The sequence below is a fragment of the Leucopleurus acutus genome (genome assembly GCF_964270905.1).
Source record: "Leucopleurus acutus genome assembly, chromosome: 9".
NCBI lineage: Eukaryota > Metazoa > Chordata > Mammalia > Artiodactyla > Delphinidae > Leucopleurus > Leucopleurus acutus.
This window is the reverse complement of record NC_139144.1, coordinates 101867244-101924787: the sequence shown is the minus strand read 5'-3', so window position 1 is coordinate 101924787 and position 57544 is coordinate 101867244. Positions and strand designations below refer to the sequence as shown.

The 57544-nt window shown below is 48.5% G+C and overlaps 1 protein-coding gene and 1 pseudogene across 2 annotated transcripts; both read left to right on the top strand.

Moving 5' to 3' along the window:
* Positions 1-10028: 10028 nt before the first annotated feature.
* LOC309966662 (activator of 90 kDa heat shock protein ATPase homolog 2-like) lies at positions 10029-11294 on the top strand (annotated as a pseudogene). Its single transcript has 2 exons — positions 10029-10038; positions 10542-11294. The product of its transcript is annotated as an activator of 90 kDa heat shock protein ATPase homolog 2-like (transcript).
* A 7736-nt stretch (positions 11295-19030) lies between these two features.
* PDIA4 (protein disulfide isomerase family A member 4) lies at positions 19031-37921 on the top strand. The gene is made up of 10 exons (XM_082846695.1): positions 19031-19395; positions 25152-25335; positions 26535-26740; positions 28488-28626; positions 29590-29795; positions 29920-30078; positions 32830-32981; positions 34905-35061; positions 35358-35591; positions 36530-37921. The coding sequence occupies exons 1-10, from the start codon at positions 19308-19310 to the stop codon at positions 36943-36945; spliced, it is 1941 nt and encodes a 646-aa protein (XP_082702821.1). The 5' UTR covers positions 19031-19307; the 3' UTR covers positions 36946-37921.
* The last annotated feature ends 19623 nt before the right edge of the window (positions 37922-57544 follow it).

Genomic DNA, 57544 nt, shown 5'->3' with positions numbered 1-57544 from the left:
GATGATATTAAGAGGTGATATGATTTAGGCAGGTTTATAATCATTAGACACACATGGCTATGTCTGCTGTGTTCACGAGGCAGTTGACCTCACAGTGCGTGAGGAAAGAAGGAGCCGTGGCCCCTGCTGCAGACTAGGGCCTATGGTGAGGGAGCAGGAGGGCGAGGAGGAGCAGGGTCCATAGTGGGGGAGGGGGAGGAGAAGGGGGCCTGTGCTGGGGGAGGGGAGGAGGAGGATGTGGCAATGAATCATGTAGAGGCTTTGAGGGAGACTGAAGGCTAGGGCCTCTAGTTAGGTGTTCTCACATATTTCCTGTTATAATTGGAGGATCTCAGAGATAGTAAAAGATCCAGAGTGTTTGAATTTTGTTAGAAACTGGAAGGGTTTTGGAGGAAGTTGAGAAAAAGGGCACAACCCAACTAAACCCCAGTACCCTAGGCTGCCCACGCTACAAATGAAAAAGATACCAGAGTGGTGTTTAACAAGTAGAGGGATTTCTGGGAAGGAAGGTATTGTAAGCACAGGTTCCTAAAACGTCTCTTCCTTTCCTGCCCAAAATTCCTAAAAAAAAAATATCACTGCTGAGATATCCTGGTGAAATCCCTGAACTTCCAAAAATAAGAAGGAAAAAAAAAAAGTATCCTGTCACCTACAAAGGAATAAGAACTCTGATTGGCGCAACAGTGAAGATCATATTAAAGGGACAGAATGGTTTAAAAAAAAATCCATTTAAGTCAAGAAGACAAGGTCTCTGCTGAGCCATTATTTAACATTATAGAATACATCATATTACTGTGTACCTGGAACATCCAAGAGAATCAGCTAGGTAACTACTACAAGTAAGAAAAATGACCCTATTCACAAAAGTCCAGTTACTGTCTTGATTCAAGATAGGAATTAAGCACATGCTTATGTTTGTCTTCTGCCTCTCAGTATCCCATTGAAATTATAGTAAAGGGATTTTTCTTCAAAGGCTGTAAATCCACAATAAAGAACAGAATTCCGAGGAGACCATCACCAGATGAGAAATTTCAATAGATTTCAGAAAGTTATTAAAGAATGGTATCTAATGAAGAGGATCACAGGACTGAGCTGAGGGGACTATTGATTTGCTCAGAAGAAGCTCAGCCTGGGGAGCCAGGCAGGATGGAGTCTGGAAACCAGGGCATTAACTGAAAGTCTATTACAGTGAATAGTCCAGCCCCACTCCATCCCTACCACTACCAACACCAGAAGCAGGAAGTGTGTCTGGCAGCTAGGTATTTACCTTGTAAGGGAAAAAAGGAAAGGAACAAAGCATCTGGGGATAACTAGAACAATATGGATATTGTCTGAGATAAAAGCCCTCCTCATTCTAGCATGACTCCTAAGCAATCAGTCACCTTGGAGTAAACTCATACAAGACCCACCCATGGACACAAAGATCCTAATTGACTTGTCTACTGTTGCATTCTCAAATATGGACAGGCAAGATTATCAAACATTTGGAAAAAACTTTTACATGAAAGAGAAAGACCAAGACAAGCAAGAAAAAAAGTACGTCAGACAAACCATAGCTAATTCAGGAAATAAAAGCTATATTTTAAAATCTCTAATAAAAATATTCAGAAAAATACAACACTTATTATAAAACAAGAACATAATGTTATGAAAAAGGAAGCATCTGAAAAACAAATTCTAGGAAGTTTAAAAAAAAGTGACTGCTAAAATAAAAACATCTCAGGAATTCCCTGGCAGTCCTGTGGCTAGGACTCGGCACTTTCACTGCCAGGGCCCCGGGGTTCAACCCCTGGTCAGGGAATTAAGATCCCGCAAGCTGCGCAGCACAGCCCAAAAAAAAAAACCCAAAATAAAACAAAATCTCATAGTAGTATTAAAGAAATCTCAGAGAAAACAGAACCAAGTTTCAACAGATAGAAAATAAGAGTAAATGGGAGAAAATGAATTGTGCAAATACTAGCCTCTGCCCATTTTTCTATAGGAAAGAAATGCATATCTATACATATTATCTTAATCATATATACATATATGACATAAAGGTAGGAGGGGAAGAGAGTGGGAGAAAGAAGCAAATAAAGGGGGGAAAGTACACCAAAAAGCCCCTCATGTGTGATTATGCATCTATATAAAAATGTACGTGATTGCAAGGAAACTCTGAAATTTTAAAAAGTAGTAATATAAAAATAAAATACAAAACTCAGTCCTAAAGGAGGGCTGGACACTCCTTTTAATTCTTTTTAGAATTTTAGAGTTTTAAAATTCCAGTCTCTAATATTACAGAGAAGGAAACCAAAGCCACAATAAGTGTCTCATCCACAATCTCATACCTAGTTAGTGGCAAGGCTGAGACCGTGCGGGTCTTCTGAGTTCAGGGCAGGGATCCTTCCGTCACACTTAATTGGAAATCCAGGAAATGCATGTTCTGTGGATAAGAAATACTAACTGCTTAAACAAACAAAACCAGCACAGTTACCTAAAGCAGGGAAGGAAGATTACAGAGAAAGAACAGAGAAAACCACAAGTATTCAGTGTAAAAAATCACATAGGCAAAGGGAGATTATTAGCAGCATCTTGGAAAAGACCAAAAGATTAATGAAAGGATTCTTTTTTTAAATAGGGAAGAAAAGCCATCGGAATGAATGGAAACCCTTTATGATTTTAGGGACAAAGATTATTTAGGAATAAAACAGAATCTTCTTTCTGACTGAACGTAATTCACTACTTCACTCTTGACCAAGATAGCTTCTGGGGGGAGGTTTCCATCACCCTAAAATGTGAAGCTTGGAGTTATTAACTAAAAATCCAGAAACTTTTAGTTATAATTGACAAAGGGGAGTTTAGCACCAGAAGTTTTAAAATAAGTTAGGAACAAACCAATCACTCTCATGGAAACTAGAGGGCTTTTTATCTGTGACCCCACTCTATGAGAATCACACCCCCCCCCCCCCGGAAACCAGTGTGATTATATCCTGATGAGAGTCACCTGGTAAAAAGTACAGAAAAGGATGTACTCACCAAACACTTAAAATAAGTTGTTGAGGGAAAGGCAACAGTTTCTATTATGCCTGTGTGGTGTATCAAGGGAATAAAAGGATAGCTTCTCACCACATCCACTTGGATGTCTAATAGACTTCTCAAATTCAACATTTCCAAAACCAAACTTATAATTTTCCTCCCTTATCCTGTTCCTTCTGTAGTCCTTTCCATCTCAGCAAATGGAAACTCCACCTTCTAGTTTCTTAGGTAAAAAATCTTGATACTTTCTTTGACTTTCTTTGACTTCTCTATCTCTCAAAAATCTCACCTAATCCATCAACATGTCCTGAGAGTTCCATCTTCAAAATAAATCTAGACTCCTAAGTCTTCTTACCACCTCCTCTAAGACAACCTGGCTCAAGCTGCCATCACCTGGTGCCTGATTATTTCAATAGCCTCCTCACTGATCTTCGTGTTTCCACCATTGCCTGCCCACGGTCTGTTCTCCAGAGAGCAGCCAGAGTGATCCCTTAAAAATGAAAGTCAGGTCATGTCATTTTCCTGGTCAAAACCCCCAATAATTTGAGGGTCAACAGATTTGAAGAAGCAAAAGAGACCAAAAAGGAGAGAACAGTGAGGTGAAAGGGATCCCATGAGAACATGGTGTCTCACTAGCCAAGCAAGGAGAGTATTCCAAGAAGCAGGTCTGCTGCTAAGGAGTACAATGAGAACAGGGAAGTGGCCAGTAGAGTTGGCAACATTGAGATAAATGTTAACCTAATCAAGAACAGTTTCATTGGGAGCCGTTGGGGCAGAAAGGCAAAACTTGGTTGATTGGTGCAGGAGTGTGAATAAGGAATTGGAGACAGGCTACACAGAAAACTCAAGTTTGAAAGAAGTTTGGTCATGAAGGGGAAAAGAGAATTTGGCAGTAGCGGGAAAAGTTATTGATAATGGAGCATGTTTGCATGCTAATGGAGGAGGATTCTGAAAGAGGAGGAAATTGATGTCGAGAGGAAAGATAGTAGAGGAAGTGGAGGAATTGGCTTTTGATGAGGGAGGGACATTTTCCCCACAGTAACTGGAGGATAGGAAAAGAGGAGGAGAGGGACTCTGTCCCTTTGAACCACTACCGTCTCCCTTTTAGTGTGCACTGTGCATCTGCATTACGTAGACATTAACTATATCCCCTTAGAAGACACGGGAATGCCTACTCGCCAAAAAAACCTCACCCAATTTCCTCCTGGCACCAGCAAGGTAACTCCTTAGGAGTTAATGTTCCTTTCTCAATCCTGTAAGAGGTCACAATAACCCACTACTTGTCTCGTTGGACTATGTAAACTGTCAATACGGTACTTTGATATATAACCCTTTGTCTCAAAAATCTATATAACTGTGCTTTGCCTTCTGATAGGTGGAACAGCCTTCAGAGCTTTCTGCAAGACTGTCTCCCCTGTAATAATCCTCAGTTTGGCTCAAATAACAATTTCCATATCTTTATGAGATTGACTATTAAGTTTTTTCACTGTCGAGAAGTTTGGTGTACCAAAAATTCAGGCAGAAAAAGGCAACCGTACACATGATCCAATTCCCTGATTTATATGCCCATCAATTTTAGGTCCAACCTTGTGTAACCCCCAAAAGAGGAAGGGGCGGGACTTCCCTAGTGGTCCAGTGGTAAGGAATCCGCCTTCCAATGCAGGGGACTCGGGTTCGATCCCTGGTCGGGGAACTGGGATCCCACATGCCACGGGGCAACTAATCCTCCGCACCATAACTACTGAGCTCTCGTGCCTCAACTAGAGAGCCCGCGTGCCACAACTACAGAGCCCACACGCCCTGGAGCCAGCGTGCCACAACTAGAGAAGAGAAAACCCACAGGCCACAACTAGAGAGGAGACCGCGCACCATAACGAAGAGCCCACATGCCTCAACGAGAGGCCACATGCCCCAGCAAAGATCCCGCGTGCCACACCTAAGATGTGACGTGGCCATTAAAAAAAAAAAGGTGGGGGGGAGCAGAGTTTAAATTGCAGTCCTCCTAGAGCCTGGGAGATATGGACCGGACGCGCAGCGCTATGACCTGCCTCTGGAGACTCTTGGCTCCTCCTGCCTGCAGGTGGCGCGGTAGGAGCCCAGTGCCCGCGCCAGAAAGGCAACGTTCCCAGGATGCCTTGCGTGTCCCCATGGCAACGGCCCCCGCGGAGCGGGGCTGACCAGCGCAGGCCCCACCCCCGAGCGGTCGGTAAGATCGTTTGGTCGTCCGCTGCGGCACCAGCGCGGCATTTGAAAAGGGTACCCCGAGCCCAACCGAGGCCTGGAATCCGGCCAGGGACCATCCTGGGGGCGGGCTCAGCGGCCGCGCCCCGGGTCTCGGGCTACGCAGACTCTGCAAGTGTCAGCGGTGACCTCTCGGCCCGGCAGAAGGGGCGGTCCGTGGTGGCAGAAAGAAAAGCCTGCTCGGGCGGGAGCCGGGCCTGGAGGAGGCGCGGTCCGGGATCCTCGGACTGACTGTGAAATCTGCAGCCCTAGCCCAGCAGTCTAACCCGAGCTCGCGCGTTGGAGTCCAGAGGGGGCCGTGCAGGGAAATCCGTGCTTTCAGCCGTGGTTACTAAGTTCCTCGAAGCAGGGACTGATTTTTTTTTTTTTTTAAATCTTTGTTACCCATGCAGTGTGTTTCCACAGTGGGCGCTCTACAAACACTTGTTGAATCAATGAATTAACGAATGAAAGAGATGTACACATAGCCACTGATTTTACAGTCAGCCCAGGGCTTTCTGAGTGTTCCTGTTTCTCTGAAGCTCAGCTTGTGTGCTGGGAGTACTGTTAGTAAGGTACAGAGTGGAAGAAAGAACAGGGAATTACGGCTGAGAAAAGGAAAGGAGTCCCATAGGGGAACATAGAGTATAATACTAAATTGCAATGATAGGGACTGTCACTTCAACATGTAGTTCTTTAGAAAATGATGATGACGGTTGCAACTCTTAGTTTCAAGTCTTTCAGAGATTCTCAGGGGTGACAGTAACTCAGTTTCCTGATACTTAGCTTAAATTGAAACAATGTTTCCCAAGAAATATGACAATTTCTTACTGCCTTTTCCCTAACACACACACACAAAATGGTATTCAGAATAAAATCTTTAGGGATCATAATCCAACTCCCTCACTTTATAGATGAGTAAAGTGAGTTACAGAGAGGTTGAAGTGACTTGCTCCAGGTCATATAGCTAGTGACGGAGAATACAGCCTAGGTTTCTTGAGTTCCAGTTCTATGCTCTCCCTCCTTTCTTTCAACATATTTATTGGAACTTCTTCAAAAAATATTAATACAGTATTGTTTCTCTTGGGTTGTGGCTGCTTAATCAAGCTTCTGTTTTACATTTTCCAAGTTATCAGGAAGCTATAGGGCATTTTCCTTATTCCCCTTTGTCATCTTCTACAGAAAGTGGTTTGTTTTTCTGGTGCAAATGGTCTTGAAAAAGATCACTGATGATTTATCATTTCTTTCTGACATTTGTAACATGATCTTGGGGCAAATAGTTTTCAGTTTAAATTTCATTTCAGTGGAGTCAAACTACCAATTATAGAAGTCTCTGTAAATGCAACTTTCTGTATTTCTTAAAAACACATGAATGGGTTTAAAGATATCTCACAGGAAATGCTGAAGACAGTGCTATGCATACTTTATCACACAGTATTTTTTTTTTTTTTTTTTTTTTGCGGTATGCGGGCCTCTCCCTACTGTGGCCTCTCCCGTTGCGGAGCACAGGCTCCGGACGCGCAGGGTCAGCGGCCATGGCTCACGGGCCCAGCCGCTCTGCGGCACGTGGGATCTTCCCGGACCGGGGCACGAACCCGTGTCTCCTGCATCGGCAGGCGGACTCTCAACCACTGCGCCACCAGGGAAGCCCTATCACACAGTATTTTAACACATTTAAATGACTGTGTCCTATGGTAGGTAGTTACATGACTGTGTCTTATGCTATGTGCTCAAATGGCTTTTTATTTTATTTTTATTTTTGACTGTGTCACGCGGCTTGTAGGATCTTAATTCCCCACCCATGGATAGAACCTGGGCCCCTGGCAGTGAGAGAGCTGAGTCCTAACCACCAGACTGCCAGGGAATTCCCTCAAATGTCCTTTTAATTGAATCAAACTCTTTGTTTCAGGTCAAGTTTTTCCAGTTAGAAATGAGTGTCTGTGGCAGTTCCAATGACTGACTTCTTTATGAGTTCCCCCCATCCCCCCACTGTTCCTGTAAAACAAGGGCCTGTACATTCAGTATTCCACCTTGGTCAGGGTATAAATTCGCTTTGTTTGCAGCAACTGTTGTTTTGGAAAGAGGAACAGCAAAACCATCACAAGCTCTTCTTGGAATTGTATCATCCAAACCTTGCCCATTTTACATATTGAAAAGTCTGGCTTTTCAAGATCCGTGTCGTAACTTCTCGCGTGATACGAACAAAGGTAGAGAAGGCTTTTAAACATTACTGATGAGAAGTGTGAAGCCATCCTGAGACAGAGGGAAATGCGTTTGGGGGTCCAGATGGCAGTGCCCTTTGATGACGTGGTCATCTGTTTCTGAGCCCAGGAGTAGGAGAATCCGGATAAGCATCAGAACGAATGCTCGTGGTGCGTGCTTTACATGCATGGGATGAGGCGTATGCATGAGGCTGCTCTCTCTAGGCATGAGACGTTTTTGTTGAAAATTTGAGAATAATTCATGAAATCAAAGGCTAGGCAAGTCTCAGCAGGTCATCCATACTTTCTGTTTGCTACTTGGTCAGCCTTTAACGAGACAGCAAACTTGACGTACCCATCCAGCATCTTTTAAAGTCACAGATACTTATATTGAAGTCACTTTTGCAGTTGGAGATTCAGCAGTGATTCAGTGAGTCGTCCACATAGTGGTGAAAGCATAACTGGATAGAAAATCATGCCCTTAGAGTTTCCATGCTGACAGTGCTGATGTTGAAAGGTAGTAGAAAATGGCCCCTATGAGAGAAGAAAACTACCTGTACTTTTGCCATTTGAAAATTATGTCATAACTTCCTTATTCTATGAGAATGACTTACACGGGGGAAAAAAACACCCTCCTTCCTGATGGATATGAATGAGGAAGGATGCAGCCCTAAGAAATGCTGAACCAGCACATGGAAGCGAAACCTCGTCCTGGTAACATTGTTTGAACCCCGCATTAAGCGGTCCCTGAACTTATCCTACCCGACTCTTCACGTATGTGAACCAGTAACATTTTCTTACTGTTTAAAATGTTTTGGAATTGCATTTCCTCTTACAAAACAGAGTCCTAAGAGACACAGAAATTGTTAACAGAATGAGGGTTTGTGAGTAACAGATCCTAAGGCATGAAATTGGCTGCACAGAAAAAGAATGGGAGGAGTGATGACTGTCCGGGCTGAGAAGGTGACAGTCTTTGTTAGGTAGTAACTGTCACCTCTTCTGTCTTGGGACTCAGGCCGTGTACCTACTAATATGAAGCATTAGGGACTTGGTAGGGAGAAAAAAATTCAGATGTTGCCGCTTGCTTGTTTTCAGCCCTCAATAAGTTTCTAAAAAAAAAAAAAGAGACAGTCTTAGGCTGTCAAGACCTTGATACTTTTCAAGGTTACAGGGCAGTTATTTTGTAGAATGTCCCTCAATCCGGCTGTACCTGATGTGTCTTCATGAGTGGGCTCAGTTTACTTGCCTTCAGAGGGTTAGCCAAGATGTGATGCTGTGTTTATCTCACTGCATCTTATCGGGTGGCGCATGATTTCAATTCGTTCCATTACTGAGGATGTTCATGGCGATCACTTAAGGTAGTGTCTGCCAGACTTCCCCCCTCTGTAATTAACAAGTAGTTCAGGATTTTGTGGGAAGGTACTTTGAAGTCATGTAAATATCCCATTCCTCAGCAAGTTTTCCATTCCTTTAGCCACATATTTTATATCTGTATGGACTCGCAATACTTTCCTATTTTTATTCCTATTTTGTCCAGTGGGTTATAATTCTATCCGCAGTTATTTTGAGGCTCTCATTGTCCTAAATTTGGCCAGTGGAAGCCCCCTTACACAGGCTTCTGTGTCCTTTTGACTTGTTCTCATCATTCTTGAGCAACTTCCTTGCTATCTCTGTCACAGGTTGTTCCAGGTGTGTCTTCTATTTACCCTGTTCCAGCGCTGCAGTTGATCATTTCTCCCAGGACCCCTGGTTCCTTGTAAGGGAGAGTGGGTTAGAAGCCAAGATCCGGCACTAGTTGTGCCCATTGCTATTTGAGGATAGCTACTCCCAGACCCTCTCAGTGGACAGAGCTAGGACATACATACATATAACACGTACACATGTTTACATTTACACTTATTTCCACATCTATTTTTATGAATGATTCCACACCAATACCACTACCACACCAGTGTCCGTTCTAGTTTTGTCCCTTCCCATATCGGTAATTCTCATCTCCAAGAGTGAGCTTTGCTCCCATTATCTGTAATATATTTATTTATCTGATCAGTCCTCCTGTGAGTAAGCCACCTCATGGGGCCACTGCCACCCCTTCCCCCGAGCAGAGCCCCAGTGGGGCTCTGACATCCTGCTCTGGGCCACCCCACCCCCTCCCATCCCCACCTGCTGTAGATGCTTACCTTACTCAGCTCTACTTAATGATTTTGGAACTGAATTGTTCAGGAAAGGAAGGGAGGAGAAAGAGGAAGGAAAAGAAAGAGGAGAAGGGAAGCAAAAGGTGTTGACACTATTAATGGAAATGGTTTAGTTGACAAAATGAATCAGTGTAGAAGTGAAAAAGATCAACAGAGGTGATAAATTTAATATGTGAGCGGATATAGGACTGAAATCAACCCCCAAACTGAATCTAGTACAGATCTGAAAGTCATTTAAATAAAAGTGATTCTAATGCTATAAAATTAGGAGTAATTTACTAAGATCATAAACATCAACAGCCAATTGCAGATGGCCATGGGCTGGGGTTTGGAAAGCACACCCAACCCAAGGGCAGCACCAGGAGGAAGGGCAGTCCCAGTCATTCAGCAAACGTCGATGTGGCTGGGTATTGTCCCTGCCCTCGAGAAGCTCACAGTCAAATGGAGAGAAAGACGAATAATGGGCAGATATAGGAAAGTGGAATAAGCGCCAGGCGAGAGGGAAAGCAGACGCGTGAGGACAGCACCCAGGAAGGGTACTTAACCCACATTCAAGGGGTCAGGGAAGTTGTCCCAGAGAAACGACACCTCAACTCAGTCTTGACCAATGAGAAGCAGGTTGCACCTGCCCAAGAGGTAAACTTGAAGTTGATTAAAGTGCAGGTTAGACAGTCTAATGAGAACCAAGGAGGAAAGCAATGCATGTTTTCGATGAAAGGGCTTCATGTGTGGTTTATGATAGAAGGCAGATTCCAGTCATTGGAAGGAGGTAATTAAGACTAACACATGTTGAGAACATCCAGCCCTTGGATGATAGGAGATGTTGCCCACAGTCCTACAGAGGGAAGCTAGGAGGGGAACAAGAGGAGAAGCAGGTTCAGGGACGTGGCAGTGAGCCAGGGCTTGACAGAGCGGGATGCCACCAGCTGGTCCAAGGGGAAGCTCTGTGAGCTCCTGGCGGGCACCGCTGTGGAGAATGATGCTGCCGGTTGCGAAATCAGTGAGCTGAGGCAGGTGGAAGGTGAGGCTTCCTGCAGCCGCGGCAAAGGAAAGCTGATTTTCCTCTATGAGTGGAACATCACATTGGGCTGGAAAGGTGTAATTAAAGAAGCTGGTGTGAAGCACAAGGGGTTGATTGAAATACCCAACCTGTCTTAAGAAAATGAAGTAGATGACACTGAAGTGAACATGAGTAAAAAGAAAGGAGATGGGGATATACTTGAAAGATCTTATGAAAACTGCAGACACCGCCAAGGTCAGGGAAGCCCTTGGAGATTACCTGAAGGGACTTAAGTCGGAATTCACAGTGGGAATGATTTTACAAACCAAAGCTATGGCAACCCAGGAATTGACTGTTAAAAGGAAACTGAGTGAGAATACCTTGCAGATTCAGGCCTCCTCTCCAGTGGCACTGGGTGTAAGGATTCCCACTATGGCACTGCACATGACGAGACTGTTTGACACAGCTATCGAGCAGCTGTACAGAATCTTCACTGTGAAAGATTTGGTACAAAAATTTTCTAAATCTCCTGCTGTATTAGAAGCTGAAGAGGGAGGGAAACTCCAAATGTTTGATGGGAACATCACTGGTAAATATATAGAATTGTTAACAAATAAAAAGGTCATCCTGAAATGGAGATGCAGGAACTGGCCAGAACACTAGGCACTAGTTGCACTGACTTTTGTGCCTACTCTAGGGCAGACGGAACTACAATTGGACCGTGAAGGAGCTCCTGCCTGTGAAGAAGAGAAACTCAAATTCTGTTGGCAGAAGCAGCATTTTGAAGAAACAAAAGTTTTACTGCAGCTGAGAAGATTTTATAAGGGCATTACTTTCTGTAAGCAGAAAAACATTTGGTAACATTTGGTAACAAGTGGTAACATTTACCACTTCCCTCTATCATTCCTTTAAAAAAAGAAAACAAATACTCTTAATTTATACTGGATTAAATCCATGAATTTATAACAGAATAGAAAAAAGAACACTAACACGTGGGACAGCTCTAGCCCTCCAGCCGCCCCCCTCCCGGACCATGTGCCAGGTTCCCCACTGTCTTCGGGCATCTGCTTCCTAAACTACAACCAGTCACCTGCTCCGCTGTTTTCTTGGACCATGTTGTCCAGGCCCTTAGAGAGCAGTTGGAACAGCCTTTTGGTTCTGAGCAGCCCAGCCCTATCGTTTGGGTTAGATGCCGATGAGAACTCTTCCCTGCAATATTCCTGACATCGTTTCTCCTGGAGTACTGTTTCTACTACTATCAGAAAACAGACACCTCACTGGGCTTTTTAGTCATGTGAGAAGTGTGGTAAGATGGGTACCCCAGTTCCAAATAAAGCTTACGCTGCTGGAGTGTGGATGGTTTTATTTCCCCTTCCTGGCATTGAAGATGTCCTCAGGTTTTTTGGGTTTTGTTTTGATTTTCTCTCTCCCAGTGTCTTGTGCCTTTAGTAAAATATGGGAACTTTGGCGCCCCTGGACGTGCTTTCAGACATAAAGCTGAAGGCAACCAGTCCACCTCATTGTGACCTTTCGAGGTGAGAAAACACACTATTCCCAAACCAGGCTCAATATCCCAGATTGAAATGGGACAAGAGCTGCTCACTCTTCCAGGACAGAGGGGAAAGGGAGAAGACAGAAAGGGCAGTTACCCCCGTGCTGGGAGGCTTGGATTTGAAGAGCATCAAAGTGTGGCTGTTTTAGGGTAAGAAAGAGTTGGAGCACTGACATTTGAGTGCGTGCATTGAGATTACATGAATTGCTTTTCTTAAGTCTTCTTGTCATAGTGGCGGCATGTAGAATTCTGTGATTCCAGCCTGTAAGATGAGGCCTTTCTTTTTTTTGTTTTGTTTTGTTTTGTTTTTTGTGACGCGGGCCTCTCACTGTTGTGGCCTCTCCCATTGCGGAGCACAGGCTCCGGACACGCAGGCTTAGCGGCCATGACTCACGGGCCTAGCCGCTCCGCGGCTTGTGGGATCTTCCCGGACCGGGGCACGAACCTGTGTCCCCTGCATCGGCAGGCGGACTCTCAACCACTGCGCCACCAGGGAAGCCCTAAACTCTTTTTGACAATAAAAAAAACCTTTTTAAGTACCTCATGGAAAGTGCATATTATTCTCTGTTGATAAGTCTAATATATATTGTTGTTGTTCCTTGTCTTCTTGTTCTCTCTTCCATGAAATTCTTCTCATTGCAGCAAAGTGATCACTCTTACTTCTCTTGTATCCTCTGACAATCCTTAAAATGTTGCTTTCCAAACTTTCATCCTCTACTTTCTTCTCACTCAACATCCTCTCCATGGGTGATTTCATCCACTCACACCTCACTTACCCATCACATACTGGCATTTCTCCTAAGCTCAAAACCCACGTTTACACCTGCCTACTGTAGCTCTCTTCTTGGATGCTTCACAGGCATCATAAACTCAACACACCCCAAACTGAAATCATTCCCGGCTTCACTCCTCCTCTCGTCCCTGCCTGACAGTAACATGTTCCTCCTTATCTGTTCCCCATCTCATTGAAAGGCACTACTAGCTGCCCTGCTGACCCTTCATTCCTCTTCCCCATATGTCTTGGTCAATCACCAATTTTTACACTGATTCCAGTTCCTTATTATTACTTTAATATTCCTACGTTGCTTCATCCCCGCTACCACCACCACCTCTCACCTGGATTAGCACGAGACCATCTCCTCATGGAGAGACCATCTCCTATCCAGTGTTCCTGATTCCAGTCAACTTCCACTACCACATGCCCACCAGAGTGATCTTTATAAAATGCAAATAATTCCATGCCACTCCCCCACTTAAGATTTTTCACTGACTTCTTATTGCCCTCAGGCTAAAGGCTTTTATTTTCTGGACCCCTGCCTCCAGCTTCATCCCTGTTGCACCTCCTCCCACTATATCTCAGGTTTACTAAATAACCTGCCTTTCTCCAAATTCTCCATGTTTCGGTTATTTGCATGGGCCTCGCTTACATAGAATATCTCTCACTATAGATTCAAGCTATATTATGTTTTCCATCCTTCATGTTCCAATTCTTTGCATGGACTCCCCTATATCCACCATCTCCACCTGTCTAATTCAAGATATAAAGCCACACTTAGGGGGAAGTTTATACCTACATTAGAAGATAAGAAAGGTCACAAATCAATTACCTCAGCTTCCATTTTAAGAAACTAGGGGAAAAAAGAGTAAGTGAAACCTAAAGTAATCAGAAGGGACATCCCTGGTGGCACAGTGGTTAAGAATCCACTTGCCAATGCAGGGGACACGTGTTCGAGCCCTGATCCGGGAAGATCCACATGCCGCAGAGCAACTGAGCCCGTGTGCCACAACCACTAAGCCTGTGCTCTAGAGCCTGCGAGCCACATCTACTGAGCCTGTGTGCTGCAACTACTGAAGCCTGCGTGCCTAGAGCCTGTGCTCTGCAACAGGAGAAGCCACCGCAATGAGAAGCCCATGCACCGCAAGGAAGAGTAGCCCCCGGGGCTTCCCTGGTGGCGCAGTGGTTGAGGGTCTGCCTGCCGATGCAGGGGACGTGGGTTCGTGCCCAGTCCGGGAGGATCCCACATGCCGTGGAGCGACTGGGCCCGTGAGCCATGGCCGCTGGGCCTGCGCGTCCGGAGCCTGTGCTCCGCAACGGGAGGGGCCACAACAGTGAGAGGCCCACGTACCAAAAGAAAAAAAAAAAAAAAAAGAGTAGCCCCCACTCGCAGCAACTAGAGAAAGCCTGCATGCAGCAACGAAGACCCAATGCAGCCTAAATAAATAAATAAATAAAATTTATTTAAAAAAATTTATCAATATCAGCAGTAAGAGAAGTGACCTCACTACAGATTCTACAGTTATTTAAAACATAAAAAGAATATTATTAACAACTTTATGACAATAAATTTGACAACTTACGTGAAATGGACAAATTCCCACTAATTACCAAAGCTCCCTTGAGAAGAAATAGATAAACTGAATAGCCTTAATATTTATTAAAGAAATTGAATTTATAGTCAAGATCTTTCCCACAAAGAAAATTTCACTAGAGAACTTTACCAATTCTCTAGTGAATTGGTAAACTATTCCAGAAAACTGAGAAAGAGAGAATACTTCCCAACTCATTCTGTGAGGCCAGCATTACTGATTTATCAAAGCCAGATAAAAATATAAAAAGAAAATTAAAGACCAATATTTTTATACATAGATATATAAACTCTTAATAAAATTTTGGTAAATCAAATCCAACTATATATAAAAATGATAATACATCATGACCAAGTGCAGGTTGTCTCAGGAATGCAAGGTTGGTTTAACTTTTGAAAACCAATCAATATATTAATCTATATGAACAAACTAAAAAAGAAAAACAATATGATGTATTCATGATTTAAAAAAAAAAAATCTCTCAGAAAACTATGAATTAGAAGGGAACCTCCTCAACCTCAAAAGTGCATCTGCTACAAACCTATAGCTAACATCAAATAATGGGAAAGACTGAATTCTTCCCCTGATATCTAGAACAAAGCAAGGATATCTTCTCTCACTACTTCTCTTCAGCATTGTACTGGAGATTCTGGCCAGTGAAATAAGGAAAGTAAAAGAAATGAAAGGCATCCGTAACAAAAAGGAAGTAAACTGTCTTTATTTGCAGATGACATGATTTATGTAGAAGATCCAATGGAATCTAAACAAAGCTACGAAAACTGCTGTGAGTTTAGTAAGGTTGCAGGAGACAAGGTCAATATACAAAAATCAATTGTATTCTACATACTTTCAATGAACAATAGGAATTTGAAATTTCTAATTTCAAGTGAAATTTAAAGATTCACTTAAAATAGCATAAAATAGGGACTTCCTTGGTGGTCCAGTGGTAAAGAATCCACCTTACAATGCAGGGGACACACGTTTGACCCCTGGTTGGGGGAACTAAGATCCCACATGCCACGGGGCAACTAAGCCCGCACAAGCCACAACTACTGAGCTCGTGTGCCTCAACAAGAGAAGAGAAAACCTGCAAACCCCAACTGGAGAGAAGCCCGCCCACTACAATGAAGAGCCCACACACCACAATGAAAAATCCCGTGTGCCTCAGTGAAGATCCTGTGTGCCACAGCTAAGACCCAACACAGCCAAAAATAAATTAAATAAATATATAATAAATAAATCTTTAAAAAAAATAGCAAAAATATATGCAAGATTGCACACTGAAAATCACTAGTCACATAGTAGGTACACAATAAATACTGAATGAGTAAAAAGTTGGTAGGGTCTAAACTCAAGGCTGTGAGGTCTGACTCCAGAGCCTCTACTCTTAACCTTTCACAGCAAACACAGTAAATATTTTTTTGTTTCTAATATAAAGGTATTCTGTCTTTAAGTTTTACTATTTAATTTCCACAAGGGCATTGGTCTCTTTAGTAACAGCTACCAAATGTCTGGAACCTAGCATTTGGTGACAATAATACTAAACTAACCTCAGTTTGAGTCTTAAAACATCTTCTTAAGAATTCGTTCACCATAGAACAATGAGAAATGGTGGCCAAGACCACTGGCTTAACAAACAAACAAAATGGCTGTGCAGGTTACCTATATTTGCAAACTTGGAAAGAATGTCTTATCACAGACAATCTCCTGCAAAAATGCTAGCTTAGTCTTACTCTCAATGTTTGGCCACACTTGTAGTGTGAACATTCTGCTGTTTTGAATCACATCAAAGGCAGTAAATACTCCAAGCTATTGGAAGATTCAATAAAAGTTGCAGTAGCTGAATATCATTACATCCTAAAAGGTAAGGATAGAGTCTGAGTACCATGTCTCAGCTATGAACAGGATGGAGTTAACGAATATGGTAGGCATTCTCAGGCAGCTGCCTGAGCAGCTAAAGGAGGTCTGAGTGTGTGCATGGGACCTCATTTCAGTCTCTCATCTTCATGAGTCAAGGTGGACCCTTCAAGGGAGAGCTCAATTCCTTCAGAAGACAATGTAAGAGCGTGAGAAAATGAGTATGGTGTGATTTTAAGTTAAAAATGTAAGCTAGAAAAGTACATGCAGATTGTATCTCTGGCTACAGTAGTGTTTGCCTGAAGAGGCAGAGATTTCTGAAAATGAATCCCTTTATTTCCGAAAACTTCAGCTTTTCTTTCTCCTTTCTACTGAAAGGGGACTATATCAGAACCATGGGAAAGATAGTCAGGACCATTCCTCAGTTCTCCAGCACATAAAAGAAATGGTTTCATCCCACAGGGTTTAATTCCCCCAAAAGATTGATCATAAGCCTCATGCATTCAGGGCATGCAGATGTGCAGCTGCCTGGTTTCAGTTTACAGTTTTCTGACCATTTATTGTTGGCTTGTGAAAACTCACATAAGTGCCAAGATTGGTAATGATGTTGTCACAGATCCACCTGGAGACTATATAATGGGGAAGATTATTTCCCTGTAGGCTGTTTCTCTAGAGAGTGCTATTTGGGAGAAGAGGGAAGCACATGCTCAAATTGATCCATAAACATAACCTAACTGTTAAATGGCAGGCCTGAGGACAAGCCAGGGGCCAGTTCTGTCTCTTAAAGGCAGCCTCCTATGTTCACAACTAGTTATAAAGATCTTGGAGATAATCACAAAAATCTCTCTCTCCATTCTGACCCTGAACACAGTGGTCTGCAGCCTACTTGTACCCATATAACCAAACCTGGTGATATTTGGGGATAAAGAAAAAGTGAGGAGCTTTTCAACTTGATCAACTAATGTTTTGCTGTTGAATGAACTGTTCATTCATTGTTCATTGCTCTAAATGTTTTTTAAAAAGAAAATATTACTTTAATTTCACAAGTAATATGATACTGATTTCATATATATGTGTTTGTATACATACATATATACTGCATTTTGAGAGGTTTCCTCTCATACCTTGGATCAACAAAGGGTCTTAGTGAAATTGGTTGTATTTGTCCCACTTCTGGGCAAATGGTATTCTCAATCCTCAGTTTAATAAGGATTCAGAGGAAACTACCAAGAAAGATAAAAATTTTGGCTGGGCACACTATCTTTTTGAAGAGTTTCTTTTTTTTTTCTTGGGTACGCGGGCCTCTTACTGTTGTGGCCTTTTCCATTGTGGAGCACAGGCTCCGGACGCGCAGGCTCAGCGGCCATGGCTCACGGGCGCAGCCGCTCCGCGGCACGTGGGATCTTCCCAGACCGGGGCACGAACCTGTGTCCCCTACATCGGCAGGCGGACTCTCAACCACTGCGCCACCAGGGAAGCCTCCTGAAAAGTTTCTTAAAATGATATTCAACTGTTTGATATTCTACATTCAGAGCATTCTGATAAATCACTTAGTGCATACTCATCCTGTCGTTACAGTTAATTGAATAATGTCTTCCTGCCCTACAAAATTGAGGGGAGTACCATCAGATTCAGTAGTTCAATAGAAATTTATTAAATTTAATAAATCAAATAAAAAACTTTCTAATTACTAAAGCCTGTGAGTAGTTAGCTTTCTTTCTTCCTGACAATCTGTATACACAGAAAAATACTTCTGGACCCTCGAGTTTTGTTAATTTTACCTATTTGTCTTCCGTAACTCTTCAGGCATACGAATCCCCAGGTGTTAAAGAAATCTCAAACCCTAAAACACATCACGGCTTGACGTACAAAAATCATTATCTATCTTAATCTAGTTTTTTTCCTCCTAAATCGTCAAGAGGGAAAACCTCAAGCCTATATTTAGACTTGTGTAAACCTATAGATTTTGCGTAAAATCAGAAGAAATTGATAACATGAAGCAAAGTTTAGACACGCACCTGATGGCCTGCTCATAGATGAAACCCTAGAGAGAAGCTTCCCCAAATCCTAGTTCTAGATTCACTTTTACTGCATGCGACCCCCGTCCCTAGGCCAATTTGTGTTTTAATCCAGGAAAGAAATGCCAACTTTCATTCGCGCAGGCATAAACCAAAAAGACCACGAACATGAAGCCGACTCCGGAGTCCCGTTCTCTCTCTTTCCCACCAACAGACTAGTTCGGGCCTCTCCGCCGCTTCGCTCTTGAGCCCCCCCCCCCCCCGGCGTCCCCCAGAGTTGCGCACACGTACCCTCTCACCAACGTTCTGCTAAGGACACGTGTTCTTCCTGCCCAGATCAGCAGCCTGGAGCCCCGCCCGCCTCGCATTTCCAAGGCCCCGCCTACCGCTCCACCGGCCAATTGCTCCCGAGGCGTAGCCCGACCCCGCCCCTCCGGCCCCTGCCCGCCGCTTTTGTTCTCCCCCGCTCCCTCTCTCAGCCTGTGCGCTCCAGGCAAACCGAGTGGCAGCCGCTGATTGGAGGCCGCGGCGCAGCCAATCAGAAGGGGGCACCTCACGGTAGCGCTCTGATCTTTAAACGCCGGAGCCGCGGGGCCTGCGGAGGAGGCCAGGGAGGAGGATCTGCGCTGAGGACTGTGGTGCGGCGCTGGGACGCGCACTTTGGCGCTCGGACGCGCACTTTGACGCACGCGGCCCCCGCCCCAGGTCGGGCTGGGATTGGCCGGTCCGCGGCTTCCCCCGCCCCCAGTCAATTGCCGGCTAGGTCTTCCGGGGGGGGAGTTTCTTTCCTTACCTCTCGTTTCCTTTCGCGAGACCGGAGCCAGAGGTTTGGGATCGCCCAGTGACCGTCGGCGCGAGGAGGCCGAGCTCCGCACCGCCGCGATGAGGCCCCGGGAAGCCTGGCTGCTCGTTCTGCTCTTAGCCCTGGCGCAGCTGCTGGCAGCGGCAAGCGCAGAGGGCCCGGATGAAGGTGAGCGGCGGCGGGCCGGGCCTGTGGGCGGGGTCGCCGCGCGGACCGCCGACGTGCTGCAGTTTGAGGGCGGTAGCGGGGGACAGGATCGCTTGGGAGATCCGGGAGAGGAGGGCGGCGAAGCGGCCGGGGCTGCCACTGAGGCTTGAACGCGGAGAGGATGTAAAGTGCCTTCTTTGCATGCTGGCTCTTTCGCCGTGATTCTGCTCAGGTTTTCCTCGAGTCCAGGCTGACTTCCCGCTCCTGGGAACGGGAGCTTGGGAACTGGTTCAGCATTTGAGGCTAACACGTCCAGGGAGTGTGAAGGGAGAGGGGCCTCTGGTTTCAAAACAGATTTTAGAGAAGGGGCGAGGGCACGAAGCCCCAAGTGGGAGCTCTCGGGACAACCGCGGGCAGCAAGCATTTTTCGTCTCAAAACTGGTTTGTAGGTTTGGATATAAGTAACTCAAGGGTTCTGGTTTGAGGGAGAAAGGGATGGCTTGGTTTGCATCTTTTGGAAACTGGAGATAGCATTCCTTTTGCGAGCATTTATTCAGCACCTACTGTGTGTGCCGGTCACTGCGCTGGGTTGTGGGAGTTAAGGATGAGTGTGGCCCCTGCCCATAAAGCGCCCGCTCTGGGAGGAAGGTTCGCAGCTACTAGTCACCACTCCTGCATTTTTCTTTGAAGTCGGCTAGCTAAAAAATGGTGTAAGAGAACTTGGAAAATTAGAAAGTTTTAGTCAAGAAAAGAGTGCTAATTCCTAGAGAACAGGGCATCGCATTACTGGTCTTAAACTTCTTCCTCTCTGGCCTTTCTCTAGGTGACTAGAGTTTTTTCCTGTTGAGTTTGTTCCAATATAAATAAACCCCTTTTTCTAACAGTGTGTAAAGGAACTGTGAACTTTATACTCTTTTAAACAGCTTGAGTAACTTTTATGCAAGTCAATGATTCAAGAGTCTTTACCCACATAGAAAGGGAGGTTAAAAACCAGCTCTTGGTGAGAAGAACACCTACCTGCCAACAGGAACTAGAGAGTAGTGTCACCTGCAAGTGTCTTAGGACCTTTATCCAAATCACCTGGTGCTTATTTAAATACAGAGCCCCAAAATACACCCAAGCGGACTGCAGCAGTGGGCCCTCGAATCTGCATGTTAAACATTTCATTGATTCATGGGCAAGGTGAACTTTGGGAGGCACCTTAAAGTTTGAGGACCAGTGGAGATGGAGGGTAGTTTTTGGAACGTAGCCAAAGAGCAAACTAGCTTTGTCTTGGTTCTGATCCAGTGATTCTATTTTGCGGGGATTCTTAAGAGGCCTGGAAGGGTGGCAAACATGGGTGGACACCAAGGGCTATTAGGAAGAGTGAGTCTGTCATTTTGGTCACAGGTCACTAATGCACTGGAGACCCTGGGAAGTAGCCGCCTCTGGGGTGAGCCCGGGAATCTCTGCAGTTGGGTAGGGTGGGGCTTCTAGTAGTTACCTTGACTCTTTCCCATCCCTGGATCTTCACGTTCAGCTTCTATCACAGATAACCCATCCCGTGGATTTATTTTAGGGCCACACTTCCCTCTACCCCAGATGGTCCCTGTCCTTAGGGGGTTTTCCCTAAGGAAAACCTTTTTTTTTTTTTTGCCTCACTGCTGGGCATGCAGGTTCTTAGTTATTTTATTACTTATTTATTTGGCTGCACCGGGTCTTAGTTGCAGCATGCAGGATCTTCGTTGCGGCCTGTGAGCTCTTGTAGTTGCGGCATGTGGACTCGTAGTTGCGGCATGTGGACTCTTAGTTGCGGCATGCGGGATGGAGCCCGGGGCCCCCTGCATTGGGAGTGCAGAGTCTTAACCGCTGGACCACCAGGGAAGTCCCTTGCTTGCTTTCATTTGGGATTGGTTTAGATTTTAAAGTAAGTGGAAATTCACTTGGGTACAGTGCTGGGGAACTGTCCAGTTGCCCCTCTCTTTTCCTTTCTGGGAAGTAATTATCAAACGAGTCCGTGTAAAACTTGGGGCATCCTGGGAAGAAAATCCTATGTGTCACCATGGCATAGCAGCTGAGCGGTCAGGACCCTCCACTCAGTAGCCTTGTGCCTTTGGGCAGGTGACTAAAGCTCTCTGTTTCTTCCTCTGTAAAGTGCATGTAATGTGTTTCCCTCGGGGGATGAGAGAGTGTGCTTAAGTGCCCAGCACGGTGCCTGGCGCATAAAACATATCAGTTAAATGATGTTATATCTGATAACAAATTTCTCTTTTTCTATTCAGTATTGACCTAATGGTAAGATTTACCCAACTTTTATGGGCACCTCCCTGGTGGGGACTGGAAGACCGGCCAGCTGAGGAGGCAGATGAGGACATGCTGTAAGGAGCCGCTGGTGTCCAGCCTGGGCAGGATCCAGTGTTGTCAGATGTACTGGTGGGAGTGGGCAGGGGTTGCAGTGACCTGGTTAGAGGAGGGGCCTACATTTCAGGAGTGGCCTTACTGGGTGGGCTAAGCAGGCTGTGGAGATGATGCAAGAGGCTTCACTGACTACACGCTGGGGAGGATGGCACCCTTCCAGAAGGTGCTGGAAGGCTTTGGATATATTTCTATCCTAGAATGTCCAACTTTAAAAGTGAAGCCCAGTGAAGAGTGGTCTCCCCATTAAACTGAGATATTTTCCTTGTCCGGATGTGTGGGGTTTTAGTCCATGGGAATATAGAGCCAGCACCTTCTCCAGTTGCAGAGGAGTCAACCCTGGGGATTGTCTGCAACTTGGGGAGGAATGGAAAGGGGGGGCCACGCCTTAACGCTATTAAGGATCCTTAATTATGTAGGGAATGTTCTGCCATTTTGTTTATCCTTAAAAATATAAACTCAAAGTCAATTTTTTAAAAAGTGTCAAGAAATGAATTCACTGTTTGGAGCTCTGTCCCAGGATAACTCACGGACCCCCATTTAATCGTGAGAGCCCCATTACCAGTAGTGCTCTCAGACCACTTCGGGCTGGGTGTAGGTAGGAAAGCATCTTTGCTTTTCCATTTTGTAAAATTCACCTTATCCCTGTGCATTGAGCAGATAGCCGAGTCCCTCTTCCTCCCTGAGCTGTGTTTCCTAGCTTGAAGAGAGGATTAAGTTCTCCCGAGCCTTCTTTCCACCCTTCCTCCAGTCTTTCCGTCTGCCCGCAAGTAAACTTGATTCTTGGACTGAGCTGAGCAGCCAGGCGGTGAGAGTGGAGATGCACTGCCTGGGGCATCTACCTAACTGCCCACAGCAGGCCTTCCGGGCCGTGGGAGCACCCAGATCTGGGGCAAGGTGTGTGGTGCTTCCTAGGTCCCCGACAGGAGCAGAGAACCTGCACGACATCCCCACATTAAGCCCCCGGGTTTGCAGCCCCGATGTGGGTCATTTTGGGTGGGACTTTCAGGTGAGGGGCGGTCAGACTAGCCTTTTGAAAGCCACTGTGACAAGGTTCTGCAGGCCGACATGGGTCAGCTAGTACTTATCCTGCAAGTTTGTTGTAGGCAGTTTTCTTGTACCGGGAGCCCCTAGCCAGCCGGCGTAAACCCGGAGGTTCTCAAGCGTTACGTCCTAGGATTCCCGAGGACCTGGGTGTATCGTGTTGGCTGCCAGTCACCAGTGGAAGGGGATTCAGTGTGACGTGAGTGTAAAGAAACGAGCTGAGGCCACAGCCCTGAGAGGTGGCGTTGGGGTTGAGCCCAGGTTGTCTTCCTCTGGGTCCTGCCCCTTCCACGTCCAGGGACTGGTTCTCATTGCTCTCCCCAAGCCTCCTGCTGACAGTGCTGGGGGCCTGGGGCTTCTGCAGGCCTGACCTCCCCGCAGGGTCCCTGATGAGGAGCAGGGAAGTGGCGAGGTGGCTGGGGAGCTCGGAGAGGGCGGGAGGAAGACTGCGGGCAGGGCCGGTAACCTGCCCCAAGAAACATGGGAGTCTGCTGGGTATGCACTCCTCAAATTGGGTGTTCTTTTAGGATTTTAGAGCCGTTTCTCCTGCCCGCGCAATGGAGGAACTTCTGCCTTAAGTTGGGGGGGGGGGGTGTGAAAGGAAAAAGCAGTGGGTGTTTGAAGGGACAATGTGGAGGAAAGTGGGGCTCAGCGGGGTGGGGTGGGTTTTTGGTTTACTTTTGACAATTAGTGTGCAGATTGGTAGATTTTAATGATACCGAGCAAAGCTGCCACCCTGCCCAGACCAGTTCCTGGCTTTTCTGAGCACCTGCAGAGCCAGCACTGGATCAGTTCAGGGGCGGCTAAGATTGGTCAAGTCCCAGGGGTTCCCGGATCCCGAGGGCAGGTTTTCGAGCCCTGACCTCAGTCCCGCTGTCGGTGTTGGTTTCTCTCCTGGGAAGCATCTCCAAAAATAAATAATTGGCTCTGAAACATTCTGCCTTTGGAGTTGATGAAATCGTGCTGGCTGCAGTTCTGTTTGCTGGCGTGGTAGCAGCTGGGGAACCTGGGGAACGAGAACTGCCGTTCAGGATTTCTGGTACCTGTAGTTCAGCAACAAATTCAGTTGAACCTTGATAATAAGATGTGCTCATATGCTTGCGTTCTGGAAAGAGTACTTTGCTTCCAGGCAGGGCGTCCTACAAAGGTACGAACAGGAAACAAGTGCTGGTTCTCAGCTTTTCATTCTGGAGGATGGAATCCTAATCCATTTCTGAAAGGGGTGGCATTTTTACCTCATACACATAAAAAACAGCCCCACGGGTGTTACAATCCTTCAGCAAAAGGCTGAAATGTGAAGGGAGGAGTGTGGGGCATCATATTTTACTTACAAAGTCAGCCCGAGTAACCTCCGGGGTGGAAAAGTTGAGACCAGTACTTGTTTCCTGTTTGTACTGATCTGGGGACCAGGCAGTCAGTCATTCATTGGGCAGGGGTCGGGAGGGGGATTAGATGCAGTCCTTCCTGCCTGTGGAAGCAGAGAGGGTGAGGAAGAGGAACACGTGTGTGAAAGTTAGCCTGGCCCTTGAGCACAGACGTGGGGGGCCCATGAAGTGAGGAGCCTGAGGCGCGCAGCGTGCATATGGGTCAGGAGCCTTGCGCGGGGCGGCCTGAGGGGTGCATCAGGTCTGTGCCTGGGGAGCAGGGCGGCGGGTTCTCTGTACCTGGGCTGGAGGCCTGCAGAGCAGGGCCGGGGAGGGAGTGCTCCGTCTGCAGAGGGGGCTGGTCCTGCCCTCCGAGTCCTGCTGCAGTTTTTAGACTTTAAATTCTAGACCTGTAGTCAGTTTTCAGCCATCTTTTAGGCATGACCTCCCTTTAGGTGAAATCTTAAGTGGCCACCCGATATGCAAATTCCTGGGGTCGGGGAGGCCCCCAGGGACCACGCAGGACTCGTGACCATTTTGAGGGTTTTGGGTTCTAGGGAGATTTTTTTTTTTTTCTTTTTAAGTAAAGTTACGTATTTATTTATTTTTGGCTGCGTTGGGTCTTCGTTGCTGCGCGTGGGCTTTCCTCTAGTTGTGGCGAGCGGGGGCTACTCTTCATTGCAGTGCGCGAGCTTCTCATTGCAGTGGCTTCTCTTGTTGCGGAGCACGGGCTCTAGGCACACGGTCTTCAGTAGTTGCACCACGCAGGCTCTAGAGCGCAGGCTCAGTAGTTGGGCACACGGGCTTAGTTACTCCGTGGCCTGTGGGATCTTCCCGGACCAGGGCTCGAACCCGTGTCCCTTGCATTGGCAGGGGGATTCTTAACCACTGTGCCACCAGGGAAGTCCCTCTAGGAAGATTTTTTAAGGAGGAGGGTCACCATTTTCCTAACCAGTCTGGGTATTTTCTGCACAGATTCTTCTAAGAAAGAGGATGCCATTGAGGAGGAAGACGAGGAGGAGGAAGATGACGAGGACGAGGACGACGGCGATGACTTGGAAGTTAAGGAAGAAAACGGTGTCTCAGTCCTAAATGACGCGAACTTTGATAACTTTGTGGCTGACAAAGACACGGTGCTACTGGAGTTCTATGCTCCATGGTGAGGACCCACGCTCCGCCCCCCTCAGCCAGATGGACCAGGGGTTCCTCTGTGTCCCAGGCTGGACCCCTCAGAGTCATCCGGACCCCGCAGGGTGGGAGTGTCCAGGTGCAGGAACCCAGACTCCTGGTTCGGGAGCGCCAGGGGCTCAGCATTCTGCCAATTTGCATTGAGCGTCCGATGAGCCAGCCCTCGCAGACCGCGGGCCCCGCTCGTTTCAGATCCAGTGCTTAAAAATGTGAACATGTCCTCTGCTAGTTACAGCTGGGGGCGGCTAACGAGCTGTGATGACACAGAGACCTGCGTGGGTGACAGGCGCATCCCTCGTTACAGATTCCGCCCTCCACCCCCTCCTCCTGCCCGGAGTCTGGTGACTGCCCAGTGCAGCCCCTGGGGCCTCCCATAGGAAAGGTGCATGGGCCCTGGGGGAGCAGCCCCTCTTTTCCCATCTTTCACCCTCACGGGGCAGCCAGTCATGACTCTTGGGCTCCTTCCCCCCACCGCTCTTCTGCTGTTTTTTCCATCTCATAATCCCGTCTTCTTTTTCCCCTTTCTCCTGCCCTCCTTGGTTCACTTCGGAGACAAAATCGTCAAGATATTCTTACGTTGTTTGTCTAGCACAGTGTGAGATGCTTTGTAAAAGTATCTAAACAGACCTTAGGACAGGCCTATGAGGTTACACTGTTCCTGGTTTATAGATCAGCCGTTCTCAAACATTTTGTTCTCTCAGGACCCCTTAACACTTAATAATTGAGGACCTCAAATAGCTTGTTATGTGGGTCATGTTTATCAGTAGTTACCGTATCGGGAATTAAAACTGAGAGGTAGAAAAGGCCATCTTTAAATAACAGTAGCCCTCTTACATGTTCACATCAGAATGCTGACATCATCGTCGATCACGTAGCCTCTGGAAAACCCTGCCATATGCTTCTGAGAGGAGTGGAAAAGACGGCATCTTTCAGGAAGAGTTTTCTCCTCACACTGGGGTGTAGAGATGTTGAAAGCATGTTCCCTCAGCAGAGCTGAGTTTCGAACCTGGATCTGTTTGACTTTCAGCTGCCTTGGCCTCCCCTGTTTTGTGTTTCTTGTTAACTGCAAACATTTCTGGTCCCAGTGTCCCCGTTTGTGTGCGCGTTGCTGGATTTAAGTCTCCATGGATACAGTTAACCTGCTTCTTCTTCCCGAAATCTAATTCTCAGGTGCGGGCATTGCAAGCAGTTTGCTCCAGAATATGAAAAAATCGCCACTACCTTGAGGGAGAATGACCCTCCCATTTCTGTCGCCAAGATCGATGCGACCTCGGAATCGGCGCTGGCCAGCAGGTTTGACGTGAGTGGCTATCCCACCATCAAGATCCTTAAGAAGGGGCAGGCTGTCGACTACGAGGGCTCCAGGACCCAGGAAGGTGAGCGGCTTCTGAGCTGCTGGTGGAAGTGGGGGACAGGGCTCCCTCCCCCTGGAAGGGAAAGTGGAGGGGGTGATGGGAGGGGAATTTGGATATTAGAAAGGAAGCCAAGCTGAGTGGACGGGGAGTGATCCCTGATGGAATGTTCGCGGAAACTTGGATCAACATAAACTTGTCCTTGCATGGGAGGGGGTATCTTCTTCCATTGGCGACCATGAAACTCAAGGTCTGGAGCTGGTGTGTTACAGGTCATGGGTCTTGGTAGTGCGCTGGAGCGGTGCTTCTGAATGTCTAGCTTGTATCCGACTCCCGGGGGGTGGGATGGGGTGGGGTGGGGTTGAGGGGGCTCGTTTAGACAGACTGTTGAGCCCCAGCCCAGAGCTTCTGATTCACTAAGTTTCAGGTCTGGCCCAATAACCTGCGTTTCTTGCGAGCTCTAAGGGCTTGCCGAACGTGCAGGTCCAGAGCCCCACGATGGAACCACTGGCGTGCGGAGCCAGACAGTGTTTCTAAAACCAGGCCCGATGGGTCCCTGCCTGGCTCACATCAGACACTAAATAAGTTTCATTAAATGAATGAGAAAATAACATTGTGGTAGCCTTTAGCGTATCTCTTAATCACTTAAGAAAAAAGATTGCTTTGTGCTGCATTTTCCATTCCCAGTATAGCGTAGTAGAAATAGCACTGAATAGGTTTGGGGTCTTCATTGCCATCACGTAGCCCTGTGTCCCCCACAAGGGCCTCCCTTGCTGGGCCTTGGGCTCCTCATCACGGAGTGTGAGGTCACGTGGACTTGATCTTAAGGTTCCCTTTGAATTGGTACGAGAGTCTGTCCTGTGACAGACTTGTATATTTGGAGGTCTGCGCTTGACACCTGCCAGCTAGGGACGTGGCCCAGTTTGGAGTCTTGAGAGCAGAGTTTGCCTAAGTGGCCTCCCCAGGCACCAGCCCTCCCAGTGCGTCTTAATAATAATGGGGCTCGCCTGCGCTGATGGCCCCAGGGCCTCGGCTCTGCCTACACCGGCAGGTGCTGCTGTGCGCGCTCCAGTCTGAAAGCTCGTGCTTTGCGGCAGTGGGTCTCAGACCTGGCTCCTTGGTAGATTCTATGGCAAAAAAGGAGAGAAAAAGTTTGCAGCCACTGCTCCTAAGAACCCCTTGGAAAGTGCTTTGCGAGAATATATTCAGTGTCCCAGGCCTGGCGTTGAATCCATCTCCGGGGAAGCAGGCCACAGAAGGGCCGTTCGCAGTCTGCAGCCTGAGCGGCGTGGGAGCTGCTGCTTCTCTTTTCATTTTTCTCCAGTTTGGTTACGTTTTATGATGTGTGTAACATGCCAGTGCTAGATGTGCGTGTCTAAATACATATGTATTTGTACGAGTTAAGAGGATGCCCCCAAAACTATTAATAGGCATGTGTGGTCAAACACTGGGAGATGACCTCTCGGGGTTCAAGTGCAGTTAGAACCCTGGCGTGTTAGGAACGGAAGTCTCATTCGTCGGGTTGGGCTTGGACTGTCTCGAGCAGTCCGCAGCGGGTGCATGTGGCAGTGGACCCATGACGGACAGCTGCTGGAAACAGTGGGCCTCTGGCTCTTAACTGTGCAGAGTGGCCCTGGCTGTAGATGTGACTGGATTTCAGGAAATCCCATGGATCCTGTTCTGTGGCCCCGCTCTCTCTCTTCGCCCCTCACCACCTGCCACCCCTGGAGCGGGGGCCTGCATGTGCTCAGTCTTGTGTTGTTTCTTCCAGAAATTGTGGCCAAGGTCAAAGAGATCTCCCAGCCCAACTGGACACCTCCACCAGAAGTCACACTCGTGCTGACCAAAGATAACTTCGATGAGGTGGTGAATGACTCAGGCATCATTCTGGTGGAGTTTTATGCCCCGTGGTAAGATGGTGTCTATCACCTGTTATCGGATACTGGTCAGGCCCGTCCTGTGTTCGGTACAGGCACGGGCCGGGGGTGGCAGAGACAGACCCCCGCACGTGAGGCAGGGCTAGCCGAAGAGCAGGCGGGTGCAAAGTCCCCGCCGTGCACAAGTGGGCAGAGTGGGGCGCTGCGTGTTCCGAGAGAGGCGGTTTCACAGAGTCTTTCCTGGGGGGTAGGATGAGGCTAAAATATAGGCCTGAACCGTGGAGCCTGCAGGGAGAGTAAGCCACGTGGGCCACATAGGGGGGCCACCCAACGATCTGGGGCCCCTCGGAGCTGGAGGACACGGCTGTGCGCCAGGCAGTGCCCGCTTCCCCCCCGGGCCTTGCTGCCTCCCTCCTGAGATGTTTGAACCTTGGTTTTCTCTGTCTTCGTCTCTGCTCTTGACTGTTCTGGAGTGAATCTTGGAAGTTGACCCTGACTCTTGCTTTACATTCAAGACGTGTTCCCTTCTTGTGCCGGAGCCCCAGGGCCCCTAGAGCTTCCTGCCTTTTGTCCCTTCCCCTCACCGCCGCCTTCACAGGCTTGCGTCCACTTCCTGCCCATCCCTTGTGTCCCAGCTCACCCTCACGTCCTGTGTGAAGTCACCACTGACTGGTATCCTTACCTGTCCCAGCTCTCCAACCAAGAAAATTGTCTTGGCCTTTCCCATGTCTTACCCCATGTCACGGTTATGCCCCTGTCCACCCATGTCTCGGGCGTGTGTGTGTTGTGTGCGTCCCCCCACCCCCATGAAGGAGGAGGCCACATTCTGCCGGCCCCTGGGGAAGGCCCGGGCCCCGCCCTCACCCGGGGGCATCCCGAGGTTGGCCGGATCTCTCCAGTGGCCCGGGAGCGCAGGCTGGGTTTCTGCGCTTCACTTACCTGGCAGGTGGCATCCACACCAGAACAGGCCCCTGACAGAACTGCTTCCTCTCGCAGGTGTGGACACTGCAAGAAACTGGCCCCCGAGTATGAGAAGGCCGCCAAGGAGCTGAGCAACCGCTCTCCCCCAATCCCCCTGGCGAAGGTCGACGCCACCGCAGAGACAGACCTGGCCAAGAGGTTCGACGTCTCCGGCTATCCCACCCTGAAAATCTTCCGCAAGGGAAAGCCCTTTGATTACAACGGCCCACGGGAAAAATACGGTACTGCCACCTCCTCTGGCCTCAGTGGGGAGGGAAGCTCCTGGTGCGTGTGGGCGCCGGCAGAGCTGTGGGGACAGCGCCCTACAGCCCCAAGCGGCCCCTCAGGCGTGTGCTCTGCTCCCAGGGATCGTCGACTACATGATCGAGCAGTCCGGGCCACCGTCCAAGCAGATCCTGGCCCTGAAGCAGGTGCAGGAGTTCCTGAAGGATGGAGACGATGTCATCATCGTTGGGGTCTTTAAGGCGGAGAGCGACCCAGCCTACCAGCGGTACCAGGACGCTGGTAAGGAGTGGCCCTCTGGGCAGGGCAGAGTGCCCAGGCCCAGGCCCTCTGAGGTTGCTGGGGAGTCTGCTGCTTCTGTATAAAACTCCTGGGCATCGACTTAGGGGATGGCTTGATGGGAGAATTGAGATTGCATACGTGGGAACAGGCTTTCCTTTCTCGGCTTGGGGCTTGGTTCTCTGTTGCTTTCATTGCACGTGGGTGATATGACTTCTTACTAAATAGATGAGAGGGCTGCACAGTCCCCCTCCTGGCCTCTGAGAGGAGGGGAGGGGCACAGTCAAGTTCATCCAAGGTCATTGTCTACCTCCTGCCCCTTCCAGGGGCCCCTTCCCAGATCCAGTCCCTCTGCCAGGGGTAGGGTCTTGACCGGAAAGTGAGGGTTTCTGCATCAGACCTGGGTTCGAGTCCTGGCTCTGCCAGTGTTCGAATACCGTGACCACAGTCAGTGACTTGATCAGCTCGGAGATCTCACGTCCAACACGGTGACCTGTCCTACTTGGAAGGCTGTTACATTAGTTGAGATAAATTGGAGGAAGTGCTTAGCAAAGTGCCTGGGGATGCTGATTGCACACTGAATGCTGGTCTTGCCGGGCCGGGAGGCAGAGTTTATCACCAGCAGCTGTCAGTGGTGTCCCGTGGGGGCTGGCATCCTCGCTCCCCGGACGGTCCCTAGGCCATGAACAAAAGATGGCTTTTCAGGGACGGTCAGGATCCTCTTGGTCCTCATCAGCTCCTGAGTGCCCTCCACCCCTCACCCCACGTCACACACACCAAAACAGTTTGCTTTTCTACTTCGAAGGAGCAGTTATGATCTGCTTGCCACTTAGTGCTAATCTCTGCTGCGCAGTCACGGTTGTGCGTTTGTCAAATGCAGATTAACGTTGTAAAACATACAGTAGAGCTAAACTCTGTGCTTCCTCGGTCTTCACTGATTCAGTCAGTAACCTTGTCACCCAGTTGTGCTAGAAACTTGCAGAGGGGTCCCCTAGCCCACCCAGGGCCACAGGCAGCCACGGAGTCCCCAAACCTACACATTTATGTGCATGCAGATCCCTGGGGATCTTGGCAAAATGTGGGTTCTGGGGCTTCCCTGGTGGCGCAGTGGTTGAGAGTCTGCCTGCCGATGCAGGGGACACAGGTTCGTGCCCTGGTCCGGGAGGATCCCATGTGCCGCAGAGTGGCTGGGCCTATGAGCCATGGCCGCTGAGCCTGCACGTCCGGAGCCTGTGCTCTGCAACGGGAGAGGCCACAGCAGTGAGAGGCCCGCGTACCGCAAAAAAAAAAAAAAAAAAAAAATGTGGGTTCTGGTGCTATACATCTGGGTGGGCCCGGTGCTGCCTGTCCAGCTGCCTCACTTCCAGTCTGACATACGTGTGACCCCACGTGGCCGGTCAGGTTAGGCTCAGGCAGGGGTGATGGTCACTGGGCCTGGGGTGTAGACTGTGGGGAAGGAGCCAGAGACAGTCCTGGAGATGCAGCGTGGACAACAGGGAAGCTGATGGGGCAGGAGCAGAGGGGAGGCTGGCGGGAGGAAGGGGTCTGTGAGCGTGGAGGGCGGGCAGGAAGTTCTTGAGTCGATTCTGTCTCTGCACCCAGGGCCACCTGATAACAAATACCCGGGGCGCCTGGCGGCTTAGAACGGGTGTGCCTTCTGGGTGGGCCACCTTGTTTCATTCTTACAGTGGTCTGAGAGGTACCCTGTCCTGTTTCTACAGAGGAGGGACTGGGGCTCCGGGAGGTGAGTCACTGGCAGGCCTGAAGTCACACAGTCAGCAGGTCGAAAATTACGATTTCAGTCGAAGTCTGTCTCAGCTTCCAAAAGCTGTGAGCTTGTCCAGGTCGCCCCTGCCTCCTGCAAGACACGTACTGTGCCCTCAGCCACCTGTCCCTATATATAGCCAGTCGGAGGCTGCCCTCGGGTGGGGCGACGCCTCACCCGGTGCTGGGACCACACACTCGGCTCAGGGTGCGTGTGGATGCCTCAGCGAGGACAGAGCAGAGGGACTGAGGTGATTCCCCTGGGGGGTCCGGGGCAGGGGTTGACAGGCCGGCCCACGGGCCAAATCCGGTCCTCATCTGTTTTTGTAAGTTCCCTTAGAACACAGCACACCGGACGGTTTGCACGCTGATCAGCACAGAGCTGGGTCGTCATGACCGTGGGGTCCACAAAGCCAAGATAGTTCCTGTCTGGTCCTTTCCATAAAAGATTGCCAGCCCCTGTTCTAGAGTATCCTCAGTCAGTGGGGGTGCATTGGGGAGTTTCCCGAGATTTAAAGTATGTACAGCAAAAGAACCGCAGCCCACAGACAGGCCACCCAACAACTCGAGGAGGAGCAGTCAAAGCCCTGCAAAGGGTGCTGGGTGTGAAAACTCCCTGTGGGGATGGAGGGCTCTTGTGACGGACGCAGGAGGATTTGGGCTGTCTGTCCAGGGTTATGTGCTTCTCAGCATCAGAGGCCACAGACGACCGTAGCGCCTGACAAATTAGCTCTGAGTTTTTCTCTGAAGATTGTTTATTTTTAAAATAAATTCCAAGATATATAGATTTTAAGGGATTACATCTATACCAGGTTGTAAACTCCAGACTCCTTTCAAGTGTTTCAGCTCTGGATATAGTCCACACGGCGTTCGTGGTTAAGAACACTATTTTCTGGGCGTTTGCTTTGACTGATGGTGGGTAGTGAGTTGAGTCTAGATCATTTAAGCAATTTAGTAAATCGTGTATTTGTTGTTCTGTTAAATTTTCAGCTAACCACCTGAGAGAGGATTACAAATTCCACCACACTTTCCACACTGAAATAGCCAAGTTCTTGAAAGTCTCCCCGGGGAAGTTGGTCATCATGCAGCCTGAGAAATTCCAGTCCAAATATGAGCCCAAGAGCCACGTGATGGACATCCAGGTGGGGGAGGGATGCCAGCCCCGGGGCATCCCATCGGCATGGTCTCTTGGTCAGGGTTCGCGGGAGGGACGGCGGTCGGGGGTTGGGGTCACACATACCTCGAGGGTCGTGGGGCCTTGGCCCCTGGCAGAGCTCCACCTGCTTTTGCCAGAAGGGTTCCCCCGGTCTTTATAGCTCCTGGCAGGCCAGCAGCGGCCTGCATGGCTGGTGTGGCTCCTGGCCAGGACGTGCTGGCTGCTGGGTCTGAGCCAAGCCTCACTTGCCGCCAGGTGGCTTGGGCGCTGAGGCCTAGGAAGCGATGACGGGCCTCTCTGTTCACTGGGTGAAGCTGTGGGACATGGCATGTGGACCTGGCCTTTCTTTCCTCTATGTCCCCCCACTCTCGGTCTTCCTAAGGGGGTGACACACTCATCTCTAGAGGGGCGGAGGGAGTTCCCAGCCCAGGGTGAGCCTGGGTCCAGCTCGGTGTTCCGAGTGCTTCACAGGGGCTCCGCACTCCACTGAACAGATCTTCAGGTTTGGAAAAAACCTTACACCTTGAATCCAAATATTTTATTTGATAGAACGATGCAGAGAAGTGAGCCAACAGGCTGGAGGTCCTACAACCAGTTAGGAGCAGACTAAGGGGAGAATGCAGGTGTGCTCTGTCCCCAGCCAGGACGTGTGGGGGTGGTCTCATCTCTCCCCCTGCTCTCCAGCTTCTCTTTTTAGCATCCAGAGATACTGGCTCTGGGTCCGCAGAGGGGCCCTGATGGTACAGTTCTGTATGGTGTGTGTGCTCCTGGGAAAGGGGGGCTGTCTGCAGCTTTCAGTAGATTCTTGAAGGGGTCCTTGACCTGAAACGGTTGAGATCCACAGTCTGTTGTACACATCACTGCTACTTTGCTCTTTTGGTATTATTTATATACTGTCTTGGTTGCAAAAATTATTTCAGGCTGCTTTGTAAAAAATGCACACAACAGATAAAATACGACTTTTAAAAAATGGATTTAAAAATTAGGACAAAGGGAAGACAAGGGCAGGACAGGTAAGATGAAGCCAGGTGTAAAATCAGCACAGGCAGCACTGCCGTGAGGGGAGCCTGTTGGCTGCAGACGTAAGCGAGGAGGGCTCTGGCCTTGAGTCCAGATTCGGGCCCGCGGTGCCAGGTGCTCAGCGTGGGAGCGCATTTGTCCTGGGTCCCTCGGCTTTGAGCTCACCTCCTGAGGGATGGTTGGTCCAGGGGCCGTCCTGATGAAAGACACCCCACAGCCCAGCTGCCCTCTGCCTCGTCCCTGCTGCCTCCTCCCACCTGGCCCAGCCTGCCATTTCTCAGCGCCACCTGGGGCCACCTCCTGACCATCGCTGCAGATGGGACATGGGCCCTAGGGGGAGAGAGCAGTGGTCATCCATCACTTCCTGCTGGGCAGGCAGCCGCACCTCGACGGGCCTCGGTTTCCTCACCTGTAGAGCGAGGTGGCCGTGCCGCCCTCACGTGCAGCTGTGTGGCCCCATGCTCTTCCTGAGAGACACTGCCCACACCCCTGCCCCCGGCTTCAGTGTCGTGGCTAGTCAGGGGCAGGCTTTCTCCAGGCGGAGCTCAGAGCCCCAGCAGCGCTTCGCATCACGGCACCGTGTTCCTTGTCCGTCCAGTGTCCCAGAGAGGCTGCTGTGAGGATCAGACCAGGGGAAGGTGGGACCCTGTGCCCAGTGTAGCCCGTGTTAGCGCCGCTGTCATCTGGGAGCCAGGCCTTCCCCCAGCAGAACCTGATTGACCTGGACCGCAGGCCCCCACCCAGAGGGAAGGGCACGTGGCCTCTGCAGTTGCCCGAGAGGCTCACTTCGGGTTCCCTGGAGGAGGGGCCCCAGCATCACTGGGTGAAGCAAATGGCTTTTCCCATCGACAGCAACAGACAGCTGCACCTCACCTGCCCCCTTTTGCAGGACTCCACGGAGAGCTCGGCCATCAAGGAGCACGTGTTGAGGCACACGCTGCCCCTTGTCGGCCACCGCAAGTCTTCCAACGAGGCCAAGCGCTACTCGCGGCGCCCCCTGGTGGTCGTGTACTACGGCGTGGACTTCAGCTTCGACTACCGCGTCGGTGAGGCCCGGGTTGGCGGCTGGGGTGTGTGGTTACTTACGGCTTCAGGGGCTTTTTCCTCCCGGGCTGTGTCCCTACCCCCTTCCCTCTCTGCTTGAGCACGAGGGGAGCTTCGAGTCAAGTTGGGCCCTCTTAGCTTAGAGATGCGGGGGCGATCGGGCGAGGCCAGCTCCCAACCCCGACCCGCCTGCGGGCAGGGGCCCTGGGCTGTGGCCCAAGGCTGGTCCGGGGTCTGCGCCCGGCATCTGGAGCCTCAGCCGCTGCGGCCTGGCTCACAGCCCTCGGTGCCCTTTCAGCCACTCAGTTCTGGCGGAACAAGGTCCTGGAGGTGGCCAAGGACTTCCGCGAGTACACCTTTGCCGTGGCCGACGAGGACGACTTCGCCACGGAGGTGAAGGACCTGGGGCTGAGTGAGAGTGGGGAGGAGGTGAACGCGGCCATCCTGGACGAGGGCGGCCGCAGGTTCGCCATGGAGCCCGACGACTTCGATGCCGACGCCCTCCGCGCCTTTGTCAGTGCCTTCAAGAAAGGTGAGCCCCCATCCCATCCCCCCACCATCCTCCACCTCCGCGGCCCCACCGGCTGGTTGTCGGGGGCCTGGCCCAGGCTTCCCCCGGACCCGAGGGATGGGAAGATGGGGATGGAGAATCCCTGTTCTTTTGCTTTCTCTCTCTTTTTTTTTTTTCGTAATAGAATAAAAGGCAGGCGTCTTGGAAATTTCAAGAAGCCTTTTTTTTTTTGCGGTTACGCGGGTCTCTCACTGTTGTGGCCTCTCCCGTTGCGGAGCACAGGCTCCAGACGCGCAGACTCAGCGGCCGTGGCTCACGGGCCCAGCCGCTCCGCGGCATGTGGGATCTTCCCGGACCGGGTCACGAACCCGTGTCCCCTGCATCGGCAGGTAGACTCTCAACCACTGTGCCACCAGGGAAGCCCAAGAAGCCTTATTTTTAAAATATGTAAAGTACAACAGGCTTTTGGACTTAGACGTAAGTTTCATGTATGAGGAAAACTTGCTTTGGCATCAAGGCGAGCGTCTTTCTCACCTGGTTGCGCACATGGCCCCGGGTCCCCAGCGCTGGCGGCTGACGGGCAGACCTCCTTGTCCGTCACTGCTCAGTCTACTCCCCACCGTGGCTTCCAGCCCGCGGCGCCCACCCTCCTAGTAACCCCTCTGCATCGGGAGCATCTCTTGTGACAGCCTCACTGAACAGGACTCAGCGTCTGCTAGGCCTTGTGGGGAACCACCTGCACCCTCTCTGGCCTTTGCAGGGACTGGGAAAGTAGAAGACGTGAGGAAGCCGGAGAACTGGCGGTGGGCTTCTGGAGACAAGGCCCTGGCTTGCCCTGGCAGCGTCTGACTTGCCATGTCCTGCACGTCAGGCCAGCCTCACTGCCTGGTCCAGTCAGAGCCGCCAGGGTCGGGGCTTTTCGGCTCTCACACTCCTCCTCTGCTTGCTTTCCTTGGCAGGAGAACTGAAGCCAGTTGTCAAATCCCAGCCGGTGCCCAAGAACAACAAGGGGCCGGTCAAGGTCGTGGTGGGGAAGACCTTCGACTCCATCGTGATGGACCCTAAGAAGGACGTCCTCATCGAGTTCTACGCGCCCTGGTGCGGGCACTGCAAGCAGCTGGAGCCCGTGTACACAGCCCTGGGCAAGAAGTACAAGGGACACAAGAATCTGGTCATCGCCAAGATGGACGCCACGGCCAACGATGTCACCAACGACCGCTACAAAGTCGAGGGCTTCCCCACCATCTACTTCTCCCCCAGCGGGGACAAAAAGAACCCAATTAAATTTGAGGACGGAAACAGAGATCTGGAGCATTTGAGCAAGTTTATAGAAGAACATGCCACAGAACTGAGCAGGGCCAGGGAAGAACTTTGAAGGCCTTGCGGGTCTGCTCAGGGCAAGCGCGGCAGGGACCAGACAGCGAAGCTTCCAGCACTTGGCATTGGAGCCCGAGCCAGCTGCGAGCCCGGTGGGCTTGCTCAAAGGCAGTCTGTCGAGGTGTTTCGGTTTGTCTTGTGTTTTAATGTTTTATACTTTGGTATTTCATCTTATGCTCTGATACTGAACAGATATGAATGACTCAGTAGATTAGTCCAGAATTTTACAGAGGATACATCTATTTTTACCATTATTTGGGGTTTGATTTTTTTTTTAACTTTTTCACCTTCTTTAATATATTTCTTCAAAGCAGACCGTTGAATCTCTTCTGTGTGAATGTTTTTCTCTGTTTTTAATTTAAAATTTAAGAAGCCTTTGCCAAATCACGTCGACTTTTCCTTTTTGTTTTATTGTCGTCTGAGGAATGCTTAGCTGAAGATGGGACTGTTGGTGTTTGGTTTTTTTTCTTTCTGTTGTGGCACAAAGTGAGAACTGTCGCCGAGGACGTCATTTCAGCCCGACTGATCTGCCACCCGGTCCAGGGAGAAACAGCATCTCTGCGGGCCTGGGCGTCACCGTGCCTTCTCCTCCCAAATCGAGGACCGCAGGCAGGAGCGTTTCCCAGGTGCTCCCAGACCCTGATCCGAGGCTCAGCCTCCGAGAGGCCGCCTGCCTCTTCAGAACCGCTGTGGCCAAGGAGAGATGAGCTGGGGCACAGGTGGAGACTTTAGGGTGATAGGACGATAGGGTAGGCTGTTGTGATGGAATAAAGAAAGGATTCAAAATGAACCTCCATCACCGTCCTAGAGAACATGGTCCCGCCCTGGAGCCTCAGCGTGCTGGAGATGGAGAGGCCGGGCGTGGAGGGGAGGCTCCCTGCCCGGCCTGCCTGAACATCCAGGGGTGGGGTGGCATCCCGACCCGGGTAGGGGCATCGATGGGCTCTGCTCTTGGTTGTTTGTGGGTGGACAGTGGTGCACTCTGTCGGGAGGGGGGGCAGGGGTGGAGGGCAAGGCCCTGAGCACTTCTGGAGGCTGGAGGGAGGGGACAGGACAGGACAGCACGGGAAGCTGGACCGGCCTGCAGGGTTCTGGGCGATTTGTGTGATGTGAGCTTCATTCTGGGAGTTCATTCACCGAGATGTGCCATCCCCGCTCACCTGTTCCTAATTTTGCTGAAACAGAAATCGTGAGCTGGGGGCGTCTCTTCGAGCAGTGGCTGGTGGGTTTACTGCAGGGGTTGGGTGGGGCAAGAAGCAGCCCCAGGGGAAGGGACAGCCGTGGTGGGCCTTTCTAGATGATCTGCTTTCAAGTTGAGTCTGGCCAGGGTGGGCGGGGGTGTCTGGTAAGTCCTCAGAATCCCCAGTGTGGCAGGAAGTCCTCTGCACCCTTCCGGATGCCCTCTTCCCTCAGGAGGACAAGCAGGCCCCCTTCAGAGACTTTGTGCCAGAAGCTCACAGGAGTAAATCTGGGTGTGGGGCTTGAAGGCTTTTTTTTTTTCGACCGAGAGGCACACTCCTCCAGCACCGCCTCGGGCTTCCGTGCTGGTCTGGGAGACCTCACGCAGCACACGTGAGGCCTGGGCTCTAGGAGGGAATAAGTGTGGTCTCATTTGAAGTGAGGTGTCGGGAAAGCCCGTTTTGAAGTGATGTTTGAGCTGAGACCCAAGGATGAGTTGGCTGGAGCCCGGCTGAGGTTGGGAGTGAGTCATTTCTCAGTGTGTCCCGGGACCTGCAGCGTTGACACTACTTGGATGTTTGTCAGAAATGCACGATCTCGGGCTTGGCCCCAGACCTGCTGAGTCAGAATGCATTTTAAGAAGATCCCAGGAGACTCATGCCTAGTGAATGCAAAGGCCCTGAGGCGGAAGTCAAAATGTATCCTCTTCTGAAATACAATCTGGAAACCAAGTTGCCCAATGGAGTGTCAGGTAAACTCACCCTATATCAACTGTAGAGAGTAGACACCTGGGAGAGAATCTACCCCAGGCTGGTTAGGGAGCTGATAGGTTGCTAAAGGAGACAGGTGAGTCAGCCGATGACAGTCCAGTGCGATCAGTGCTAGGGTAAAGATGTGCAGGCCACGGGAGCCCAGAGAGCGGGCACCGGCCCAGCCTGGGAGCCTGAGCAGCCCTTCAGAGAGGCTGACCCGGGAGCCACAAGGAAGAGGTGAACTTTCCAGGTTGAGGCAGAGCAGGTGCAGAGGAACAGAGGCGAGGGAGGGAAGCAGTGATGCGAAAGGAGGTGGAGCTGGACCTGGAAGAGGCGGGTGCCCTAAGTCAGGAGTTTGACCTTGTCCTAGAGCTTTGCAGGGAACCCCTGATGGTTTTAAGCAGGGAAGTGCTGTGATCAGATTGAGAGATTAATCATGGGAGTGACAGGTAACATTTATTGGGCATTTAGCAAAAGCCAGACCCTGTGTCCAGCAGTTTGCCGGATTATCCCAGTGCAAGTGATCTGCAAGGTAGGTGCTCTTGTGCTCACTTTACAGCTGAAGAGAGGAAGGGGGCATGTGTCTGCAAATGCGAAGCTGGGGTGTGCTGCTCCCCCACCCCAGTTGTGCCATTGCATCTCCCTTGTAGACAATGCAGTCTAGTAGCAGGGGAGCCAGGGCCGGCTGCAAAGGAGGATGGGCTTCATTTTGAGTACTGAGTGGGCTTTAGCGGTTAAGGGGTCTGCAGGAGCTGGCGCTGATGGGAGGTTGAGGGTGGGGGAGTGGACGCAAGAAGACAGGTATCACATCCAGTGTCTGCATCAGCTTTTTGTTATTTAATTATGAAACATCTCAAGCATCCACAAAAACGGAGAGAATTGGCTACTCGGTGCCCCTTACTCATCATTCACCTAAAACAATTACCAAAATTTTGCTACATTTTCATATCCCCCCTTTTTTTGGCCACACCCAGTGCATGTGGGGTCTTAGTTCCCCGACCAGGGATCGAACCTGTGTCCCCTGCATTGGGAGCACAGAGTCTTAACCACTGGGCCACCAGGGAAGTCCCTCGTGTCACCCCACCCCGCACCCCCCACCCCTATGACAGCCAAGACGTCGTTTCACCCCTGCACTGGAGAACGCATTGTCCTACAGGGCCTCGGTGCCTTTTCACAGCCACCAAAATAAGCCGTAATTGATCAGTACCCAGTCCAGATCCCCCAATTTTCTCAAACATCTTTTTGCAGTTGGTCCGTTTGAATCATCAGCACTTCCTGCCTTGTAGTTTCGTCTCTTAAATGTCAGCTAGAGCACTTCTGTCACCTCTTTTTTCCCCACAACTGTCCCAGTTTCAGAAAAAAAAAACGACGAGAGATCTCTTGGGTCACGTGTTTTGCACGAGTTTGACGAATGTTCGATGGTCGCTGTCTTGGTGGTGTGTCTAGTAGGTACGGAAACTGGCGAGGTCCGGACGGAGGAAACAGTAGCAAGTCATAAGATTGATGATAGGTGCCTTGGCCGCGTGCCTTCTAGGTGCCCGGGACCCAGCATCCGTTCTGAGTCATCAAAGCTGCAACCCAGGCTGACTGCTCTCAGGCTGTGTGGCTTTACATAAGTTACTTAACTCCTCTCAGAGTTTGTTTTCCTGTCTGTAAGGTAGAGACACAGCCTCCTTCGCAGGGTATTCGTAAGGATCCAATGCAGTAACGTGTGCACGGGTTTCCGCACAGAACGTCAGCCACCCTGAGACGCAAAATCTGAGGCCTCTCCCCTTTTTATTGGAACTGCTTATCTCTTTGTCTCTCCCGCCTGTTCTGGTGGGCCAGGATGGAACCATAGATCAGACACAGGTAGACCCCAAATGGGAGGGTGTGGGTCTGTGTGTGTATAAAACAGATTCCTGAACCCTAATTCTGGCCTAGGGAATCAGATCGGCAGGGTTGCTGCGTACTTTCTGATTTCAAAAACTTCCAAATATGATCACATTTCACCTGAAACATAGGCAGGTCAGGTATTATGACCTCCATCACATAATAAAGGAGGTGGAGATCAGAGAGACGATAATTTGCCCAAAGTCACACAGTAAATTGAGAAGCCAGAACAAGAACTCAGAACCAGTGTTGTTTCTACAGCAGCATCTCCCAAGGTGTGTTGGCAGAACACTCATGAAGGAGACTAACAGTCATGACGGCTTCATTAACACTGGATTCTGTTGGTAATTTGGCTTGGGAAATACTGGAACTAAAAGATGCTTCAGTGGGGTTCTTGTTGAAGAAGCTTGGAGCCTGTAAGGCACCAGCGTGCTGGAGACTCCAGGAGCAGGTGGAACTTGCCCTGGCTTCTCTCCTGCGCGGATCCTCAGGGCTCCACCTTGACGCCCTCTCCTAGTGCCAAGCCTCGTTAGTGCAATTTACGAGAACACGTGAGCCCTTGGCTCGTTCCCCAGGCCCCGAGGAAGTACTGGTGCCTTCCTTCTCTTCTGTATCCATCCTCCTCAGTGTGGACCCACCCTAGGATGAGGGATGTGGGCCAGGAAGTGCTCCAGGAGCCCAAGGACAAGCCTGACCCTTGAGCCCATCTCGGTGCACGTCAGTAGCAACGTTACAGGTGTATTTCCCCCCATCTTCAGAAGAGCCTTCAGCTGGAGCAAAGGAATTAAACCCTGAGAGGCACGTTACTGTGTCTCCTTGATTCCTATTATGACGAATCAGAGGTACTGAAAATGAATTCTCTGGCACCTGTACTATGGTAAAGCATCGCTCCTACTGTAAGTCTGTCCTGTTACCCACATGGCACTTGGCCAGCTGTGCTAAGCACCGGACTTGGGAAAGCTGAAGTGAGATTTGGGAGCCCCCAGGGCCGAGCCCAGAATGAAACACCATTTGAGTGAACCGGTGGAGAACCTCAGATCGTTGGGTCCACAGTCTTGAGGGCCAGGCAGGGAAGGGCTCTGCTGCCCTTACCTCCCCCTTCGGAGTCAGCCCCAGACAGAATGAGCACGGTTCTCTAAATCGTCGTGTTCCCACCTTAGATTACGGAGATACTGGGGCAGAGAGAGGAGGACAAAGGACCACTTGTTGGCAAAGACTGAGAGAGGGCCTTTTAGAAAGCAGTGGCTGTGGCTAGGAGAAGAAATGTGGAAAACGAGCTTCTGTCTATTCCTTCTGGCGTTTCTCAAAAAAAGAAGTGTGAGCTCAGCTCAGGTTGGATTGAAAACTGATGCCTCTAGAGACTTAAAAGGCCTTCGAGCTCAGAGGTTGAAAAGTCCAGTGTTCAAGGGACCTGGGTGGTAAGTTGCGTGCATGAAGGGGCTGGATGCGGGCGATAGGGAGTGGTGGTGACCAGGGCACACCTGAGATTCCGTGTCTCACCTGAAGGGGGCGCTTGCTGCCTGTAGGACTCTGGGCCTGCTGTTGCCATTCTGATTTTTCAAGAAAAGCCAGACATTTTAAATGTGAAATCCCCTAATTTTTAAGTGTCGAGTCTAATTCAGATTATCGTATCAATACTGTGTGGGCCAAAGAAAAGGCATCTGAGGGCTGGGCTTGGTTAGAAACTGCAGATCTAAATAAATCCTACCCCCCCACACACTTTTTTTTTTTTTCCTTGCGGTACGCGGGCCTCTCACTGTTGCAGCCTCTCCCGTTGCGGAGCCTTCCGGACGCGCAGGCTTAGTGGTCATGGCTCAGAGGCCCAGCCGCTCCGCGGCATGTGGGATTTTCGCGGACCGGGGCACGAACCCGTGTCCCGTGCATCGGCAGGCGGGCGCTCAACGACTGCGCCACCAGGATGGTTTTATAATCACAAGAAATCACTAGCACAGAGGATGCCCTGAGTGTAACAAACGCTTAAAACTCGAGTTCTTTTAGAAAAGCTGAAGAGTTGAGTCTGGTGGTGGGATTTGGGCTGAGTTCTTAGGGTTTGGGTGGGTTGCCAGCCGCACAACATGGTCTGTGCTTCAACGGCATTTGAACATGACAATGGCCACCTGGCCGGGCAGAAGTGCTGCCTTTCATGGATTACCTCAGCACGTGCCCAGCGCGGCTGTACTTGTCAAAGTCCTTCCTATTATTTCTCTGACCCGCCCCGGAAGCACACCCGACTGCCTTTTGGTCACCCCAAGGCTGATTTATAGGTCAGGGAAGGTCCCTGGGGGCGGGATTAGCCGGAGGCAAGCCCACCCACTTCTGCTGTTCCCACCAGAGCCTCGGCACTTCTAACTCCTGCCTTTTTAGGAAACTGAGGCCCAGAGAAGAGGCGGGCCTGGCCTAGGGCACTTCCAATCATTCAAAACTGCGAAGGGTCCGGAGCTACCGTCAGTGATTCTGTTTCAGCGCCTTGCGATGTCATTGCTGAATTAGCGCAGTCTCAGGCTCCTGATCCTCTGACCTCGTGGCTGCCAGGCTCCGCCCCCTCACGGGGCCCTGCAGACTGAAGGAGCTGATCAGATTGGGGTCTCCGCCTACCCCTCAGCCCCTCCTTCCTGGCTCCCGTCCTCTGGGTTTGAGAACCAAAGGTGTGAAGAAGGAGCCTGTTGCTTTCAGAAAGGGGCCTTTACAATCACACTTGCCACATAGGAGGTCAGAGAAAGGTGGGCCTGGCTCTTTGGAAAGGCTTTGAGAAAACTTCCCCAAAGGAGGCGAGATGGTATGGGCAGGGCCAGGCTGGAGGGAGGGCAGTGTCCTCCCACGAACCTCTCAAGGGGGCCGCCGTTCATCCAAGCTGGCACCTGTGGCCCTTCCCTCCGGCCCTATGAGGCTCTGTTTTTAAGGAAGACATATGCGGGGGCAAAGGAGAGGGCCTTCCTATAAAAAGGATGAAACGTGTGAGGGAGAGAAGACTCAGAAGCCGGGCTTGTGAAAAGGAGGTGTTTAAGGCCAGCCCGAGTCCGTTCAAATTCCAGAGAAGTCTAAGGAGGGCAATTTTTATGGGTTTTTAATTCTCCTGTGTGGGTTAGGAAGGGCTGCCTGGGATGGAGGGGGGTGGGTACAGCGTCCTAGGGAGCGCCAGGGAGTCACCGAAGTCGCTGAAAATTCCTATCCCCGTGCCCACCGGTGTCACCAGGTCGGCAGGTGGCAGCACCTTGAGTAGGACTGGGGGGAAAGCAGGCCCTTCATGTTTTGAGGGATTAAGCGGAAAGCTGCCAACCCGTGGACACAGATTCCCGGGGAGGAAGGGCCCCCTGGTCGGGACCCAGTGTTCCAGCTGTAGCCTGGGAGTGTCAGTTACGTGCTCTGAGTGGCTGAGGGCTGCAATCTCAGGGGCCTGAGCAGGGAGCGCCCGGATGGGCCCATCCCCACTCCTGGGACCACGCCAGCCTTTACAGCTATCTGGACAGAAAAAGCAAATCCAAGTGGATACCAGTGTCATGGATTGAACGTTTCCCCCCGACCTCTCTATGTTGAAACCCTACCTCCCAATGTGATGGCATTTGGGAGTGGGGCCTTTGGGAGGTAATTAGGTTTAGATGTGGTCCTGAGGGTGCGGCTGCCATGGTGGGATTAGTGTCCTCATAAGAAGAGAGAGGCCAGAGCCTCCTCTCCATGTGCACTCACCAAGGAAAGCCCACATAAGGACATAGCAAGAAGGTGGCCGTCTACAAGCCAGGAAGGGGGTCCTCACCAAGAACTGAATTGATTAGCACTTTGATCTTAGACCTCCAGCCTCCAGACTGTGAGTTATACCTGTCTGTTGTTTAAGCACCCAGTCTGTGGTGTTTTCTTATAGCTCCTGAGCCAACTAAGACAACCAGTATTATTGGTCTGACTGTGCACAGTCCTCGTGCAGTGGGCCACTCAGACCCCAGGAGCTCATCAGATGGGTGCAAAGGCAGACGGAACCCCCCATGGGACTGTGGAAATCCTGCCTGGGGTGTCTTCTATTTCATTAAAAAAAATTGTTATTTAGTTTTATTTTCACAATTCAAAGGCAGGAGGGTCTAAAGAAGGGAGACGTTTGATTTTCAGCTAACTCCCCAGGTGAATGTCAGTGAGTCAAGAGACACACGATTTCTCTCTACCCAGGTTTCTGGTATTCATACAATTTTCAGCGTCATTCCCACAGGTTTTTTTGTTTGTTTGTTCTGGTTCCCTGTCTATTTCCCTATGATCCAGGGCTGTAACATGTGAGCAGGGTGAGAGCAGCTCAGACACGAGGGTCGCTGCTGTGCCTTCCCTGAACTCTGAGACCCGGTGAGGGAGGTCTCCTGACCTCAGTGCCCCAGGTTTGGGGCTTTGAAAAACCAGGAACCTGGGAAGGTGTGTGGTGGTGACCGCAGGCTCCCGACTACTTGCCTGTCGGGACAAATAATCTTCCCATCTTGGAAAGTGAGGGGGGAGGGAGAGAGATGTGGCAAAGATGGGACCCACCACAGATAGGTTTTGAGTGAAGGGAGGGAAGAAAAGGTTGAGAGAATTCACCTGGCCTGGGAGGGCACATAGATGGGGAAAAAAAGACAAGAAAAAAAGACAGGAAAAAGGGAAAATCCTGCTTTCATAAAGCATTTTAGGACTGTTTGGAGAGCCATCTGTTACTTATTTATTTTTGTGGTACATGAGCCTCTCATTGTTGTGGCTTCTCCCGTTCGGACGCGCAGGCTCAGTGGCCATGGCTCACAGGCCCAGCCGCTCCGCGGCATGTGAGATCCTCCCGGACCAGGGCACGAACCCGCATCCACTGCATTGGCAGACGGACTCCCAACCACTGTGCCACCAGGGAAGCCCTGGAGAGGCATCTTTGATAAAAATCAGGGCAAACTCTTCTCTTTGCCATAACTTAATTGATTAGAACTTCAAGACAGACACAGTCAAAAAGGTTTTCAACAAGGTACCTCCATTGTCTACTTTAACATTAAGAAGCAACCCTGTATCACCCTCGCAGATGCGCCCCTGCAGGTGGGCCCTCCCTGGTCCAGCCCGCGGACACGGCCTCCTGGGAAGGAAGGGCCTGCAGGCTGCACTGTGTGCACCTCATGTGGTTGACCAGGCCCACAAGTCCAAGTGTTAAGGGGGCACGAGCCTTGGCAGACAGCCCTCAAGCCGCCTCCACCTTCTGCAGGGCTGTCCGCCAGGGCTATGGGAGCCCCAGGGGAGGGTTCTGAGCCAGCTGGGCCAGGGGAGCCAGGGTCCCCTCGACACTGGGGTGACAGGAAGCAGGGAGTATGGTGGACATTGGGGATCGAGCTGGACCTGGAATCAGAGACTCCCCCCCTCCAGACTTGTCTGGGGCCACTGAGCTTACTAACAGGGCAAACTCCCCATCCACTTTCAGCCCCATTTTTCTCAGCTAGAAAACTAGAAAAAATATCGTCAATCCTACTCCCTTCACAGGATTGTCACGAAGACCAAAGCTAATGGGATACTGTTAGTTGAAAGCATTTTTGCAAAGTCAAGAAAGTGTGAGGAAATGTATATCACCACCTCGGTCACTTTCCCCTGGGTACACTCTAGTTTGCCAATGTCTTTTTAAAAACAGAGCCCTGGGATTAAGAGGTACAAATTATTAGGTATAAAATAAGCTACAAGGATATACTGTACAACACGGGGAATATAGCCAATATTTTATAATAAATATCAATGGAGTATAACCTTTAAAAATTGTGAATCACTATACCGTACACCTGTAACATATAATATTGTACATCAAATATACTTCAATTTAAAAAATAAAAATTAAATTAAAAAAAAATGAGCCCTGGGCTCTGGGTACCACCTGACCAGAGCATACCTCAGGGGGACACTCAGATTTGCATTTTTACTTTGTGAGATTCTCTTATCTGGTACCTGCTCCGATTTTCTTTTTGTTTTTAACTGAGAAGGGAAACTTCAGCTGTTAATTTGTATCTGTTGTCTTGTTAGTTTGTATCTCTTAGTTTCTCATTAGATTGTATCTGTTCAGCCTGGGAAAATGTTTCTGAACATTGAGAGCTAACCTTCTTACAGGACTTTTTAATGTGCCTGAGTGAACTCTCTCCACGGCTTCTCACTTAATTCTCCCAACCTCCTACAAGATAGATACTCTGATTATGCCCATTTTAAAGGTGGAGAAACTGATGCTCAAGCAGGGTAAGCAACTTGCCCAAAGACACATGGCTAGTAGGTGGTGAAAACTAGGACTCAAGCCCAGATAATGTGATATGAACCCACGCTGTCAATCTCTGGTGCCTTCCTGATTCTCACAGCATATCACCTAATGTGTCCTCAGTAAAGGTGAATAGCTGCCTTTGGTGTTTCATTCACGTGAATGATGAAAACAGGTTAGACAGGGTCTGGCCAAGAAACAGCCCCATGGGACAGCACCAGAGACACCCCTCTCCCAGGATGGCCTCAGTCCCCAGCAGCAGCCTCTGAGCCTGTTGTGGAGTGGACTTCCAGCCCACATAAAGGCAGAAGAAGAGATGGGAACAATTTAGTCAAGCCGTGCAATTAGAAACAAAAAGAAATTAAGTTATTTTGATGTGTGACTTTTTCTTGTTAATTTCAAATTGGCTCCCAATACACATCCACCTCCTAAATAATCCATTCTAGAATTTTACTGGAGAGCAACGTCTATTTAGAGATTGTAATTTATGAACATTTTACTCTCATTTTCCTCCTCTTGAAAATTAGGACATTTGCTTGTGTCTGGTTTTCTGGGATTGTTCATTTTCCTTAATCTCTTTCACTCACTCATTCACTCAACATTTATTGAGCACCTGCCATGTGCCAGGCACTGGGCTAGGCACGAGCGGGAGTCAGACAGGCATCCAGCAATTCTGCTTTCACATCAGGGGTAACAGGTGTGTTTGGTCTGGGCCTGGAGATGTGAACTCCCAAAGGGGCAGCTGCCTGCCCTCCTGCTGTGGCCTTCCTGCTGAGAACTTTGCTGCCCCTCTGCCCGGGAATATTCCTGACCTGGCTGCCCCAGACACAGCCCTGCAGTCCTTTTGCTATTCTTTGCATTGGGGGTGAACCTCCGGTCTCTCTGAGCTTTGTCTCTCTGGTGCTTTTACAGAAATCTGTTCCTCTTGCCTTCACTTAAAGTCATCTTCCTTTCTGACTTTCAGCTTCTGTCTTTTGTCTCTTTAAATTTTGAAATCCTCAAAAGCATCCAAGATGTTTGAGTGTCTCAGGTAACTCATCTTCCCGTTCCGGTGGTGGTTTCTGTTCTTTTTATCAGTTGGGATTTAAAGAGGAGGAGCAGATCTTGAGCAATGAGGAGGCCCCTCCGCCCTTCGGAAGGGAGCCGACTCCAACATGTGAGAGCGCTGCTTCCGGGGTTGCGGGGCTCTGCCGGGGTTTACAGATGTGGAGAAGCACAAGACTTTATCTGCTCTGGCTCACAGACTTTTCTCCAGACCTCACTGAGCTGTCTCGAGGGTCACATGTGGTAAATAGACAGAGGAGGTCAGCGCTGAATGGACAGCTCTCCCGGATCCTGCGGAGTCGCTCCAGAAAAACCGGACTGAGGAGAGACGCCCTAGTGACGAGATGCTAACTTTGCATGTCTCTTTCCCAGGGTGCTCAGCAGTGCTTCTGATTCTTGTTGTTAAATACATTTATGCTATTTATTGATAAATAGGTGCTTGGGGGGAATCGTTAGAGGATGCATGTCATACATACTGTAAATGTTGTCATTCATAAACGCCAACTGGAATATCACCATAAGGTTAAAATGAACAGTTCCCTGGGCTTTAAATTCTGTACGCAGCCAGCTTCACAATCGGCTGGTCCGAAGGTAGTGAGTTATCTCAATTGATTGTTCACAGTCAGTTACAGATCGAACTCCTCGTTCTACTCTTTCCCCCCTTCTCACTACTGCACTTGACTAGTCTTTTGTACAGCTGCCCCCCTTTCTAGGTGTTAAATATGTTGCTCTTGCTTTTATCTTAATGTGAAAAATTTGAAAGTTAACACTATCTTATCACTGAGATAAGAGGTGGAAATACAAAAAAGAATTTTAGAATAGCCCTTTCTCTGAAGAAGCTAATAATAAGTTTGGGGAAACCCATCACAGAATCCTCCTCTGCCCCAACACACACATATAGATATAGTAAAGATAGTATATATTCTAAGAGGTCAAGGAAAGGTAATGGGGTGGGGGTGGGGGTGAATAAGGATTTTATTTTTCCCACTTTTTAGTGGAGTGGGGTTTTATTTAATTTTTACATTCTTTAAATCATTTGCAAAAAAGAGGAAATCGTCTTTAAAGATATGTAAGGATTTTTAGGTGTTTTGAATATCAACAGGATGAGAGATTAATATTTGATAATAGTCACAACACTTAATAGACAAAATTAAGAGACATTTCAAAGTCAACAATACTGTTGAGTTCTGAAGATAGAGCTATGAACATTCTCAAAACATGTTGGAGGAGGAAAACCAAGTGCAAGAGTCTGGAAATAGAGAAGAGAATGGGAGAAGGGCAGAGTACATTGTGGGACTCCTGGGTGGGGCCTTGGAGCCAGTTTCTCATCTTGGTTCTGCCTTTACTCTCTCGTGTAACCTTGAGAAAGCCATTCAGCCCTCTTCTTCCATCTGAAACTGGGGGTCATAACAGTGATCTTCCTAGCCCTTTGCTACATGGAAAAGTAAATTCCTAACAGCATCGGAAGCAAGGCATAGTACTGTGTAACTGTCACAGATGTGTGTATAATAAAGGAGACTATTTGGTTTGTCCTTATAAATGGAGGCGACCCAAGGTGCGTTGAGAACACGTTGGATTTCTCTGGCGCTTCCACTAGAACCATCTTGTTTAGTTGACCTCACAGAGAGGTAAGGCGGTGTTAGGAGTACCACCGTCAGAAAGCCAGGGTTCCCTGTGTGGGTTCTCAGTCTGGATCCTGTGCCCAGCCCTCTGTAATGGGCATACCCTTAGAAGGCGAACCGCCTTAATCACAGTGGACTGTTCAAGCCAATTGATGATGCTATGATCACAAACCAGCAGTTGACACACAACTGTTGTATCTGAGAAATAATGATAATAAGCGATCTTGCAAGAGAATAACAGCCGATGGCCACAGTCAATGTTCTGTATGTGCCAAAGAAAACCCTTTCGTTTGTTTTGTATTTTATAAGGTGCAAGGTATCTTCAAATATTATTTGTTTTATTTAATATTCTTTGCAACCCAGTCAGGAGAGATGGCAGACATTATCATTTTACAAATGAGGAAACTGAATTTCTGAGAGGTCACACGGGCAGCTCAAGGTCAGCCAGAGTTCATAGTTCATGACTTGCAGGACCAGAAAAATCCTATCTTTCTTCTTCAAGAGTTCTCCCTGCCACCGCATGATGAAAAACGGACAACAAAACAATGGCAATAAATCCCTGAAACCAATTGCTGTGGTGTCCTGGTCAATAGAAGCACTGCAAAAAAAATGAAAAATTAAAAAAAAAGATAGGTAGATACATGGACAGATAATAAATGAGACAGACGGACAAGGAGAGAGGGAGAGAGGTAAGTACTTGATGGAATAGTGTGACATGGACATGAAGAAGCTAAGAAACTTGAGAGCAGAGTCAGTTTCTCCGACCTTAGGAAGCTCTCATTCCACAGGTGAGGGGACTCCACAATCCCATCAGTCTTGATGACATATGTATCCTGTCTCCAGAAGATTCCTAACCATGTGATAGTAACTGCAAAGCAATAATGAATGGCCATCAAAACAATGAGGCCAGCCTAGATTCATACAATAACTCGAGAAAGGAAAGGGTTTGGGGTTAGTTCTTTTGTAAGACTTGTGCGACTAAGATAGGATTGCCAGATAAAATACAAGCTACCTAGTCAAATTTGAATTTCAGATAACAAGTCTTAGTATATAAGTATACCTCCAGTATTGCAAGGTATATCCTGCTATCATTGCAGACACCACAGTTTGAAGCCAAAATATCCTTGATTTTGCAAAAGCCCGCATTTCCCACCCCAATACCCAAATCTTTACGTTTTCTTAGAAAAGCAAATGTTAGTGGACCCAGGGCTTAAGCCAGTACAATGAACCTCTTGCTCTCTCTCCTTCACACCTCAGGCACCCAAACCTCTGGCTCTCCTTTTTCTCAAGGAACAATCCGGAGACAAGGGGACCTCTTTTCCGGCGTCCTCCCTGCAGACTCATGAACGGGGCATCTGTTGCGGTCCATTAGTCATCCTCGCCGGCAGACGGGGGTGCACAGTGCATTTTATGGTGTATTTAAGAAACGGACTTAGTATTTGGCTGTCCTGTAAGGTAAAAAAAACAAAGAGAAAAAGAAAATCTTTTAAGACTAATTCTCCATTTCCCTCAGGCGGTATAAAAGGCTAGTCAAGTGAAGCAGTGGGAGTGGAGAAGGAACAAAGAAATCTGTAACTGGCTGTGATCAATTAATTGTAAACACCACTGCACACGGACCAGCCAATGCGAAACGGTCCACCGCTGCTTATATAAAGCTCTAGAATTCTGTCTCTTCTACGCTTATGGTGATTACCTATAGACCCGGGGGGGGGGGTTCTTTTTAAACGCACAAACATACACCTTATATATCAACCGTATATTTAAAACATAAAACCATTAAGCATATGAACTTCCTCAAGAAAGGAGGCTTTGCCTCTTCAGTGGAATGCAAACAGCTCCAGGCGGCCCTGCTAGAGCATTGTGGGTGATTTGCATGCAAAACGAGCCGCGGCCAAGGCGCCGAACCGCGAAGGTGGGTCCTGGCGGGTCTGTGGAGCGTGGGGAGCCCCCTGGTTTGTCTTAAGTCTCAAAGGGCCGGGGCATTTGCGTGGGGCGGCCTCGCGCGGGCGGGTTCCGCTTCCCGGACCCCACGCCCCGCGTCTCGGGCTGGGATATAGGGAAATCGCCCGGGACGCACTGCGGGGCTTCACCCTCCCGAGCCGGGGTCTTCAGCCAGGAAGCCGAGCCGCCCCGGGCTCCCAACCTCCTACCCGGGCGGCGGGGAGCTCCCGGCGCGCTGCGCCCCGCAGTCTCCGTGGTCGTTGCCTCCTGTTCTCCGCAAGGGCTTTTGTTTTTAGGAGAAATGGGGACTGTCTGCTCTCCGGGAGGGAGATGGGGGGGGTCCCTGTCCTCACAGAAGGGGAAACAGTGAATTTCGTCCCTGGCGGCTAAAACAAAAAATGTGTTTAATTAGCAGTGAGTTTTAAAAAATGATGCCTGGGAGAAATAAGGCGCATGGTAACTGGGGGCAGGAGACCGGGGCTGGGAACTTGCCTGGCTTTTCTCCCGCAGAGCGGCCCCAGGGTCCTGGACCTCCAGCCCCGCACCACTGGCTGCACGGTCTTTTCAAAGTGCAAGTCCTTTTCCCCGTAGCTTTGAGGAGGGCAGGAGGGGGTCTTGTCGTACAGAAGCGAACCGTGAGAGCTGGGCGCGCAGGGCAGCTTTGGGGCAAGTCACCACTGTCAGGTTCAGTATCAGGGACCAACTACTGGACCCCCGGAGCAGGTCATTTTGAACACTTCTCTCTGTGCGTCAAAATTATTTTCAGTAATACTCATGTAATAATCAGTAATAATCACTGTTTCCTCTATTCGTCCTTTAGCTGTAAAACAAGCAATTAACAATTTGATAAAAGGAAGAAATGTCCATTTTAAAGATTTTGCCAAATTCAGTAAGATAAGTTCATGTATGAATTAAGATTTGCACTTACCAAATACAAATATTATACGGTGCAGTTCCCGCTGTGTCCCTGCTTTAAATAGTGTGTTTAAAATTTTATATTAAACAAATTCAAATTTAAAACCAATTTAAATCAATTTATTTGAAATTAAACTTTAAAATTTATTTAAATTAATTTAATTTTCAATTAAACTTTAAATAAATGAAAATTCCAAGCGGTGACATACAATGAAGTAACTCAAGTAATGTACTTTTTTCTGAAGAATCCCTGTTCTCTGGTGTTTTGGGTTTTCTTCCCCCTTTTTAAAATAGACTTTATTTTTAAGGCAGTTTTAAGTTCACAGCAAAATTGAGCAGTATATACAGAGATTTCCCATGGACTGGCTGCGACCACATAGGTACAGCCTCCCAACACTATCAACATCCTGAACCAGAGTGGTACATTTGTTACAACCCACAAATTTACACATCATTATCACTCAAAGTCCATAGTTTGCATTAGGGTTCACTCTTGGTGTTGTATGTTCCATGGGTTGGGATAAATGTTTAATGACATGTATCAATCATTATAATATACAGAGTCATTTCACTGCCCTAAAAACCCTCTGTGCTCCAGTATTCATCCCTCCCTCCCGCCTAACTCCTGGCAACCAGTGATCCTTTTACTGTCTCCATAGTCTTGCCTTTCCAGAATGACGTATAGTTGGAATTATACAGCATATAGACTTTCACATTGGCTTCTCTCCCTTAGTAATATGCCTTTAAGTTTCTTCCATGGCTTTTCGTGGCTTGATAGCTTATTTCTTTTTAGTGCTGACTAATATTTCATTGTTTGAATATGCCACAGTTTATCCATTTACCTACAGAGGGACATTTTCCAAGTTTTGACAATTATGAATAAAGCTGCTATAAACATCTGTGTGCAAGTTTTTGTGTGGACATAAGTTTTCAGCTCCTTTGGATAAATACCAAGGAGCATGATGTTGGATCACATAGTTAGAGTATGTTTATTTTTGTAAGAAATTGCCAAAAAAAGAAAAAAGTAATTGCCAAACTCTTCCAAAGTTGATGTACCATTTTGCATTCCCACCAGCAGTGAATGAGAATTCCTGTTGCTTCACATCTTCACCAGCATTTGGTGTTGTCAGTGTTTTGGATTTGGACCATTCTAACAGGTGTGTAGTAGTGCCTTGCTGTTTTAATTTGCAATTCTCTAATGGCGTATGATGTTGAGCATCTTTTCATATATGCTTATTTGCTATGTGTATATCTTCTTTGGTGAGGTGTCTGTTTGGGTCTTTTGCCCATTTAAAAATTGAATTGTTTGCTTATTGTTGGACTTTAAGAGTTGGACTTTGGATAGGAGTCCTTTATCAGATGAATGTCTTTTGCAAATATTTTGTCCTAGCCTATGGCTGGTCTCCTCATTCTCTTGATAGTGTCTTTCCCAGAGCAGAAGTTTTTAATTTGAATGAAGTCCAGCTTATCCATGATTTGTTTCATGGATCATGCCCTTTGATGTTGTGTCTAAAAAGTCATCACCATCCTTAAGGTCACCTAGATTTTTTTCCTGTGTTATCCTCTAGGAGTTTTATAGTTTTGCATTTAGGTCTATGATCCTTTCTTTAAAAAATTGAAGTGTAGTTGATTTACAATGTTGTGTTAGTTTCTGGTATACAGCAAAGTGATTCATATATATATTAGATTCTTTTCCATTAATATTTATTACAAGGTATTGAATACAGTTCCCTGTGCTATACAGTAGGACCTTGTTGTCTATCTATTTTATATATAGTAGTCTGTATCTGCTAATCCCAAACTCCTTATTTATCCCTTACCCCACTTTCCCCTTTGGTAACCGTAAGTTTGTTTTCTATGTTTGTGAGTCTGTTTCTGTTTTGTAAATAGTTCACTTGTATCAGTTTTTTTAGGCTCCACATATAAGTGATATCATACGATATTTGTCTTTCTCTGTCTTACTTCACTTAGTATGATCATCTCTAGGTCCATCTAGGATCCTTTTTTTTTTTTTTTTTTTTCCGGTACGCGGGCCTCTCACTGTTGTGGCCTCTCCCGTTGTGGAGCAGAGGCTCTGGACGCGCACGCTCAGCAGCCATGGCTCACGGGCCCAGCTGCTCCGCGGCATAGTGGGATCTTCCTGGACAGGGGCACGAACCCATATCCCCTGCATCGGCAGGCGGACTCTCAACCACTGCGCCACCAGGGAAGTCCAAAACTGCGCTTTAAATTGTGAAATGTAATTTGCTGTGAGGACCATCTCCTGGATACACCGGTAGCCACTTATATGTAATTGGGACCCTCACAAAAACACCTCTCCCTAACAATTTAATCACAAGGCAGCAATCAACATATTGTGACTGTTGGCAATCAATCAACTGCTTTAGAACCTTATTTTCCTCAAATGTAAAAGGAGGAATTGGTCTAGAGCCCTCTAAAATGCATCTCTAAAGTTATGTGATTCCGATATGATTTAAAAGTCTTCATTATGGCTTTATTGACATATTCACACACCATAAAATTCATCCTTTTAACGTGTACAATTCAGGCCATTGTAGTGTATTCATGGAGTTACGCAACATCACCACTATCTAATTTTAGAACATCATCATTTTCCACCCTCCCCCCCAAACCCCCCATATTTACTAGTGGTCACTCCCCCTACTCCCTGGCAACCATGAATCTACTGTCTCTATAGATTTGCCTATTCTGAACCTTCATATAAATGTAATCATACAATATATAGGCTTTTGTGTCTGGCTTCTTGCACTGTTTTCAAGGTTCTGCCATGCTGTGTCAGGCATCGGCAATCCATTCCTTTCTATGGCAGAATGATATTCCACTGTATGGACATACCGCATTTCATTTCTGTATTCAGCAGTTGATGGACATTTGGGTTTTACTGTTATACTAATACTGCTGTGAACACCTATGTAGAAGTTTCCAGTGTGAATTTAAGTGGTTCTTTATTTTGGCAGACCTTGATATGCTTTGTGGGTCAGTAGATTGCAGGAGATAAAAGATTCTCCACGTCTGCTCTTCAAAATAAGAGAAGGATAGCCCACGGGGAGGCATAGACTGAAATACTGATACCTATTTGTTGAGTGATTGAAAACAAAGATATAGTGCAAAAGAATCAAATGATGGTAGATGGTCAGACTGCCCTTCTCAGGTGTGGATGATCCAAATAGATTCCATACCAGATGGGTAAATCATTAAATCTTAATAACCCATGAGTACCATGAATGGAAAAAGGAAGAGAGAATGAGCAAAGTGTTCAGAAAAACTCCCTGTTGCATGCACAATTTATGGGAGATCCAGAGCCTCATAGTATAACTCCTGGAGCATCTCAGTATAGTCTATACTATAGTCTCTGTATGAATGGCACCCCCTGGAATTGTGCAGTGCACAGCCTGCCCAGCCATACACTGTGGCCATGGGGAAGGTCATCCTGGAAAGGCTCGCATTCTCAACAGGCTCTCCCTGTTTGCCACGCCTGCACAGCAAGAACCTAAAAAGCATAGGGCCAATACCAAGGATTACATTTTATATTTTAATTAAAATATGACTTCCCTGTAGGCTGATTTCTTTCATATCCTATGTACCTTTGCTACTTTGCATAGTGTAATCTAACCTTGCTCTGAAATGACATCTTCCATTCCTCACTTTCAGATTTTCAACCAAGACGATATTGTATATATGTATATGCATGTATATATATTTTCCAATAAGAATGTATAATATAATATAGAATGTTATAATAAATTATATGGAATATAAGATAATATGAAACATATAATATAACAAAATAATTCTATGTAATATATTATACTTACCTATAAAGGTATAAATATTTAAATATATTTATGAATATATTATTATATATTAGATATTATATGTACTATACTACATAATAATTAGAATGTAATATATTCTAGTAAGAAGCAAGATGTAATTACTTTAATTAATCGTACTCATAAGCTCACCTTAGTGCTACAAGGAAAGAATGATCATTTACTTCAAGGGTTCATTGTACATATTCCTGTCCGATAGGAAGAAATCACTAAGTACAGCATGAAACTAATCTTTCTACAAGTTCATTTAAAAAATTCAAATATTGTAATTGGAACATTGCCCAGGGATCCAATTTAAACTTAATGATACTTGCTAGCAGGCTCTGATGTTTTAACTGAGGTGATAATTACGCTACAGACGATTGATGTGCTAATTAGCTGCTACCTGTGTCACATCTGATAGCACTAAACAAACCAAGCAAACCTTCCTCAGCAACTCACAGCCTCATCACCCCAGGTCACGGAAACTTGCCATAATCTTGCGTCAGGAGGGTATTTATTCAAAGTGCAATACAGACTTACTGGCAAGACGCAAGAGCAAGCTGTGCACAGGAAAGGAGAAAGAGCATGGAAGAGGTGTCTGCAGCATCGAACAGAGAGGGTGTGGGTGGGAGGTGCTGTGTGTGCGCAGACACGGGTTGTTATCACCAAGGGAAGTCAGGCCGCCAGAGCGATGCAAGGTTTGAAATATAAACAGCATTCAGAAACGTGCCCACTCGATTTTCCACCGGAGAGGACAGTATGGAAAGGGAGAGGAAGAAAGAGTAACTTTTCCATGGAGAAACCTGACAAACCCGACCTCCGTCAGGTGATCAAGGTTAAATCAACAGTGATAAGTCATAGTGACAGTACGTGACCGTGATACAATATAATGATGGCACGCCACTTCGGAGGTCTTTCTCCAAAAACTCGTAACCCTGATCTAATTATGAGGAAAACATCAGACAAATCCCAATGAAGGGACATTCTACAAAACACCTGCTCAGCAATCCTCAAATCTGTTGAGATCATCAAAAACAGGGATACTGAGAAACTGTTACAGACAAGGGGAGCCTAAGAAGACATGATGACTACATGTAATGGGGTGTCCTGGATGGAACCCCGGACCAGAAGAAGGGTGTTAGGGGAAAACTGAGTAATGTAGGAGCTTTAGTCAATAAGACTGTATCAATATTGGTTCACTAATTGTGACACCTGTACCCTACCAATG

Coding starts and splice junctions, on each gene's coding strand:
- PDIA4 (XM_082846695.1), top strand. CDS start 19,308: ATGAGGCCCCGGGAAGCCTGGCTGCTCGTTCTGCTCTTAGCCCTGGCG. Junction 19,396..25,151: donor CGCAGAGGGCCCGGATGAAG/GTGAGCGGCGGC, acceptor TTTTCTGCACAG/ATTCTTCTAAGAAAGAGGAT. Junction 26,741..28,487: donor GGGCTCCAGGACCCAGGAAG/GTGAGCGGCTTC, acceptor TGTTTCTTCCAG/AAATTGTGGCCAAGGTCAAA.